The sequence below is a fragment of the Crinia signifera genome, chromosome 3 (assembly GCF_055691185.1).
Source record: "Crinia signifera chromosome 3, ASM5569118v1, whole genome shotgun sequence".
NCBI lineage: Eukaryota > Metazoa > Chordata > Amphibia > Anura > Myobatrachidae > Crinia > Crinia signifera.
The window spans coordinates 339,422,583-339,494,671 of NC_139219.1; the positions used below are offsets into that span (position 1 = coordinate 339,422,583).

The 72,089-nt window shown below is 51.5% G+C and overlaps 1 protein-coding gene and 1 long non-coding RNA gene across 4 annotated transcripts in view; one reads left to right on the forward strand and one right to left on the reverse strand.

Moving 5' to 3' along the window:
• LOC146062832 (uncharacterized) overlaps positions 1-4,739 on the reverse strand; it is an 8,393-nt gene extending 3,654 nt beyond the window's left edge. Inside the window, exons 1-2 of the long non-coding RNA XR_014471541.1 lie at positions 4,614-4,739; positions 3,185-3,264 (exon numbers count right to left, since the gene is read on the reverse strand). This is a non-coding gene — a long non-coding RNA (uncharacterized LOC146062832). The remainder of the gene's footprint in view (positions 1-3,184; positions 3,265-4,613) is intronic.
• Positions 4,740-9,671: 4,932 nt separating this feature from the next.
• Positions 9,672-60,010, forward strand: MPV17 (mitochondrial inner membrane protein MPV17). Of its 3 annotated transcripts, none has more exons than XM_083178968.1 (8): positions 9,672-9,753; positions 33,681-33,758; positions 34,534-34,649; positions 40,735-40,827; positions 42,649-42,744; positions 55,439-55,471; positions 56,750-56,802; positions 59,305-60,010. In XM_083178968.1, exons 2-8 carry the CDS (start codon positions 33,686-33,688, stop codon positions 59,372-59,374), a joined length of 534 nt encoding a protein of 177 aa, XP_083035094.1. In that variant the 5' UTR covers positions 9,672-9,753; positions 33,681-33,685; the 3' UTR covers positions 59,375-60,010. The 3 variants fall into 3 exon arrangements, with proteins under 3 accessions (XP_083035094.1, XP_083035095.1, XP_083035093.1); XM_083178967.1 differs by lacking the exon at positions 9,672-9,753 and adding an exon at positions 31,368-31,589; XM_083178969.1 differs by lacking the exons at positions 9,672-9,753; positions 40,735-40,827 and adding an exon at positions 31,361-31,589.
• The last annotated feature ends 12,079 nt before the right edge of the window (positions 60,011-72,089 follow it).

The following is a 72,089-nucleotide window of genomic DNA, read 5'->3' on the forward strand; positions in this document are numbered from 1 at the left end:
ACAGCACCCCTCATCACCCTCATCCCTGGTGTTACAGCACCCCTCATCTCCCTCATCCCTGGTGTTATATCACCCCTCATCTCCCTCATCCCTGGTGCTACATCACCCCTCATCTCCCTCATCCCTGGTGCTACATCACCCCTCATCTCCCTCATCCCTGGTGCTACATCACCCCTCATCTCCCTCATCCTTGGTGCTACATCACCCCTCATCTCCCTCATCCCTGGTGCTACATCACCCCTCATCTCCCTCATCCCTGGTGCTACATCACCCCTCATCTCCCTCATCCCTGGTGCTACATCACCCCTCATCTCCCTCATCCCTGGTGTTATATTACCCCTCATCTCCCTCATCCCTGGTGTTACATCACCCCTCATCTCCCTCATCCCTGGTGTTACATCACCCCTCATCTCCCTCATCCCTGGTGTTATAGCACCCCTCATCTCCCTCATCCCTGATGCTACATCACCCCTCATCTCCCTCATCCCTGGTGCTACATCACCCCTCATCTCCCTCATCCTTGGTGCTACATCACCCCTCATCTCCCTCATCCTTGGTGCTACATCACCCCTCATCTCCCTCATCCCTGGTGCTACATCACCCCTCATCTCCCTCATCCCTGGTGCTACATCACCCCTCATCTCCATCATCCCTGGTGCTACATCACCCCTCATCTCCCTCATCCCTGGTGTTACATCACCCCTCATCTCCCTCATCCCTGGTGTTACATCACCCCTCATCTCCCTCATCCCTGGTGTTATATCACCCCTCATCTCCCTCATCCCTGGTGTTATAGCACCCCTCATCTCCCTCATCCCTGGTGTTATAGCACCCCTCATCTCCCTCATCCCTGGTGCTACATCACCCCTCATCTCCCTCATCCCTGGTGCTACATCACCCCTCATCTCCCTCATCCCTGGTGCTACATCACCCCTCATCCCTAGTGTTACATCACCCCTCATCTCCCTCATCCCTGGTGTTACATCACCCCTCATCTCCCTCATCCCTGGTGTTATAGCACCCCTCATCTCCCTCATCCCTGGTGTTATAGCACCCCTCATCTCCCTCATCCCTGGTGTTATAGCACCCCTCATCTCCCTCATCCCTGGTGTTATATAACCCCTCCTCTCCCTCATCCCTGGTGTTATATCACCCCTCCTCTCCCTCATCCCTGGTGTTATATCACCCCTCATCTCCCTCATCCCTGGTGCTATATCACCCCTCATCTCCCTCATCCCTGGTGCTATAGCACCCCTCATCTCCCTCATCCCTGGTGTTATATCACCCCTCATCTCCCTCATCCCTGGTGTTATAGCACCCCTTATCTCCCTCATCCCTGGTGGTATAGCACCCCTCATCTCCCTCATCCCTGGTGTTATAGCACCCCTCATCTCCCTCATCCCTGGTGTTATAGCACCCCTCCTGTCCCTCATCCCTGGTGTTATAGCACCCCTCCTGTCCCTCATCCCTGGTGTTATAGCACCCCTCCTCTCCCTCATCCCTGGTGTTATAGCACCCCTCCTCTCCCTCATCCCTGGTGTTATAGCACCCCTCCTCTCCCTCATCCCTGGTGTTATAGCACCCCTCCTCTCCCTCATCCCTGGTGTTATATCACCCCTCATCCCTGGTGTTATATCACCTCTCATCTCACTCATCCCTGGTGTTATATCACCCCTCATCTCCCTCATCCCTGGTGTTATAGCACCCCTCATCCCTGGTGTTATATCATCTCTCATCTCCCTCATCCCTGGTGTTATATCACCCCTCATCTCCCTCATCCCTGGTGTTATATCACCCCTCATCTCCCTCATCCCTGGTGTTATAGCACCCCTCATCTCCCTCATCCCTGGTGTTATAGCACCCCTCCTCTCCCTCATCCCTGGTGTTATAGCACCTCTCCTCTCCCTCATCCCTGGTGTTATATCACCTCTCCTCTCCCTCATCCCTGGTGTTATATCACCCCTCATCCCTGGTGTTATATCACCCCTCATCCCTGGTGTTATATCACCCCTCATCCCTGGTGTTATATCACCCCTCATCCCTGGTGTTATATCACCTCTCATCCCTGGTGTTATATCACCTCTCATCTCCCTCATCCCTGGTGTTATATCACCCCTCATCTCCCTCATCCCTGGTGTTATAGCACCCCTCATCTCCCTCATCCCTGGTGTTATAGCACCCCTCATCACCCTCATCCCTGGTGTTATAGTACCACCTAAATTCTCTGTGCCCCCAATGCCCTCCTTCACACCACATAGCCCCAGACTGTCTCCCTATAATAATCCTCCCTCTCACCCCATTATCTCTCCTTGATCACACTAGCCCAGATATCCCTCCCTTGTCTCTGTCACCTCCTCCTAGTACCCGTCCCCCATTACCTCCACCCACTACCCATCCCCCATCACCTCCACCCAGTACCCGTCCCCCATCACCTCCACCAACTACCCCTCCTGGGTGCCGGACAGTTTCCCGTCAGTCGGGATCCCGACAGACATTACCCCGACACTTGGGGTCCCGACAGCCACCGGCTATACTCCCTTGTGTGGGTCCACGACCCCCCATAGAGGGAGAATAGAATAGGTGTGTGCTCGCCCCGCTGTCTGAGTCCGGGCAGTCTGGAACCCGACTGTTGGGACCATATACCACACCCCCCTCCCCATCTCTCCCTGATCACACTAGCCTAGAAATCCCTCTCCTATCCCTGTCACCTCCACCCAGTACCCCCCCCCCCCCATCACCTGCACCCGGTAACCCCCGATATCCGCACCAGACCCCCCGAGTGGTCGCCTCGCTGCTTGGACCTTATTCTGGTATGCATGCAAACTCTGCACACCACACACGCCAAGTTCTCCCGCACGTGTGCGAATGGATGTTTAGCATATACACCGCCGCCCATCAAATGACTTCTCAGCGCTCGCAGACCTAAACCACCATCTGCGTCATCAGATAATTACCATGGGAACGCCATTAAAACTAGGTGTTCCCATGGGTGCTGCCTCACGCTCCTGCCCGCACTGCTGCTTGCAAACGGGACGGTGAACAGGCAGTCATACGCAGATGCTAAATATCACTCCGGGGTAGCGAGCCAACCAGAATAAGGGCCTTTATACAAGTATATACAGTAGCCGCTGCTGTGTAGTGGAGATTAGATTCCCAGCGCTGTCCCCCGCTGGTATTACCTTACCATGCACACCATGCAGAGGATCATGTAGGACAGGATCAGTGACGTCATCACCAGAAGTGCCACGCCCCATCCAGGGACACCTGCAGGTAATAACAAGGTGTCATTCCATCTGTGGCACCCTGCAGTGGGAGGGGCAGCCTCTGTGTCACCCTGCAGTGGGAGGGGCAGCCTCCGTGTCTCCCTGCAGTGGGAGGGGCAGCCTCCGTGTCTCCCTGGAGTGGGAGGGGCAGTCTCCGTGTCTCCCTGGAGTGGGAGGGGCAGTCTCCGTGTCTCCCTGCAGTGGGAGGGGCAGTCTCCACATGTCTCCGTCATACAATGGGAGGGACAGTCTCCGTGCCACCGTACAGTGTGAGGGACAGTCTCCGTGTCACCATACAGTGTGAGGGGCAGTCTCTGTGTCACCCTCCAGTGGGAGTGGCAGTCTCCGTGTCTCCCTGCAGTGGGAGGGGCAGTCTCCATATGTCTCAGTCATACAATGGGAGGGACAGTCTCCGTGTCACCATACAGTGTGAGGGACAGTCTCCGTGTCACCCTCCAGTGGGAGTGGCAGTCTCCGTGTCACCCTGCAGTGGGAGTGGCAGTCTCCGTGTCACCCTGCAGTGGGAGTGGCAGTCTCCGTGTCACCCTGCAGTGGGAGTGGCAGTCTCCGTGTCACCCTGCAGTGGGAGTGGCAGTCTCCGTGTCACCCTGCAGTGGAAGGGGAAGTCTCCATGTCACCCTGCAGTGAGAGGGGAAGTCTCCGTGTCACCCTACAGTGGGAGTGGCAGTCTCCGTGTCACCCTGCAGTGGGAGTGGCAGTCTCCGTGTCACCCTGCAGTGGAAGGGGAAGTCTCTGTGTCACCCTGCAGTGGAAGGGGAAGTCTCCATGTCACCCTGCAGTGAGAGGGGAAGTCTCCGTGTCACCCTACAGTGGGAGTGGCAGTCTCCGTGTCACCCTACAGTGGGAGTGGCAGTCTCCGTGTCACCCTGCAGTGGGAGTGGCAGTCTCCGTGTCACCCTGCAGTGGGAGTGGCAGTCTCCGTGTCACCCTGCAGTGGAAGTGGCAGTCTCCGTGTCACCCTGCAGTGGGAGTGGCAGTCTCCGTGTCACCCTGCAGTGGGAGTTGCAGTCTCCGTGTCACCCTGCAGTGGGAGTTGCAGTCTCCGTGTCACCCTGCAGTGGGAGTTGCAGTCTCCGTGTCACCCTGCAGTGGGAGTGGCAGTCTCCGTGTCACCCTGCAGTGGGAGTTGCAGTCTCCACATGTCTCAGTCATACAATGGGAGGGACAGTCTCCGTGTCACCATACAGTGTGAGGGGCAGTCTCTGTGTCACCCTGCAGTGGGAGTTGCAGTCTCCGTGTCACCCTGCAGTGGGAGGGGACGTCTCCATGTCATCCTGTAGTGGGAGGGGACGTCTCCATGTCATCCTGCAGTAGGGTGTATGTACTCACCTCCAGTTGTGTTGGTCCATGCCTCTGTGGGAGGTAGCCAGGAATGAAGACGTCAGTGTGCAGGAGATGTCCAGATGTGTCATAGGAATAAACAGAGAAGAGGGAATAAATGACTGTATGTGTGCGACTGTCCCGTCATCATCTGTACAGAGGACAATGGTGGTTTATGCACAAGGCATATGAGAAGCGCTAAAAAATAATAAAGTGGCAAAAATAGAGGTAAAACAATGGTTCATTACTAGAATGACCACATGAATAAATGACATGTATATTACATATAAACCACATACAATAAAAGTAAATAATAAAAAATGAATGGAAGATAAAAGCAGTGATATTACACCACAGATGGACAGTTGGATGTGGACAGGGGCCGAGTGGGATGTATAGTCCCCAGGGTAAGTGCACTGTACCGGTTTGGATGTAATGGAAGAGGCTCTTTTGTATGATCCTGGAAATGTCCTCACTGGTGACGCGGAGCAGAAGCTGCCGCTGGAGGAGGTTCTTTTATAGGCTTCCGCTTGTTCCGCTTGTTTATTACCAAAGGATTTCTCACATGATGTTGTGATACCACTGGAGGGGTCCAAGATGCGGTGTCCGCCGGAACCAAACCCAGGAGAGCTGAAGCCGGATGTTGCTGGAGCCGAATATCCACAGATTGAAGGTCCAAGGTGTATGGGGGCACCTAACACCTGCAGGTGTTACTTGCCCCCTTACGCCTTGGACCTTCAATCTGTGGATAATATTCGGCCAGCAACATCCGGCTTCAACTCTCCTGTGTTTGGTTCCGGCGGACACCGCATCTTGGACCCCTCCAGTGGTATCACAACATCATGTGAGAAATCCTTTGCTCCCCCCTTCTGTACAGAGGACTCCTGCCCCAGTGTCCGGCTCCTGCCCCAGTGTCCGGCTCCTGCCCCAGTGTCAGGCTCCTGCCTCAATGTACAACTCTTGCGCCAATGTCAGGCTCCTGCCCCAGTGTCCGACTCCTGCCCCAGTGTCCGACTCCTGCCCCAGTGTCCGGCTCCTGCCCCAGTGTCCGGCTCCTGCCCCAGTGTCAGGCTCCTGCCCCAGTGTCAGGCTCCTGCCCCAGTGTCCGGCTCCTGCCCCAGTGTACGACTCCTGCCCCAGTGTACGACTCTTGCGCCAATGTCAGGCTCCTGCCCCAATGGTGTACCATGGGGGAGGGATTTTGGGGAAGAGTACCTGTGCACTAGCACCACTTTCTTGATACATGTCAACAATCAAGAAGAGACAATGTCATTTATCCACAGTTATTGGATGTGTAAGTGCCTTAGCACTGGTGAGTGAGGTGGAGGTGATATTAGTAGAGGAAATAGAAGCACTCTCTTTTTTTTTGGGGGGGGGGGGGGGCACACTTTATAAAACTTAACGTTTAATTATTCATTCTTAAAACCTATTTAATAATTAGATAATTGCAGAAACACATATGACATACACAGGACACATACAGATATATACATTGAATGATACTTATGAATACATTAAATCTTTGATCATTCAACAGATAATACATATTTTGAACTAATCAAATAATCTTAAATTGTCCAGAACTGTCACTCAGACAGGGATCACATATATGATAAATGTGTGGTGAACTGTGAATATTCTATATTGAAATCTTTTTATAAAGATTGTACATAGACTAATAGTGTGTACAGAATTCTGTGAGTATTTTGTATGCGTTTCTCGCCAAAAGAACAGTATATAACGTCAGCTTATACTGATGACTATGGTGCCATCTAGTGGAGAAACACTAGAGAAAAAAGAAAAATCTTCAGATCAGGTAAGGAAGAAGAATAGGAAAAAAGGGGAATCAGGATTGTGGTGGTATATCCCTGCAGTGTGCTTGGTACACGGTAACTGCTGCTGATTGTTATATCTGGGTTGGCTTAACCAGTCCTCACAACTGTGCAAGTCAACCCGTGTGACAGTAGCAGATATGGATATTCAAACAGTGGGTGACTACTTTCTACGTTAGGGTGGGGACCCCCCGATTGACAAATAAGGCCCTTGCAGGGTGTTGTCTCCACGATCGCAGATGAGTGTGCCCAGAAAGTGCTTATAGATGGTGCAAAGGAAATGTACTTAGGACTGCTGTACACGCTGCTTTCTCCCATATGCTTGTAGCATTGATGGGCGATGTGCGGTGTATTAAGTCTCCAGTGTATTCGAAAAGAAATGGGGGGGGGGGGGGGGGTTGGTGGTATGTAGTAAAAGATAAACATTTTTTTGCAAGAAGAAGAAGAGAGAAATGAAATAAAGAAGGAAAAAAGAGAAAAAAAAATTATTATTTTTATCTGCTCACAGAAAATAAGGTACTATGACACCAAGGCTGATATATATATATATATATATATATATATACATATATATACACACATATATTTTGGTAGCAGATATCTTACTGTGTGGGCAATCAAGCAATCTCTTAGTATCCAATTATTTTGCAAACAAAAGCAGGTAGAGAAGGTAGCAGTATAAAAGCCATCTGCTGCAGTGTGAAAAGGTATAAGTTGCCCTACAAGGGATATTTTATTGCTGCTACATCTGTGGTTTCCCAGGTGAGACAGAGATGGGGCTGTTAGTTGAATAAGCTGAAAAGGTCTTCTGGCAGAATTCTGTGAGGCCTAGGTAATCAGGCAGGGTCTGGGTACTACATGGTTACATGACATCACCTCCTCCGTGTCGCATGCAGGGGTGCCTCTGGTTGGTGGACCAGGATCAATTCAGTATTTATGGTCAATGCACCAGGCAAAACCAGAGCTGGTGGCTGCCAATTATAATATATGTAACAATCAGGAGCAAACCCTGTCCCTCACCAGATAATTGTGACATATAAACACAATGCACTTAATTTAATATACTTTTCCGAATTAAAAAAAATTTGGCCTAGGGGTGCCTTGAAAACATTTTGATGCTCTAGGGCAGTGGTTCCCAACCCTGGTCCTCAAGTACCCCCAACAGGGCACGTTTTCCAGGTCACCCGGCAGGTGCACTCATTATTCAGGCACATTTTAAAAGATCCACAGGTGGGGCTAATTATTTCACTGATTCTGTGTGGAGACCTGCAAAACGTGCACTGTTGGGGGTACTTGAGGACCAGGGTTGGGAACCACTGCTCTAGGGCGTCATGACTCAAAATAACGTCTCCAAGAGTCTCCAAGGGAATCACTGGCCTTGGAGACTCTTGTGGAGCCTCACAAAGAAAATATGATACTAACAATAATAATTATAATAACGGTGTTGCAAGAAATACTCTGTGCTACTGTTGGTAAATGTTCAACATTAGACAGTGAAAATCTCCTTTATATGACCCACTCCTTATACATGTGTACGAGACATGAAATTCCAAGACACGACCACACACACATATATATATATATATATACACATACATATACACTTAACATCGGCACTCACCTTTCCTAGTTTTGGGGTGCCCTATGGCTTGTGACCACATTGTTTAAACAGACATTGTAGGGGCTCTGCACTCACTAAATTAACTGATAATAAATAGTGGGGATTTGGTTCATGAATTGATCAATGCATTTAAGCCTGCAGCCCCCTTCACGGGACCCCACTGTTCTGCAGGTCCTACCACTATCGCTGAAAGTGGCTGCAATACACATAGCTATCACATCAATGTTTGATTCCAGGCATGCTATCTGGTCTGAAGCTCACAGCAGACTTTGCTTTTATAGGTGAGCAGCTACCAACACACCTGTCACTAATCATCTAGGGAAATGGTTAAACTAAGATTCCATAGCTTATGTTAACCATTTCCCTAGATGATTAGTGACAGGTGTGTTGGTAGCTGATCACCTATAAAAGCAAAGGGTACTTATGAGTTATCTGGGCGCCCGATTTTTTGATTGTATGCCTTAAGTTAAGGCATACAATCAGATGCGATGCGATATCGCATCGCATCGCATGCGACCATCGGATGCGATGACCCGATTTTTCCATAGGAATCAATGTTAAAATGGACAGAGTCCATTTTAACATGGAATTCAATGGGAAAAAGGGGTCCTTTTCATACCTCTACTATCCAAGTGGGCATGGAGTTGGATATAAACCTGTGGCGAGCGTAGCGAGCCACCGAGCCCGAAGCGTGGCGAGCGAAGCGAGCCCCGCGAGGGGACGGTATTCTATGTCCCCTCGCGGGGCTCGCTACGCTCGCCACGCTTCGGGCTCGGTGGCTCGCTACGCTCGCCACAGGTTTATATCCAACTCCATGCCCACTTGGATAGTAGGGGTATGAAGAGGACCCCTTTTTCCCATTGAATTCCATGTTAAAATGGACTCTGTCCATTTTAACATTGATTCCTATGGAAAAATCGGGGCATCGCATCCGATGGTCGCATGCGATGCGATGCGATGTGCCCGATCCGACCCGATTTAGAAATCGGGCGCCCGGATAACTCATAAGTACCAAGCAAAGTCTGCTGTGAGCCTCAGACCAGATAGCATGCCTGGAATCAAACATTGATGTGATAGCTATGTGTATTGTAGCCATTTTCAGCGATAGTGTTAGGACCTGCAGAACAGTGGGGTCCCGTGAAGGGGGCTGCAGGCTTAAATGCATTGATCAATTCATGAACCAAATCTCCACTATTTATTATCAGTTAATTTAGTGTGTGCAGAGCCCCTACAATGTCTATATATATATATATATATATATATATATATATATATATATATATATATATATATATATATATATAATCCAAGGGTTTCTCCGGGGAGAAAATAGGCACTCTCCTAAGTAAAGTCATAAACTTGTTGTAATCCAAGTATTTTGATTTATTAGTCATCCAATAAGTTGGTACAATATATTGTGCTCAAGGATACTCCGACGTTTCGGTCCAATATAGGCGGACCTTTATCAAGGAGCCTGTATTGTGTAAAAGACATGCAAACAGCAATGTGAGAGCATGCAACCAAAACAATTACAGTGATGCCGGTGGGCGGGGATCCAGGCATCACATGATTTCAAACACACAGGTATAAAGGTCGGGCCCGGGCAGGTTCATTCATGGTGTCCTCCTGCAGTAGGAGGTTTTCCAACATACTTCATGTTGCCCCATCGATGATTATGTGTACTTTGCTGACTCATGTAAGTTCCTTTTTTCCTTGTGCATCACTGTAATTGTTTTGATTGCATGCTCTCACATTGCTGTTTGCATGTCTTTTACACAATACAGGCTCCTTGATAAAGGTCCGCCTATATTGGACCGAAACGTCGGAGTATCATTGAGCACAATATATTGTACCAACTTATTGGATGACTAATAAATCAAAATACTTGGATTACAACAAGTTTATGACTTTACTTAGGAGAGTGCCTATTTTCTCCCCGGAGAAACCCTTGGATTGTACTAAGGTGTTCATACTTGAAATGAACTCCCTTTAGGCACCCCGCCCGCTGCTACTATTACACACCCCGTGCGAGTGCGGTCTTCCACAGAATCTATATATATATATATATATATATATATATATATATATATATATATATATAATAAGTTGAAGAGTCTGTGTGCGTGTGTGTGTGTGTGTGTGTGCGTGTCCGACGCATTGCGGACACACCGTGGCACTCAGAGACACCAAATTCAGCAACAAGATACCTCTGGACCCGGTGGTGTGCACCTCGAAGCCGTTTTTGGGAAATTTCACTTAGAAATTTAAAAAACACCAAGTTGTAATTTTCCTTCATTGATGTTCTGGGGAAAAGATCGATGATCTGGGAAACCGTTTGCGAAGGAACAACTCCACACCTGATTTCAATGCTGTCATTAAGTATGAATGACACATTCTAACATTATGGTGAAGGCTTTAAACAATTAGGAAATAATTGAGGATATACATAGACCACACAACACACACACACATACACATTGTACATGCACACACACAGTACACCACATACGCACACATAGCACACAACACACACATTTATACGTAGAGCACCTCACACAATTACACATTGTACAGATACACACACACACAACACACCACATGCAGTACAATACAAATCCATACACACTACAACACACACCCAAAAACAGTACAACAAACACACAGAACACACACACTTAAACATTGCCAGGATACGCAAAGCACTTTACACACACATTTATACGTAGCACACATCACAAACTTACACATTCGGCAGATACACACAACACAACACTCACAGTACAACACACACCCACATTCACTACAACACACACCCAAAAACAGTACAAAACACAAAACACACACTTAAACATTGCACAGATACACACAGCACACTACACACACACAGATTTATACATAGCACACCTTACGCACTTACACAAAGGGCAGATACACACATAACATACCTCTAACAGCACAACACACACCCACATTCACCACACACACCCAAAAAACAGTATGACACACACAAAACACACACTCAAACATTGCACAGATACACAAAGACACAACACACACATACTGTATATACGTAGCACACCTCACACACTTACGCATTGGACAGATACATACAACACACACAACCACATACACTACAACACACACACAAAAACAGTACAACACACACAAACACACAGAACACATAAAAAATAATTTGCCGTTTATTTAACCGTCTGTACCGGCAAATAAAAACTGTACCTAATGTACCGTTTATACTTTGTTCCCCATATCCGTCTCTCCAGTCCTCTAGCCTGTCACTGCGCTCCCCGGCCAGTTGCACTGAGAAATCTTTGTCCTGGGCAATGCACCCATTGATCAATACAAAGTGGGTACACTGCACTCACCCTGTTAGTCAGTTGGATATAAGGCACTGCTCTGCCTTAAGGGTTTCCCAGACTCTTTTGGTTCATAGATAATGTTTGGTCGATGGGCATGAGCACTGCATGCATTTGTTTGAATTTATGAGTATAAGAAATTGAAGAATAAGACTGAGATGAAGATTTGTCACGTTATAGTGTACAATTTACTCAATAAATCGTGAAAAAAATATGTGTACATAGAAGTACAGTACAATCAAGAAATGAAAGTAGGATTAAAAAATAAATTCTGATTCAAACTGATAATTGTTTGGATGGCGGTGGGTTGCGAAACAAATCTATAGGTGGAGGGTGTATGGATATTGTGGGCATAATTGGTGTTTGGTACACAAACAGGGGGTCCCCAGTTGATGAGAAATTCTCACTACAGTGTCACCGTAGGGGGATTTCCAATTGGGGTTCAGGTGGTCTCTTAGGGACCTCTTTACAATCCCGTTGGTCTCTTCTCCTGGAGCCTACGGTCTCCCTCAGTGATTGACTATCATTAAGGGAGACTGTAAGCTCAAGGAGAAGAGACCTACAGGATTGTAAAGGGTCCCTAAAAGACCACCTGGACCCCAATTGGGAATCCCCCTATGGTGACACTGTGACCGTGACACTGTAGTGAAAATCCCATCAATTGAGGGCCCCCTGTAGGTGTAACAAACACCGATTATGCCCACAATATCCATACCCCCACCTATAGAATTGTTTCACAACCCACCCCATCAAAACAATTATCAGTTTGAATCAGAACTTATTTTTTAATCCTACTTTCATTTCTTGATTGTACTTCTATGTACACTTAGATTTTTTTCACGATTTATTGAGTAAATTGTACACTTTGTAACATGGCAATTCTTTTTCTCAGTCTTATTCTTCAACTTCTTAAACTCCAATCCTTATCAATGCATCCATTGATGATTGTGATGGCTGGATCAGTGGATTGGCCCGGCGGGTGTAGGGAAGAATTTGGCCCATTGCACCCATTCCCAGTGGTGCATTACAGTGGTGCGGATAGTGTGCGTCGCGTCATGACATCATGTGGCCAGGCCTGCGGACCTGCTCCCACACTCAGAGGCTGCCCCACTGTTTGGTAAAGATGCTCGGTGCATGTGCTTTACAGATCCCCAGACCTCAGAGACTGCTGCAGGCAGGTTCGGTGAGGGGAGTGGCAGTGGCAGGGAGCAGTGAATTTTTAATTAATTATGGCGCGGTAAGTAACGCCCACCCCGGACCCCACGCACTCAGCGCCTGTAATTAAACACCCTAGAAACTGTACCATTGAAAGTATATAAATTGAGGTGTGGACATGTCCCTTTCTGATTTTGTACCGATTTCTGACCATCAGATGTTGGAGGATATGTCATACAGTAGGTGCTAAATCTCAGGAGTGGATGTGGAATTCATCAACATATACAAGTTTTCAACTCAGGAGCGTTGTGTTTCAAACAACACCACACCTGATTTCATTGCCATCATTAAGTATCAATGCAAACACATTCTAACATTATGGTGGAATCTATAACAAATTACAATCTTAGGTCTTTGTCACAGCATACTGTAAGATTACATTTTTCAGCAATTTTGGAAATAAAGAAACCCCAAGGTTTTCCCGGGCAACGCCGGGCGGGTCAGCTAGTATATATATATATATATATATATATATATATACAGTAATAATATATACACAGTATCCTCCCCAGGCCCCGTTACTCTCACCTGCCCCCTGCTGGTTCAGGAGCAGACACATCGCCAGGAGCCACAGTCCGGTCTCACATTTGCTGCGTTGGGTGTTCATGCTGGTCGGCAGGTCAGGGACAGCTGTGTATCCAGGTGTATATCAGGTGTGTGCACTGCGGTCAGACCTCTGGGTTTATATACCTCCCGTGTACAGTGACGTATCCCCAAACGATGGTGCTCATCAGCCTAATAGCACAGGAGAAGGAAGCACTGTGTACAGCTCATACGTGTAACACGGCAGTCAGTGTATGACAGGTACATGACAGGAGCAGAGTCACCTGCACATAAACCCTTGTAGTGTATGAGGCTGGTTACTGACTGCTCCAGCTACATCCATCACTGGGGGAGGGGGGCCTTGTACACCCTAATAACACACGTAGGCCGTCCGGTCCTCTGTACATCCAGCACTGGGGGAGGGGGGCCGTGTGCACCCTAATAACACACGTAGGCCGTCCGGTCCTCTGTACATCCAGCACTGGGGGAGGGGGGCCTTGTGCGCCCTAATAACACACGTAGGCCGTCCGCTCCTCTGTACATCCATCACTGGGGGAGGGGGGCCTTGTGCACCCTAATAACACACGTAGGCCGTCCGCTCCTCTGTACATCCATCACTGGGGGAGGGGGGCCTTGTTCACCCTAATAACACACGTAGGCCGTCCGGTCCTCTGTACATCCAGCACTGGGGGAGGGGGGCCTTGTGCACCCTAATAACACACGTAGGCCGTCCGCTCCTCTGTACATCCAGCACTGGGGGAGGGGGGCCTTGTACACCCTAATAACACACGTAGGCCGTCCGCTCCTCTGTACATGCAGCACTGGGGGAGGGGGGGCCTTGTGCGCCCTAATAACACGCGTAGGCCGTCCGCTCCTCTGTACATCCAGCACTGGGGGAGGGGGGCCTTGTGCGCCCTAATAACACGCGTAGGCCGTCCGCTCCTCTGTACATCCAGCACTGGGGGAGGGGGGCCTTGTGCACCCTAATAACACGCGTAGGCCGTCCGCTCCTCTGTACATCCAGCACTGGGGGAGGGGGGCCTTGTGCACCCTAATAACACACGTAGGCCGTCCGCTCCTCTGTACATGCAGCACTGGGGGAGGGGGGCCTTGTGCACCCTAATAACACACGTAGGCCGTCCGCTCCTCTGTACATCCATCACTGGGGGAGGGGGGCCTTGTGCACCCTAATAACACACGTAGGCCGTCCGGTCCTCTGTACATCCAGCACTGGGGGAGGGGGGCCTTGTGCACCCTAATAACACACGTAGGCCGTCCGCTCCTCTGTACATCCAGCACTGGGGGAGGGGGGCCTTGTGCACCCTAATAACACACGTAGGCCGTCTGGTCCTCTGTACATCCAGCACTGGGGGAGGGGGGCCTTGTGCACCCTAATAACACACGTAGGCCGTCCGCTCCTCTGTACATGCAGCACTGGGGGAGGGGGGCCTTGTGCACCCTAATAACACACGTAGGCCGTCCGCTCCTCTGTACATCCAGCACTGGGGGAGGGGGGCCTTGTGCACCCTAATAACACACGTAGGCCGTCCGGTCCTCTGTACATCCAGCACTGGGGGAGGGGGGCCTTGTGCACCCTAATAACACACGTAGGCCGTCCGCTCCTCTGTACATCCAGCACTGGGGAAGGGGGGCCTCGTGCACCCTAATAACACACGTAGGCCGTCCGCTCCTCTGTACATCCATCACTGGGGGAGGGGGGCCTCGTGCACCCTAATAACACACGTAGGCCGTCCGCTCCTCTGTACATCCAGCACTGGGGGAGGGGGGCCTTGTGCACCCTAATAACACACGTAGGCCGTCCGCTCCTCTGTACATGCAGCACTGGGGGAGGGGGGCCTTGTGCACCCTAATAACACACGTAGGCCGTCCGCTCCTCTGTACATCCAGCACTGGGGGAGGGGGGCCTTGTGCACCCTAATAACACACGTAGGCCGTCCGGTCCTCTGTACATCCAGCACTGGGGGAGGGGGGCCTTGTGCACCCTAATAACACACGTAGGCCGTCCGCTCCTCTGTACATCCAGCACTGGGGAAGGGGGGCCTCGTGCACCCTAATAACACACGTAGGCCGTCCGCTCCTCTGTACATCCATCACTGGGGGAGGGGGGCCTCGTGCACCCTAATAACACACGTAGGCCGTCCGCTCCTCTGTACATGCAGCACTGGGGGAGGGGGGCCTTGTGCACCCTAATAACACACGTAGGCCGTCCGCTCCTCTGTACATCCATCACTGGGGGAGGGGGGCCTTGTGCACCCTAATAACACACGTAGGCCGTCCGCTCCTCTGTACATCCAGCACTGGGGGAGGGGGGCCTTGTGCACCCTAATAACACACGTAGGCCGTCCGCTCCTCTGTACATCCAGCACTGGGGGAGGGGGGCCTTGTGCACCCTAATAACACACGTAGGCCGTCCGCTCCTCTGTACATCCAGCACTGGGGGAGGGGGGCCTTGTGCACCCTAATAACACACGTAGGCCGTCCGCTCCTCTGTACATCCAGCACTGGGGGAGGGGGGCCTCGTGCACCCTAATAACACACGTAGGCCGTCCGCTCCTCTGTACATCCAGCACTGGGGGAGGGGGGCCTCGTGTACCCTAATAACACGCGTAGGCCGTCCGCTCCTCTGTACATCCAGCACTGGGGGAGGGGGGCCTCGTGTACCCTAATAACACGCGTAGGCCGTCAGCTCCTCTGTACATCCAGCACTGGGGGAGGGGGGCCTCGTGCACCCTAATAACACGCGTAGGCCGTCCGCTCCTCTGTACATCCAGCACTGGGGGAGGGGGGCCTCGTGCACCCTAATAACACGCGTAGGCCGTCCGCTCCTCTGTACATCCATCACTGGGGGAGGGGGGCCTCGTTTACCCTAATAACACGCGTAGGCCGTCCGCTCCTCTGTACATCCATCACTGGGGGAGGGGGGCCTCGTTTACCCTAATAACACACGTAGGCCGTCCGCTCCTCTGTACATCCATCACTGGGGGAGGGGAGCCTTGTGCACCCTAATAACACACGTAGGCCGTCCGGTCCTCTGTACATCCATCACTGGGGGAGGGGGGCCTTGTGCACCCTAATAACACACGTAGGGGCTTATTCTAGGCCGTCCGGTCCTCTGTACATTCGCACGTCTGCGCATGTGCACCCACAGCAAACTTTCGGTTCATGACCCATGACGGCGTGCTGGGGGGGCGGAGAAGGCTGGGGGGTGCCAGGCTGCCCCATTACCATATGGCAACGCCCAGCGTTCCATGGGCGTTCTCATGTTAATGAGGCGGTGACGCATGTGCGGGGGGGGGGGGGGGGAAGCTGATATCACCGGTTGCCAGCTGCCCGCCCATATCCGCGCCAGCGTGCACACATATGGACGTGACTTAACGGTCACTTTTATATGTGTGCACGCACCACGTCTATCGATGGTCGGTGACCATCGAATGCTGTGGGCGGTTACTTGAGGCATGCGGAGGGATGTTACCTGAGGCATGCTGTGGGCGGTTACCTGAGGCATGCTGTGGGCGGTTACCTGAGGAATGCTGTGGGCGGTTACCTGAGGCATGCTGTGGGCGGTTACCTGAGGCATGCTGTGGGCGGTTACCTGAGGCATGCAGAGGGAAGTTTATGCTAAACATCCATTCATAGCCTGTTCGGGCGAACCCGCAGTTCGAAGGGGGGGGGGGGGGGTGTTCTTTCGACGGGAGGGGTTTGGTGGACTTGCAAGGCTGCGAATTCACAGGCTTGTGAATAAACCACAATAACCCCCATAATGAGAGGTGCTGTCATGCTGAGACTTGTAGTACCACACAGAAGAATGATGCTGATGAATACTCTGTAGTACCCAGCTCTAATCATAGAATAATTATACTGAACAAAATGCAGGTGCTTGGCCAAATAGCGTGACCCAGTGCCCAGGTGTATGTCACACAGAAGAACTCCCTATACATGTATGTCACACAGAAGTACTCCCTATACATGTATGTCACACAGTAGTACTCCCTATACATGTATGTCACACAGTAGTACTCCCTATACATGTATGTCACACAGAAGTACTCCCTATACATGTATGTCACACAGAAGTACTCCCTATACATGTATGTCACACAGAAGTACTCCCTATACATGTATGTCACACAGAAGTACTCCCTATACATGTATGTCACACAGAAGTACTCCCTATACATGTATGTCACACAGTAGTACTCCCTATACATGTATGTCACACAGTAGTACTCCCTATACATGTATGTCACACAGTAGTACTCCCTATACATGTATGTCACACAGTAGTACTCCCTATACATGTATGTCACACAGTAGTACTCCCTATACATGTATGTCACACAGAAGTACTCCCTATACATGTATGTCACACAGAAGTACTCCCTATACATGTATGTCACACAGAAGTACTCCCTATACATGTATGTCACACAGAAGTACTCCCTATACATGTATGTCACACAGAAGAACTCCCTATACATGTATGTCACACAGAAGAACTCCCTATACATGTATGTCACACAGAAGTACTCCCTATACATGTATGTCACACAGAAGTACTCCCTATACATGTATGTCACACAGAAGTACTCCCTATACATGTATGTCACACAGAAGTACTCCCTATACATGTATGTCACACAGAAGTACTCCCTATACATGTATGTCACACAGAAGAACTCCCTATACATGTATGTCACACAGAAGTACTCCCTATACATGTATGTCACACAGAAGTACTCCCTATACATGTATGTCACACAGAAGTACTCCCTATACATGTATGTCACACAGAAGTACTCCCTATACATGTATGTCACACAGAAGTACTCCCTATACATGTATGTCACACAGAAGAACTCCCTATACATGTATGTCACACAGAAGTACCCCCTATACATGTATGTCACACAGAAGTACCCCCTATACATGTATGTCACACAGAAGAACTCCCTATACATGTATGTCACACAGAAGTACTCCCTATACATGTATGTCACACAGAAGTACTCCCTATACATGTATGTCACACAGAAGAACTCCCTATACATGTATGTCACACAGAAGTACTCCCTATACATGTATGTCACACAGAAGTACTCCCTATACATGTATGTCACACAGAAGTACTCCCTATACATGTATGTCACACAGAAGTACTCCCTATACATGTATGTCACACAGAAGTACTCCCTATACATGTATGTCACACAGAAGTACTCCCTATACATGTATGTCACACAGAAGAACTCCCTATACATGTATGTCACACAGAAGAACTCCCTATACATGTATGTCACACAGAAGTACTCCCTATACATGTATGTCACACAGAAGTACTCCCTATACATGTATGTCACACAGAAGAACTCCCTATACATGTATGTCACACAGAAGAACTCCCTATACATGTATGTCACACAGAAGTACTCCCTATACATGTATGTCACACAGAAGTACTCCCTATACATGTATGTCACACAGAAGAACTCCCTATACATGTATGTCACACAGTAGTACTCCCTATACATGTATGTCACAGAGAAGTACTCCCTATACATGTATGTCACACAGAAGTACTCCCTATACATGTATGTCACACAGAAGTACTCCCTATACATGTATGTCACACAGAAGTACTCCCTATACATGTATGTCACACAGAAGTACTCCCTATACATGTATGTCACACAGAAGTACTCCCTATACATGTATGTCACACAGTAGTACTCCCTATACATGTATGTCACACAGTAGTACTCCCTATACATGTATGTCACACAGTAGTACTCCCTATACATGTATGTCACACAGTAGTACTCCCTATACATGTATGTCACACAGAAGTACTCCCTATACATGTATGTCACACAGAAGTACTCCCTATACATGTATGTCACACAGAAGTACTCCCTATACATGTATGTCACACAGAAGTACTCCCTATACATGTATGTCACACAGAAGTACTCCCTATACATGTATGTCACACAGAAGTACTCCCTATACATGTATGTCACACAGAAGTACTCCCTATACATGTATGTCACACAGAAGTACTCCCTATACATGTATGTCACACAGAAGTACTCCCTATACATGTATGTCACACAGAAGTACTCCCTATACATGTATGTCACACAGAAGTACTCCCTATACATGTATGTCACACAGAAGTACCCCCTATACATGTATGTCACACAGAAGTACTCCCTATACATGTATGTCACACAGAAGAACTCCCTATACATGTATGTCACACAGAAGAACTCCCTATACATGTATGTCACACAGAAGAACTCCCTATACATGTATGTCACACAGAAGTACCCCCTATACATGTATGTCACACAGAAGTACCCCCTATACATGTATGTCACACAGAAGTACTCCCTATACATGTATGTCACACAGAAGTACCCCCTATACATGTATGTCACACAGAAGTACTCCCTATACATGTATGTCACACAGAAGTACTCCCTATACATGTATGTCACACAGAAGTACTCCCTATACATGTATGTCACACAGAAGTACCCCCTATACATGTATGTCACACAGAAGTACTCCCTATACATGTATGTCACACAGAAGAACTCCCTATACATGTATGTCACACAGAAGAACTCCCTATACATGTATGTCACACAGTAGTACTCCCTATACATGTATGTCACACAGTAGTACTCCCTATACATGTATGTCACACAGTAGTACTCCCTATACATGTATGTCACACAGAAGTACCCCCTATACATGTATGTCACACAGAAGTACCCCCTATACATGTATGTCACACAGAAGTACCCCCTATACATGTATGTCACACAGAAGTACCCCCTATACATGTATGTCACACAGAAGTACCCCCTATACATGTATGTCACACAGAAGTACCCCCTATACATGTATGTCACACAGAAGAACTCCCTATACATGTATGTCACACAGAAGAACTCCCTATACATGTATGTCACACAGTAGTACTCCCTATACATGTATGTCACACAGAAGTACTCCCTATACATGTATGTCACACAGAAGTACTCCCTATACATGTATGTCACACAGAAGTACTCCCTATACATGTATGTCACACAGTAGTACTCCCTATACATGTATGTCACACAGAAGTACCCCCTATACATGTATGTCACACAGAAGTACCCCCTATACATGTATGTCACACAGAAGAACTCCCTATACATGTATGTCACACAGAAGTACTCCCTATACATGTATGTCACACAGTAGTACTCCCTATACATGTATGTCACACAGAAGTACTCCCTATACATGTATGTCACACAGAAGTACTCCCTATACATGTATGTCACACAGTAGTACTCCCTATACATGTATGTCACACAGTAGTACTCCCTATACATGTATGTCACACAGTAGTACTCCCTATACATGTATGTCACACAGAAGTACTCCCTATACATGTATGTCACACAGAAGTACTCCCTATACATGTATGTCACACAGAAGTACCCCCTATACATGTATGTCACACAGAAGTACTCCCTATACATGTATGTCACACAGAAGTACTCCCTATACATGTATGTCACTGGGGGGCGGTAGTTGGGAGCAGGGCAGGAGGGAGAGCTGGAGGTCTGGCTTAGCAGGCCGGAGTGAGGGCTCGCTGCGCTGTAGTTCAGTCCCGGTGCATGTTAATTGACATCTTTCTCCACCCGCACCACGTACAGCCGCTCAGCCGGGCAGCGTCTGAGGGTGAGCCAAGTGCTCAGCACTGCCCGGCTGAGCGGCTGTACACGGTGCGGGTGGAGGAAGATGTCAGTCACACTGCGCCGGGATCAGCGCGATATCGGAGAACACTCACCCTGACACATCGATCAGCACACATCGCTGGCACATCGATGTGTGTGTGTAGGGGACATAGCGATATCGGAGAACACTGGCCCTGACACACCGATCAGCACACATCGCTGGCACATCACTGTGTGTGTAGGGGTCATAGCGATATCGGAGAACACTGGCCCTGACACATCGATCAGCACACATTGCTGGCACATCGCTGTGTGTGTAGGGGTCATAGCGATATCGGAGAACACTGGCTAACACATTGATCAGCACACATCGCTGGCACATCGCTGTGTGTGTAGGGGACATAGCGATATCGGAGAACGCTGGCCCTGACACATCGATCAGCACACATCGTTGGCACATTGCTGTGTGTAGGGGACATAGCGAAATCGGAGAACACTGGCCCTGACACATCGATCAGCACACATCGCTGTGTGTGTGTAGGGGACATAGCGATATCGGAGAACACTGGCTAACACATCGATCAGCACACATCGCTGGCACATCACTGTGTGTGTAGGGGTCATAGCGATATCGGAGAACACTGGCTAACACATCTATCAGCACACATCGCTGGCACATCGCTGTGTGTAGGGGACATAGGGATATCGGAGAACACTGGCTGACACATCGATCAGCGCACATCGCTGTGTGTGTAGTTGACATAGTGATATCGGAGAACACTGGCCCTGACTCATCGATCAGCACACATCGCTGGCACATCACTGTGTGTGTAGGGGTCATAGCGATATCGGAGAACACTGGCCCTGACACATCGATCAGCACACATCGCTGGCACATCACTGTGTGTGTAGGGGTCATAGCGATATCGGAGAACACTGACCCTGACACATCGATCAGCACACATCACTGGCACATCGCTGTGTGTGTAGGGGACATAGCGATATCGGAGAACACTGGCCCTGACACATCGATCAGCACACATCGCTGGCACATCGCTGTGTGTAGGGGACATAGCGATGTCGGAGAACACTGGCCCTGGCACATCGCTGTGTGTGTAGGAGACATAGCGATATCGGAGAACACTCGCCTGACACATCGATCAGTACACATCGCTGGCACATCGCTGTGTGTGTAGGGGACAATGCGATATCGGAGAACACTGGCTGACACATCGATCAGCACACATCGCTGGTACATCGCTGTGTGTAGGGGTCATAGCGATATCGGAGAACACTGGCTAACACATTGATCAGCACACATCGCTGGCACATCGCTGTGTGTAGGGGACATAGCGATATCGGAGAACACTGGCCATGACACATCGATCAGCACACATCGCTGGCACATCGCTGTGTGTGTAGGGGACATAGTGATATCGGAGAACACTGGCTGACACATCGATCAGCACACATCGCTGGCACATCGCTGTGTGTGTAGGGGACATAGCGATATCGGAGAACACTGGCTGACACATCGATCAGCACACATCGCTGGCACATTGCTGTGTGTGTAGGGGAAATAGCGATATCGGAGAACACTGGCCCTGACACATAGATCAGCACACATCGCTGGCACATCGCTGTGTGTGTAGGGGACATAGCGATATCGGAGAACACTGGCTGACACATCGAGAAGCACACATCGCTGGCACATTGCTGTGTGTGTGTAGGGGAAATAGCGATATCAGAGAACACTGGCCCTGACACATAGATCAGCACACATCGCTGGCACATCGCTGTGTGTGTAGGGGACATAGCGATATCGGAGAACACTGGCCCTGACACATCGAGAAGCACACATCGTTGGCACATTGCTGTGTGTAGGGGACCTAGCGATATCGGAGAACACTGGCACTGACATATTGATCAGCACACATCGCTGGCACATCGCTGTGTGTGTAGGGGACATAGCGATATCGGAGAACACTGGCCATGACACATCGATCAGCACACATCGCTGGCACATCGCTGTGTGTGTAGGGGACATAGCGATATCGGAGAACGCTGTCCCTGACACATCGATCAGCACACATCGCTGGCACATCGCTGTGTGTGTAGGGGACATAGCGATATCGGAGAACACTGGCCATGACACATCGATCAGCACACATCGCTGGCACATTGCTGTGTGTGTAGGGGACATAGCGATATCGGAGAACACTGGCCCTGACACATCGATCAGCACACATCGCTGGCACATCGCTGTGTGTGTAGGGAACATAGCGATATCGGAGAACACTGGGTGACACATCGATCAACACACATCGCTGGCACATTGCTGTGTGTAGGGGGAAATAGCGATATCAGAGAACACTGGCCCTGACACATAGATCAGCACACATCGCTGGCACATCGCTGTGTTTGTAGGGGACATAGCGCTATCGGAGAACACTCGCCCTGACACATCGATCAGCTCACATCGCTGGCAAATCGCTGTGTGTGTAGGGGACATAGCGATATCGGAGAACACTGGCCCTGACACATCGATCAGCGCACATCGCTGTGTGTGTAGGGGACATAGCGATATCGGAGAACACTGGCCCTGACACATCGATCAGCGCACATCGCTGTGTGTGTAGGGGACATAGCGATATCGGAGAACACTGGCCCGGACACATCGATCAGCTCACATCGCTGGCACATAGCTGTGTGTGTAGGGGACATAGCGATATCGGAGAACACTGGCCCTGACACATCGATCAGCACACATCGCTGGCACATCGCTGTGTGTGTAGGGGACATAGCGATATCGGAGAACACTGGTCCTGACACATCGATCAGCACACATCGCTGGCACATCGCTGTGTGTATAGTGGACATAGTGATATCGGAGAACACTGGCCCTGACACATCGATCAGCACACATCGCTGGCACATCGCTGTGTGTGTAGTGGACATAGCGATATCGGAGAACACTGGCCCTGAAACATCGATCAGCACACATCGCTGGCACATCGCTGTGTGTGTAGGGGACATAGCGATATCGGAGAACACTGGCCCTGACACATCGATCAGCTCACATCGCTGGCACATCGCTGTGTGTAGGGGACATAGCGATAGCGGAGAACACTGGCCCTGACACATCGATCAGCACACATCGCTGGCACATCGCTGTGTGTGTAGGGGACATAGCAATATCGGAGAACACTGGCCCTGACACATCGATCAGCACACATCGCTGGCACATCGCTGTGTGTGTAGGGTACATAGCGATATTGGAGAACACTGGCCCTGTCATATCGATCAGCACACATCGCTGGCACATCGCTGTGTGTGTAGGGGACATAGCGATATCGGAGAACACTGGCCCTGACCCATCGATCAGCACACATCGCTGGCACATCGCTGTGTGTGTAGGGGACATAGCGTTATCGGAGAACACTGGCTGACACATCGATCAGCACACATCACTGGCACATCGCTGTGTGTGCAGGGGACATAGCGATATCTGAGAACACTGGCCTGACACATCGATCAGCACACATCGCTGGCACATTGCTGTGTGTGTAGGGGACATAGCAATATCGGAGAACACTGGCTGACACATCGATCAGCACACATCGCTGGCACATTGCTGTGTGTGTAGGGGACATAGCGATATCGGACAACACTCGCCCTGACACATCGATCAGCACACATCGCTGGCACATCACTGTGTGTATTGAACATAGTGATATCGGAGAACTCTGGCTCTGGCACATCGATCAGCACACATCGCTGGCACATCGCTGTGTGTAGGGGACCTAGCGATATCGGAGAACACTGGCCTTGACACACCGATTAGCACACATCGCTGGCACATCGCTGTGTGTAGAGGACCTAGCGATATCGGAGAACACTGGCCATGACACACTGATCAGCACACCTCGCTGGCACATCGCTGTGTGTGTGTGTGTGTAGGGGACATGGCGATATCGGAGAACACTGGCCCTGACATATCGATCAGTACACATCGCTGGCACATCACTGTGTGTGTAGGGGTCATAGCGATATCGGAGAACACTGGCCCTGACACATCGATCAGCACACATCGCTGGCACATCGCTGTGTGTAGGGGACATAGCGATATTGGAGAACACTGGCCCTGACACATCGATCAGCACACATCGCTGGCACATCGCTGTGTGTGTAGGGGACATAGCGATATTGGAGAACACTGGCCCTGACACATCGATCAGCACACATCGCTGGCACATCGCTGTGTGTGTAAGGGACATAGCGATATCGGAGAACACTGGCCCTGACACATCGATCAGCACACATCGCTGGCACATCGCTGTGTGTGTAGGGGACATAGCGATATCGGAGAACACTGGCACTGACATATTGATCAGCACACATCTCTGGCACATCGCTGTGTGTGTAGGGAACATAGCGATATCGGAGAACACTGGCTGACACATCGATCAGCACACATCGCTGGCACATCGCTGTGTGTGTAGGGGACATAGCGATATCGGAGAACACTGGTCCTGACACATCAATCAGCACACATCGCTGTGTTTGTAGGGGACATAGCGATATCGGAGAACACTCGCCCTGACACATCGATCAGCACACATCGCTGTGTGTGTAGGGGACATAGCGATATCGGAGAACACTGGCCCTGACACATCGATCAGCACACATCGCTGGCACATCGCTGTGTTTGTAGAGGACATAGCGATATCGGAGAACACTGGCTGACACATCGATCAGCACACATCGCTGGCACATCGCTGTGTGTGTAGGGGACATAGCGATATCGGAGAACACTTGCTGACACATCGATCAGCACACATCGCTGGCACATCGCTGTGTGTGTAGGGGACATAGCGATATCGGAGAACACTGGCCATAACACATCGATCAGCACACATCGCTGGCACATCGCTGTGTGTAGGGGACATAGCGATATCGGAGAACACTTGCCATGACACATCGATCAGCACACATCGCTGGCACATCGCTGTGTGTGTAGGGGACATAGCGATATCGGAGAACACTGGCCCTGACACATCGATCAGTTCACATCGCTGGCACATCGCTGTGTGTGTAGGGGACATAGCGATATTGGAGAACACTGGCCCTGACACATCGATCAGCACACATCGCTGGCACATCGCTGTGTGTGTAGGGGACATAGCGATATCGGAGAACACTAGCCCTGACACATCGCTGGCACATTGCTGGCACATCGCTGTGTGTAGGGGACATAGCGATATTGGAGAACACTGGCCCTGACACATCGATCAGCGCACATCGCTGGCACATCGCTGTGTGTAGGGGACATAGCGATATCGGAGAACACTGGCCCTGACACATCGATCAGCACACATCGCTGGCACATCGCTGTGTGTGTAGGGGACATAGCGATATCGGAGAACACTGGCACTGACACATCGATCAGCGCACATCGCTGGCACATCGCTGTGTGTAGGGGACATAGCGATATCGGAGAACACTGGCCCTGACACATCGATCAGCACACATCGCTGGCACATCGCTGTGTGTGTAGGGGACATAGCGATATCGGAGAACACTGGCCCTGACACATCGATCCGCTCACATCGCTGGCACATCGCTGTGTGTGTAGGGGACATAGCGATATCGGAGAACACTGGCCCTGACACATCGATCAGCACACATCGCTGGCACATCGCTGTGTGTGTAGGGAACATAGCGATATCGGAGAACACTGGCTGACACATCGATCAGCACACATCGCTGGCACATTGCTGTGTGTGTAGGGGACATAGCGATATCGGAGAACACTGGCCCTGACACATCGATCAGCACACATCGCTGGCACATCGCTGTGTGTGTAGGGGACATAGCGATATCGGAGAACACTGGCCCTGACACATCGATCAGCGCACATCGCTGTGTGTGTAGGGGACATAGTGATATCGGAGAACACTGGCCCTGACACATCGATCAGCTCACATCGCTGGCACATCGCTGTGTGTGTAGGGGACATAGCGATATCGGAGAACACTGGCCCTGACACATCGATCAGCACACATCGCTGGCACATCGCTGTGTGTGTAGGGGACATAGCGATATCGGAGAACACTGGCTCTGACACATCGATCAGCTCACATCGCTGGCACATCGCTGTGTGTGTAGGGGACATAGCGATATCGGAGAACACTGACCCTGACACATCGATCAGCTCACATCGCTGGCACATCGCTGTGTGTGTAGGGGACATAGCGATTTCGAAGAACACTGGCCCTGACACATCGATCAGCACACATCGCTGGCACATCGCTGTGTGTGTAGGGGACATAGCGATATCAGAGAACACTGGCCCTGACACATCGATCAGCTCACATCGCTGGCACATCGCTGTGTGTGTAGGGGACATAGCAATATCGGAGAACACTGGCTGACACATCGATCAGCACACATCGCTGGCACATCGCTGTGTGTGTAAGGGACATAGCGATATCGGAAAACACTGGCCCTGACACATCGATCAGCACACATCGCTGGCACATCGCTGTGTGTGTAGGGGACATAGCGATATCGGAGAACGCTGGCCCTGACACATCGCTGTGTGTGTAGGAGACATAGCGATATCGGAGAACACTGGCCCTGACACATCCATCAGCTCACATCGCTGGCAAATCGCTGTGTGTAGGGGACATAGCGATATCGGAGAACACTGGCCCTGACACATCGCTGGCACATCACTGTGTGTGTAGGGGACATAGCGATGTCGGAGAACACTGGCCCTGACACATCGATCAGCTCACATCGCTGGCACATCGCTGTGTGTGTAGGGGACATAGCGATATCGGAGAACACTGGCCCTGACACATTGATCAGCTCACATCGCTGGCACATCGCTGTGTGTGTAGGGGACATAGCGATATCGGAAAACACTGGCCCTGACACATCGATCAGCACACATCGCTGGCACATCGCTGTGTGTAGGGGACATAGCGATATCGGAGAACACTGGCCCTGACACATCGATCAGCTCACATCGCTGTGTGTAGGGGACATAGCGATATCGGAGAACACTGGCCCTGACACATCGCTGGCACATCGCTGTGTGTGTAGGGGACATAGCGATATCGGAGAACACTGGCCCTGACACATCGATCAGCACACATCGCTGGCACATCGCTGTGTGTGTAGGGGACATAGCGATATCGGAGAACACTGGCACTGACACATCGATCAGCACACATCGCTGGCACATCGCTGTGTGTAGGGTACATAGCGATATTGGAGAACACTTACCCTGACACATCGATCAGTACACATCGCTGGCACATCACTGTGTGTGTAGGGAACATAGCGATATCGGAGAACACTGGGTGACACATCGATCAGTGCACATCGCTGTGTGTGTAGGGGACATAGTGATATCGGAGAACACTGGCTGACACATCGATCAGCGCACATCGCTGGCACATCGCTGTGTGTAGGGGACATAGCGATATCGGAGAACGCTGGCCCTGGCACATTGCTGTGTGTGAGGGCCCCATTACACTACAGCTCTAGGCCCATGTCACGCTGTCACCAGGGGCCTCATGATGTATAATTACACGGCCCGTTAATGCGCTGATTAGCCGCCGTCATGTAACCACGTCCTGTGATCTCCGCCCGCCCACGTTACCCGAGCACATGAAAGCCTTTATTATCCAATAATTCCCGTGGCTTAGTGTAAACGCACACACTCACCGTACGTGTAACACTATAACCCGGTGTGTCACACAGTGCGCTGTGCATCATCGGCAGCACGGTGACACACTGGTTAGCATTGCTTCCTCACAGCACCCAACCGACAGGGTGTCCCAGCAAATCCCAAAATCAGACGCTTCTCCAATGTGCGGTGCAGTGCCCCCTAATTGCCTGCCCGATGCTCCGCGTACCGTTATGTTGTGCGGAGCGGGTGCTGCACCCTCACACGCGGTGCCCCCTAAGTGCCTGCCCGATGCTCCTCGTACCGCTATGTTGTGTGGAGCGGGTGCTGCACCCTCACACGCGGTGCCCCCCTAAGTGCCAGCCCGATGCTCCGCGTACAGCTATATTGTGTGGAGCGGGTGCTGCACCCTCACAGGCGGCGCCCCCTAAATGCCAGCCCGATGCTCCGCGTACCGCTATATTGTGTGGAGCGGGTGCTGCACCCTCACACGCGGCGCCCCCTAAATGCCAGCCCGATGCTTCGTGTACCGCTATATTGTGCGGAGCGGGTGCTGCACCCTCACACGCGGTGCCCCCTAAGTGCCAGCCCGATGCTCCGTGTACAGTAATATTGTGCGGAGCGGGTACTGCACCCTCACACACGGTGCCCCCTAAGTGCCAGCCCGATGCTCCGCGTACAGCTATATTGTGCGGAGCGGGTGCTGCACCCTCACGCGCGGTGCTCCCTAAGTGCCAGGCCGATGCTCCGCGTACCGCTATATTGTGTGGAGCGGGTGCTGCACCCTCACACGCGGTGCCCCCTAAGTGCCAGACCGAAGCTCCGCGTACAGCTATATTGTGCGGAGCGGGTGCTGCACCCTCACACGCGGTGCCCCCTAAGTGCCAGCGCGATGCTCCACGTACCGCTATATTGTGCGGAGCGGGTGCTGCACCCTCACACGCGGTGCCCCCTTAGTGCCAGCCCGATGCTCCGCGTACAGCTATATTGTGCGGAGCGGGTGCTGCACCCTCACACGTGGTGCCCCCTAAGTGCCAGCCCGATGCTCCGCGTACAGCTATATTGTGCGGAGCGGGTGCTGCACCCTCACACGTGGTGCCCCCAAAGTGCCAGCCCGATGCTCCGCGTACAGCTATATTGTGCGGAGCGGGTGCTGCACCCTCACACGTGGTGCCCCCTAAGTGCCAGCGCGATGCTCCTCGTACAGCTATATTGTGCAGAGCGGGTGCTGCACCCTCATACGCGGTGCCCCCTAAGTGCCAGCCTGATGCTCCGCGTACAGCTATATTGTGCGGAGCGGGTGCTGCACCCTCACACGTGGTGCCCCCTAAGTGCCAGCGCGATGCTCCACGTACAGCTATATTGTGCGGAGCGGGTGCTGCACCCTCACGCGCGGTGCTCCCTAAGTGCCAGGCCGATGCTCCGCGTACCGCTATATTGTGTGGAGCGGGTGCTGCACCCTCACACGCGGTGCCCCCTAAGTGCCAGCGCGATGCTCCACGTACCGCTATATTGTGCGGAGCGGGTGCTGCACCCTCACCCGCGGTGCCCCCTTAGTGCCAGCCCGATGCTCCGCATACAGCTATATTGTGCGGAGCGGGTGCTGCACCCTCACACGTGGTGCCCCCTAAGTGCCAGCCCGATGCTCCGCGTACAGCTATATTGTGCGGAGCGGGTGCTGCACCCTCACACGTGGTGCACCCTAAGTGCCAGCGCGATGCTCCACGTACAGCTATATTGTGCAGAGCGGGTGCTGCACCCTCACACGCGGTGCCCCCTAAGTGCCAGCCCGATGCTCCGCGTACAGTTATATTGTGCGGAGCGGGTTGATTTTAGATAGTGTGGCGAGCGAAGTGAGCCCCGCAAGGCGCCATGAAACTACACAAGTACCCCTGGTTACTATGTTACAGGTGGGCATTCCCCTAGACAAGAGAGAGATAAAGTCCTCAGCGCCTGGTTGCCATGTTACAGGTGGGCATTCCCCTAGACATGAGAGAGATAAAGTCATCAGCGCCTGGTTACTATGTTACAGGTGGGCTTTCCCCTAGACATCAGAGAGATAAAGTCCTCAGCGCCTGGTTACTATGTTACAGGTGGGCTTTCCCCTAGACATCAGAGAGATAAAGTCATCAGCGCCTGGTTACTATGTTACAGGTGGGCTTTTCCCTAGACATGAGAGAGATAAAGTCATCAGCGCCTGGTTACTATGTTACAGGTGGGGTTTCCCCTAGACAAGGGAGAAAGATAAAGTCCTCAGCGCCTGGTTGCTATGTTACAGGTGGGCTTTTCCCTAGACATAAGAGAGAGATAAAGTCATCAGCGCCTGGTTACTATGTTACAGGTGGGCTTTTCCCTAGACATGAGAGAGATAAAGTCATCAGCGCCTGGTTACTATGTTACAGGTGGGGTTTCCCCTAGACAAGGGAGAGAGATAAAGTCATCAGCGCCTGGTTGCCATGTTACAGGTGGTGGGGGATGCACTATGCTTGGGAGAGATAAATTAGCAGCCGTTCATATCTGTGCCACGCACGTCTCATACAGCAGTACTAGTGTAATAATAAGCTCCGCCCACCCACATCACATGACCAAATGTACGAAGGCGGAACTACAACTACCGGCATGCACTGCACTTGTGATGTCACTTCCGGCACATGCAACTCCTTTGGGGTAGAGACTAGTTCCCATGCAGTATAGGTTACAGGAAGTGACGTTCAGTGAGGGCGGAAGTTGTTAGATGCCCTCACAACGTTTTTAAATTTATGTGTAATTCATGTAGGTGTCGTTTATTTTGTTTTATTTTTGCAACATTGTACCCTCGCGGGCTCGCTGCGCTCGCACGCTTCGCTCGCCACAGATTTATATTCCCCCTCCAGGTATACGTGGACCCAGGGCATGATGGGAAAATTACCTAAACTGCATGGGATCTAGACACTACCCTCATTTGGTGAGTGAGACAGATAATGTTACTTTGTACCTGCGCTGTCCTGACCCCCCTATACCCTCTGCTGCCCTGACCCCCCCTATACCCTCTGCTGCCCTGACCCCCCCTATACCCCCTGCTGCCCTGACCCCCCCTATACCCTCTGCTGCCCTGACCCCCCCTATACCCTCTGCTGCCCTGACCCCCCCTATACCCCCTGCTGCCCTGACCCCCCCTATACCCTCTGCTGCCCTGACCCCCCCTATACCCCCTGCTGCCCTGACCCCCCCTATACCCTCTGCTGCCCTGACCCCCCCTATACCCTCTGCTGCCCTGACCCCCCTATACCCCCTGCTGCCCTGACCCCCCCCCCTATACCCTCTGCTGTCGTGACCCCCCCTATACCCTCTGCTGTCCTGACCCCCCCTATATCCTTTGCTGTCCTGACCCCCCCCTATACCCTCTGCTGCCCTGACCCCCCCTATACCCTCTGCTGCCCTGACCCCCCCTATACCCTCTGCTGCCCTGACCCCCCCTATATCCTTTGCTGTCCTGACCCCCCCCTATACCCTCTGCTGCCCTGACCCCCCCTATACCCTCTGCTGCCCTGACCCCCCCTATACCCTCTGCTGCCCTGACCCCCCCCCATACCCTCTGCTGCCCTGACCCCCCCCCCTTATACCCTCTGCTGCCCTGAAACCCCCCCATCCCCTCTGCTGTCCTGCCCCCCCCCTCTATACCCACTGCTGTCCTGACCCCCCCCCCCATATCCTCTGCTGTCCTGCCCCCCCCCCCCCCTTATACCCTCTGCTGCCCTGAAACACCCCCCCCCCATCCCCTCTGCTGTCCTGCCCCCCCCCTCTATACCCACTGCTGTCCTGACCCCCCCCCCCATATCCTCTGCTGTCCTGCCCCCCCCCTTATACCCTCTGCTGCCCTGAAAACCCCCCCCCCATCCCCTCTGCTGTCCTGCCCCCCCGCTCTATACCCACTGCTGTCCTGACCCCCCCCCCCCCCCCGCCTCTATGCCCTTTGCGGCCCTGACACCCCCCCTTGTACCATCTGCTGCCCTGACCCCCCCCCCCTTGTACCCTCTGCTGTCCTGTCCCCGCTGTACCCCATGCTGTCCTTACACCCTATAACCCATGCTGTCCTGACCCCCCCCCCCCCCATACCTCACCCATGTGCTGCCCTGACCCCCTCCATACGCCCTGCATGTAGTACACTGATCCTGTATGAAAATGTACACACAGCAGTGACTTCTGGGGATGGGTGGTGCATAATGTTGGGGGAGGGGGAAGGTGTTGTGCGCAGGTCATAGTATGTTGGGGGCAGTGTGTGGTGGAATGTGGTGCACGCATGAGTGTCTGTGGGGCGGATATGTAGTGTGTGGGTACCTGCTGGGGGGAATTAATGGAGTGTGGTGCTCGCATGAGTGTCTGCAGGGGGCACCGGTGTGTTATTTGCGGGTGAGCATCTGTGGGGGGGGGGGGGGGAGTTTGGTGCGTGGGTGAGTGTCTGCGGGTGAGTATCTGAAGGGGGGGGGTAGTGTGGTTTCTGGGTGAGTGTCTGCGCTGCGGGGGTGTGGTGTGGTGCGTAGGTGAGTGTCCGCGGGTGAGTATCTGCGGGGGGGGGGGAGGGGGGGAGTGTGGTGCATATGTTAGTATCTGAGGAGGAGGGGTAGTGTGGTTTCTGAGTGTCTGTGCTGCAGGGGGGAGTGTGGTGCACGGGTGAGTGTGGGGGGGGGGAGAGTGTGTGGTTTCTGGGTGAGTGTCTGTGCTGCAGGGGGAGGGGAGTGTGGTGCACAGATGAGTGGAGGAGGGGTTGTGTGGTACTTGGGTGAGTATCTGAGGAGGAGGGGTAGTGTGGTTTCTGGGTGAATGTCTGCACTGTGGTGCACAGGAAAGTGGCTGCGTGGGGATGTGTGGTGCTCGGGTGAGTGGTTGCAGGGGGTTATGTGGTGTGCTCATGCTACGCATCCCACCGCACACTACACATCCCCCTGCGGACGCCCACCCGCACACTACACATCCCCCCCACAGGCACCTGCACACCACATAGCCACATATGTCCCAAGTGATGACACAGACCGTAACGCCTGTCCCTGGCATGCAGGTAACATGGCCGGACTATGGAGGAGCTACCAGAGACTACTGGCCGCCCATCCCTGGAAGGTGCAGATCATCACTGCGGGTGAGCCTGTCCCATCTTATCTATAGACCCGAGAGCTAGGGCGCAGATGCCATCACTGGTGTCCTGTGCCAGTCACTGGCTGGTAGTACGTAGAGTAGAGTGTCACTAGCGGTGGACAGTCTCTGCCCCCCCCCCCCCCCCAGTGTCCCTCTCTTGGCCTCTCCGCCTCCCGGCTGTCTGAATCCTGACTGTCAGTCACTAATCCAGCACCCCCTCCAGCCTGGTATTTGCAGGGAAGTTAGCAGGGAACATCAGCTTTTCAAGTGTCTCCCTGGAGCTCCATGGGGCTCTTCCTCAGTGGGCAGGAGACCCTGGCAGGGGATCAGGGCTGCCCATCTCTGGAGCTCAAGTCTGGGCTAGATATGGTCAGCTGGTCTTCTGGCAGGCTCCTGGAAGTCATTTCGGTGGGAAATTCCCCCTACCCCCCCCCCAGCAAACAATCTGGACTGTGCCTAACACCTCTGGGGGGGCTGAGGCGTTATTTCTCAGTAAATAGATAAGCGATGTAATTCCATAGACATAAAACCTGTCACATCCCATTCAGGCTTCTTACATATGGTCTGAAATTTCTACCAATCATATTCCCAAAAGTAATGACATTCCCATCATTAAGGATGGCGGCTTAATGGACGTGTTCAGTGCGCAGTACAGATATGGTACGCCATCACAGCCTGTGGTATCTGTACGTTCAGCACTTGGTGGAGCTGCTAACTCAGAACTGTGAGCTCACTGGAATACACACATGGGGGACTAACGGCCGGCTCTCCTGTCACAGGGTCACTGGTTGGAGTCGGCGACGTGATCTCTCAGCAGCTGGTGGAGAGGAGAGGACTCCATGGCCACAGCGTGCAGAGGACGATAAAGATGATGGGAGTAGGATTCCTCCTAGTGGTGAGTGAGTGGGGCGTAGGAGGTGGGGGAGAGAGAGTGGGTTGTAGCGGAAAGAGTGGGTCTGGATGTGGGGGAGATTAGGGAGTGATGTGTAGATGGTATATTACATTTTTACTTCATTCCGTAGGGGACACAGGGCTTGACACTGGGTATAGCTGGACAGCAGGACTGGGCACCAAACAGTTAACTCAGACAGGCTCCTCATTTTGTGCAGACAAGGGCACCATTAGACAGGAGTGGCCTTATGTAGCCTTCACTTTTTCTTTTAGTTTTATTTTGGATATGTGACTGGCACTATCACCAGTCACCGTCCACCTCTGCTTCCACTCATCTGTGTATAGTATGCAGAGCTTAGCTCCAGAGGGTGGGCTCCCTCGTGGCCAATAGTGTCGGACCACCACCATGTTGTACAGTATGCCGAGCTTAGCTCCATAGGGTGGGCTCCCTCGTGGTCGATAGTCTTGGCCCACCACCATGTTGTACAGTATGCAGAGCTTAGCTCCATAGGGTGGGCTCCCTCGTGGCGGATAGTCTTGGCCCACCACCATGTTGTACAGTATGCCGAGCTTAGCTCCATAGGGTGGGCTCCCTCGTGGCGGATAGTCTCGGGCCACCACCATGTTGTACAGTATGCCGAGCTTAGCTCCATAGGGTGGGCTCCCTCGTGGCGGATAGTCTTGGCCCACCACCATGTTGTACAGTATGCCGAGCTTAGCTCCATAGGGTGGGCTCCCTCGTGGCGGATAGTCTCGGGCCACCACCATGTTGTACAGTATGTCGAGCTTAGCTCCATAGGGTGGGCTCCCTCGTGGCGGATAGTCTCGGGCCACCACCATGTTGTACAGTATGCCGAGCTTAGCTCCAGAGGGTGGGCTCCCTCGTGGCGGATAGTCTCGGGACACCACCATGTTGTACAGTATGCCCAACTTTGCTCCAGAGGGCGGGCTCCCTCGTGGCGGATAGTGTCGGGCCACCACCATGTTGTACAGTATGCAGAGCTTAGCTAAAGAGGGTGGGCTCCCTCGTGGCCAATAGTGTCGGACCACCACCATGTTGTACAGTATGCCGAGCTTGGCTCCATAGGGGTGGGCTCCCTCGTGGCCAATAGTGTCGGACCACCACCATGTTGTACAGTATGCCGAGCTTGGCTCCATAGGGGTGGGCTCCCTCGTGGTGGATAGTCTCGGGCCACCACCATGTTGTACAGTATGCCGAGCTTAGCTCCAGAGGGCGGGCTCCCTCGTGGCGGATAGTTTCGGGCCACCACCATGTTGTACAGTATGCAGAGCTTAGCTCCAGAGGGTGGGCTCCCTCGTGGCCAATAGTGTCGGACCACCACCATGTTGTACAGTATGCCGAGCTTAGCTCCATAGGGGTGGGCTCCCTCGTAGTCGATAGTCTTGGCCCACCACCATCATGTTCTACAGTATGCCGAGCTTGGCTCCATAGGGTGGGCTCCCTCATGGCCAATAGTCTCAGACCACCACCATGTTGTACAGTATGCAGAGCTTAGCTCCGAAGGGGTGGGCTCCCTCATGGCCAATAGTCTCGGACCACTCCCTCATGGTCAATAGTCTTGGACCACCACCATGTTGTACAGTATGCTGAGCTTAGCTCCATAGGGGTGGGATCCCTCATGGCCAATAGTCTCGGACCACCGTCATGTTGTACAGTATGCCGAGCTTAGCTCCAGAGGGTGGGCTCCCTCGTGTCGGATAGTCTCGGGCCACCACCATGTTGTACAGTATGCCGAGCTTAGCTCCATAGGGTGGGCTCCCTCGTAGTCGATAGTCTTGGCCCACCATCATGTTGTACAGTATGCCGAGCTTGGCTCCATAGGGGTGGGCTCCCTCATGGCCAATAGTCTCGGACCACTCCCTCATGGGCAATAGTCTTGGACCACCACCATGTTGTACAGTATGCCGAGCTTAGCTCCATAGGGGTGGGCTCCCTCGTGGTCGATAGTCTTGGCCCACCACCACCATGTTGTACAGTATGCCGAGCTTAGCTCCATAGGGGTGGGCTCCCTCATGGCCAATAGTCTCAGACCACCACCATGTTGTACAGTATGCCGAGCTTAGCTCCATAGGGGTGGGCTCCCTCGTGGTCGATAGTCTTGGCCCACCACCACCATGTTGTACAGTATGCCGAGCTTAGCTATATAGGGGTGGGCTCCCTCATGGTCGATAGTCTTGGCCCACCACCACCATGTTGTACAGTATGCCGAGCTTAGCTCCATAGGGGTGGGCTCCCTCGTGGTCGATAGTCTTGGCCCACCACCACCACCATGTTGTACAGTATGCCGAGCTTAGCTCCATAGGGGTGGTGTCCCACCACCATATTGCACAGTAATTTGGGTGGGTTCAATTTCTGCTTCTGTGCAGGGCAAACAGCTGATGTTGCATAAGAAGAGAAGCATTGGGGAGAGATGGTTCTAGTCTCAGTCCATCTGGACTTTGGAGTCCGATTCCTTCTTGGATCAGGAGAACTGGATCCATTTCTTCTGATGTGGAAGTTTCTTCAGCCCAGGACAACTGTCCATCCCGTCTGGATGCAGCAGCCCTTATCAGAGCTTTTAGAGGGATTTTGTCCATAGAGTAAGTGGAGCCTGCACCCAAATCTAAGGTGCCTATTTTCAAGCACAAGAAGAAGTCAGAAGTGCAGTTCTCAGGTCACCTAATCCCTGTTGTCATGTGTCTAAGTGTTTCTCTGCTTTGTATCTGCTCCCAGCAGAGGATCGTGCCACATGGGAAAATCCACCTCTGGTGTACACGCATGTGGCTCCCTGGTTAGAAGCGTAACCCTGCCTATCAACAACACTGCTTCTCAGGAGGAATCTACAGACAGGAAGTAGGAGAACTAGGTAGCGGTTACCACCTATGCTCTCTCATGTCCAATTTTCCACTTCGTATTTAGGGGAGGCTTGCCCGGACACTTTCAGCTTTGTCTATCTCGGCTAGGAGAGCCCTCTTGCTATGTTCCTGGCTGGTGGACAAAGACTCCAAAACGGGCTCTAGAGGCTTTACCATATACAGGAGTGGTACTTTTTGGCCCAGAGATAGGTAAGATTGTAGCGACTGTTGCAGTGTCTAAGACTTTCTCCTACTTACACTCCCAGGTTGAGAGCTTCCAATTTTCGGTCTACGTGGTAGTCAGGGGCCAGGTCTTCTCCAGTCTCAGGCTCAGTCCTTGAAGCACCCTGTCAAGCACTCCTGTTATACAAGACCCCCGGACCCTATGCCAGCTGTCAAGACCACTGCCTTATGGGACGGACCTCCACCTGGGGATCCCACTATCGGAGGTCGGCTTTTGTTGTTTTCAACCATTTCACAGGAGACCACGGTGGACCCCTGGGTCTGTGATGTGATTTCACAGGCTACACTATCACCTTCCAGTGCTGCCCTCCCAGTCAGTTTTTTTCCACTGGTTTGCTGAGGAGTCTTCAAAAAGCAAGAGCTCTACAAGACGCCATTCATTCTCTTTTTATTTCCGAAGTCATCCTTGCTGTCCCCAGGACTCGGAGGGGCAGGGGTTTCTATGCCATCTCTTTTTGGTCCAGAAACTCAGTGGGGTGTTTCAAACTCATATCCATGCACAGATATATCTAGATCACAGGAAGAAGGATAACTCTTGGTTTCAGGTGCTTCCTTTTAGGCTCTCTACAGCCCCTCATGTATCATGGCCCAATCCCTGGAGGGCCTTCGTCTGTTGTGGACCTTCTCCAAGCGCATGTCTTGATATCAGCTTAAGTTGTGGTCCCCACACAGGAGATGCTCTCAATGGCCTTTTTGGATTCCCTGAAACAGAGGGTCTTCCTACTGGAGGACTAGCTTTGGAACCTTCAGATCATAATCCAGTTATCACTGAACCAACTGAGTGTGTCCACTTACTCATGCATTAGTATTCTGGGGTCGTTGTTGTCCACCATCGACATTGGTGAAATATGCCCAGTTCCGCCGCTGCCGTCCGCTTCAGTGGAAGATAATTTCCAAGTGGAACAGATATCTCATGTGAATGTGCTCTCCTTGGAGGTCAGCTCTGTCTTCCCTGGTGGCTTCAGGCTTAGAACCTGCAAAGTGGTCCTGCCTTCTGGATTCTGGAGTGAGTGCTTCTTGCACGGGTGGAGAGCTATCAATTGCCAATAGTCCTTCCAGGGTCTTTGGAAACCACAGAAAGGCTTTTTCTCCATCGACCTCATGGAGCTCTGGGCGGTTTTTGGGGCAATTTGTCCCTGCTAGTAAGTAGTCTTACCATATATACTGGAGTATAAGCCTACTTTTTCAGAACACTTTTTATGCTGAAAAAGCCCCCCTCGGCTTATACTCGAGTGAGGGTCCCACTTGAGTCAATGGGCGGTATTCAATGTGAATACCGGCGACATGCAGCGAATCCTGTTTAGGATTCGCTGCACATTCGCCACTGGTCGCCGCGTTCCGGAGCCTCGCCGGCTCCGGTATTCAACGAGTCAGGGGCTCGCTGCCCCTGACTGGCGAATATAAGCTCCTGCGGCGAACGCCGCAGGGAGCCTGAGGACGGTGGCAGGCAGGGAGATGGAAGTCTCCCTGCCTGCCCCAGAACGTTTATGGGGGGGAGGTGGGCTCCCCGGGTGCCAGGCAGCACAGGCTGCCCCCTGGGGGTGCCAGCAGGGAACCGGGTATATTCACTACACCCGATCATGAATATGTAATGATCGGGTGAAGTGAATATATGAATATCTAATGAGCGGCTCGGCTCCGGCCCCCTGCTGGCTGGTCTGTGTAAAAAAAAAAATATATATATATATTTTTTAATTAAATATATATTCATGTGCTTACAGCACATGAATAAAAATAGCATGCCCCTCCTCAGAATAAAATTCCAGATTTTTTGACACTAATTGTGAAAAACAAAACACTTTATTTTAAAAGTTCACATTCCACTTCACCATAAAAAGATAGCGATTGCTACTCGGTGAATCATGGCGAAAAAAACCTTGAAATGTATTCGCCATCTGGTCATTGAATAGGGTGATTCAGAAATTCGCCTTACAGCACAAAATCGCCATAAAAACCTGGCGAATCAGCCTCATTGAATACCGCCCAATAAGTTTTTTCCCAGTTTTTTTGTTGTAAAATTAGGTGCCTCGGGTTATATTCAGGTCGACTTATACTCGAGTATATACGGTATTTTCCTTAGTGCCCGGCTTGGTGCTTCAACCACAGAGCATGCTAAGATCCATTGCTTTCTGCTGGCGGGGTTGGGTGCAGGCTTGTTCGGGTGTCAGCGCTCTCGATCCTCTTTCGGGTAGAGGTGACATTTTTCCCTGACGTTCGCACCCTCTCAGGGTGTGTTCTTCACATACAGCCTCCGTTTGTTCCTCCGGTGGCTCTGTGGGATTTGTCTTTGGTCCTTTAGGGTTCTTCAGTTTCCACCATTTGAGCCGTTATCTTTGGTAAACCTTCATTGTCTGGCCTAGAAAACGTTTATTCTTTTTGCTATTACGTTAACCGGGAGAGTTTCAGACTTGGGGCCGCTTCCGTGTTGTGCTCCATTCTTGATCTTTCATGTGGCTCTAGAAGTCCTTAACTTGCGGCCGGGCCACTTTATCAAGGTGACCTCTTGCTTTCACATCAAACAGGAGATTGTGGTTCCGGCCTTCCGGGATCTGCTCACCTGGTGAGGCCTCAGTGGACGTGCGCACCAGCGTCTACAGAGTTACGGCCTAAACGGCAGACAATGTCTTGGCGGAGCACTTATGGTAGACACTGACTAGGTTGACACTTCAAAATGGTCGATACCAGCTTATGGTCGACGTAGACATGGTTGACATGAGTTTTTTGGTGTCTATGTCGACATATGCAAACACTCATCCCCAGCGTCAGCCTTGTGTCACCTGTGCATGACGAAGGAGGATTTAACAGGTGAGAACCTAACTCTCATTATAGTGGGGGGGGGGGGGGGGGGGTGCATGGCTTGGTTAGTATTGGCACAGGCACAGGGATGCGGGACCAGTCCTGACGGCCCTGGGGGCTGGTGGGTACAACTCTCTTCTGGGACGCGGGACTGTTGGAGGGTCTGTATGACCGTGCCGTGTGTCTCCCCTCAGGGCCCTGTTGTGGGGGGCTGGTACAAGGTCCTGGATGCTCTGGTTCCTGGAAGCAGTAAGTCTGTGGCCGTGAGGAAGATGCTGGTGGACCAGGTAAGTGTCAGATACATGATGTAATGATGGAGGAATGTGTCTGCTGGGTGTAGGGAGCAGCTCTGCTTAGTACTGGGATAGGGATCAGTGCTGCAATGTAGGGATTAAATGATCATGTCAATTATTCCGGTATCTAAGCCTAAAGTAGGGGGGTCGGTATTATACTGTAGGACTGCACTACGGATCAGTAGTGTACTGTGTGGGGCTCCAGTAGGGATCAGTACCATACTGTGTAGGGATCAGTAGTGTACTGTGTGGGGCTCCAGTAGGGATCAGTACCGTACTGTGTAGGGAACAGTAGTGTACTCTGTGGGGCTGCAGTAGGGATCAGGGGAGCAGTAGTGTACTGTGTAGGGGCTGCAGTAGGGAACAGTAGTGTACTGTGTAGGGATCAGGGGAGCAGTAGTGTACTGTGTAGGGGCTGCAGTAGGGAACAGTAGTGTACTGTGTAGGGCTGCAGTAGGGATCAGGGGAGCAGTAGTGTACTGTGTAGGGGCTGCAGTACGGATCAGGGGATCAGTTGTGTACTGTGTAGGGGCTGCAGTAGGGATCAGTTGTGTACTGTGTAGGGGCTGCAGTAGGGATTATTAGTGTACTGTGTAGGGATTAGTAGTGTACTGTGTAGGTGCTGCAGTAGGGATCAGGGGAGCAGTAGTGTACTGTGTATGGGGCTGCAGTAGGGATTATTAGTGTACTGTGTAGGGGTGCAGTAGGGATCAGGGGAGCAGTAGTGTACGGTGTATGGGGCTGCAATAGGGATCAGGGGAGCGGTAGTGTACTGTGTGGGGCTGCAGTAGGGATTATTAGTGTACTGTGTAGGGGCTGCAGTAGGGATTATTAGTGTACTGTGTAGGGGCTGCAGTAGGGATTATTAGTGTACTGTGTAGGGGTGCAGTAGGGATCAGGGGAGCGGTAGTGTACTGTGTATGGGGCTGCAGTAGGGAGCAGTAGTGTACTGTGTAGGGGCTGCAATAGGGATCAGGGGAGCGGTAGTGTACTGTGTATGGGGCTGCAGTAGGGAGCAGTAGTGTACTGTGTAGGGGCTGCAGTAGGGATCAGGGGAGCGGTAGTGTACTGTGTATGGGGCTGCAGTAGGGAGCAGTAGTGTACTGTGTAGGGGCTGCAATAGGGATCAGGGGAGCGGTAGTGTACTGTGTGGGGCTGCAGTAGGGATCAGGGGAGCGGTAGTGTACTGTGTGGGGCTGCAGTAGGGAGCGGTAGTGTACTGTGTGGGGATGCAATAGGGATCAGGGGAGCGGTAGTGTACTGTGTGGGGCTGCAGTAGGGATCAGGGGAGCGGTAGTGTACTGTGTGGGGCTGCAGTAGGGATTATTAGTGTACTGTGTAGGGGTGCAGTAGGGATCAGGGGAGCGGTAGTGTACTGTGTATGGGGCTGCAGTAGGGAGCAGTAGTGTACTGTGTGGGGGCTGCAATAGGGATCAGGGGAGCGGTAGTGTACTGTGTGGGGCTGCAGTAGGGATCAGGGGAGCGGTAGTGTACTGTGTGGGGCTGCAGTAGGGAGCGGTAGTGTACTGTGTGGGGATGCAATAGGGATCAGGGGAGCGGTAGTGTACTGTGTGGGGCTGCAGTAGGGATCAGGGGAGCGGTAGTGTACTGTGTGGGGCTGCAGTAGGGATTATTAGTGTACTGTGTAGGGGTGCAGTAGGGATCAGGGGAGCGGTAGTGTACTGTGTATGGGGCTGCAGTAGGGAGCAGTAGTGTACTGTGTAGGGGCTGCAATAGGGATCAGGGGAGCGGTAGTGTACTGTGTGGGGCTGCAGTAGGGATCAGATTAATTCCACCCATCCTTATGTGTTGCAGGGAGTATTTGCCCCCTGCTTCCTCGGCTGTTTCCTGAGCGCTGTGGGGGCACTGAACGGGCTGTCTACGGAGGAGATCTGGGACAAGCTGAAGCGGGTGAGAGGTGGCTGATGTGTATAATGCTTGGTTCTGACACGTCCATGTGCTGGGAGCCATATACAGTGTATGGGGGACTATTGCATCATGTATGGGGGTGGGATTCATCATTGTGTGGTGCATGGTGTATATGTGGTGGGTGGAGGAGTTGGGTGTGGTATGGGGTTCCGACAGTCAGGATCCCGACAGTCATTAGCCCGACCTCGGGATCCCGACTGGCCGGACCCAGACAGCTTGGCGAGCGCAAAAAAGCCCCTTGCGGGCTATTCTCTTCTCCCTCTATGGGGGTCGTGGACCCCACGAGGGGAAATAGCGGGTGGCCGTTGGGCACCTTTCTGTCTGCGTTTCGACAGTCGGGATCCCGACGTCGGGTAAATGACTGTCGGGACCCTGTCCGGCACCCGGAGGAGTTGTAACGCAGTCTTTGGTGGGCAGGCGTGATGCTGCGCAGTGTATGGGGGCGGGCGGAGGCGATGCTGCGCAGTGTATGGGGGCGGGCAGAGGTGATGCTGCGCAGTGCATGGGGGCGGGCGGAGGCGATGCTGCGCTGTGTATGGGGCGGGTGGAGGCGATGCTGCGCAGTGTATAGGAGCGGGCGTAGGTGATGCTGCGCAGTGTATGGGGGCGGGCGGCGGCAATGCTGCGCAGTGTATGTGGCGGGCGGGTGGCGATGCTGCGCAGTGTATGGGGGCGGGCGGAGGCGATGCTGCGCCGTGTATAGGAGCGGGCGTAGGTGATGCTGCGCAGTGTATGGGGGCGGGTGTAGGCGATGCTGCGCAGAGGATGGGGGCGGGCGGTGGCCATGCTGCGCAGTGGATGGGGGCAGGCGGAGGTGATGCTGCGCAGGGGGTGGGCGGTGGCAATGCTGCGCAGTGGATAGGGGCGGGCGGTGGCGATGCTGCGCAGGGTATAGGGGCGGGTGGCTGCGATGCTGTGCAGTGTATGCGGGCGGTGATGCTGCGCAGTGTATGGGGGCGGGCGGAGGCAATGCGGCGCAGTGTTTGGTTTGCAGGCATGATGCAGCGCACTGTACGGGCGGGTGGAGAAGATGCTGTGCATTGTATGTGGGCGGGCGGAGGCGATGCTGCGCAGTGTATGGGGGTGTGCGGAGGCGATGCTGTGCAGTGTATGAGGGCGGGCGGAGGCGATGCTGCGCAGTGTATGTGGGCGGGCGGAGGCGATGCTGCGCAGTGTATGGGGACAGGCGGAGGCGATGCTGTGCAGTGTATGGGGGCGGGCGGAGGCGATGCTGCGCAGTGTATGTGGGCGGGCGGAGGCGATGCTGCGCAGTGTATGGGGGCGGGCGGAGGCGATGCTGCGCAGTGTATGGGGGCGGGCGGAGGCGATGCTGCGCAGTGTATGGGGGCGGGCGGAGGCGATGCTGCGCAGTGTATGGGGGCGGGCGGAGGCGATGCTGCGCAGTGTATGGGGGCGGGCGGAGGCGATGCTGCGCAGTGTATGGGGGCGGAGGCGATGCTGCGCAGTGTATGGGGGCGGTGATGCTGCGCAGTGTATGGGGGCGGGCGGAGGCAATGCTGCGCAGTGTTTGGTTTGCAGGCATGATGCAGCGCACTGTATGGGGCGGGTGGAGAAGATGCTGTGCATTGTATGTGGGAGGGCGGAGGCGATGCTGCGCAGTGTATGGGGGTGTGCGGAGGCGATGCTGCGCAGTGTATGTGGGCGGGCGGAGGCGATGCTGCGCAGTGTATGTGGGCGGGCGGAGGCGATGCTGTGCAGTGTATGGGGGCGGGCGGAGGCGATGCTGTGCAGTGTATGGGGGCGGGCGGAGGCGATGCTGTGCAGTGTATGGGGGCGGGCGGAGGCGATGCTGCGCAGGGTATGGGGTGGGCGGAGGCGATGCTGCGCAGTGTATGGGGGCGGTGATGCTGCGCAGTGTATGGGGGCGGGCGGAGGCAATGCTGCGCAGTGTTTGGTTTGCAGGCATGATGCAGCGCACTGTATGGGGCGGGTGGAGAAGATGCTGTGCATTGTATGTGGGCGGGCGGAGGCGATGCTGCGCAGTGTATGGGGGTGTGCGGAGGCGATGCTGCGCAGTGTATGTGGGCGGGCGGAGGCGATGCTGCGCAGTGTATGTGGGCGGGCGGAGGCGATGCTGTGCAGTGTATGGGGGCGGGCGGAGGCGATGCTGTGCAGTGTATGGGGGCGGGCGGAGGCGATGCTGTGCAGTGTATGGGGGCGGGCGGAGGCGATGCTGTGCAGTGTATGGGGGCGGGCGGAGGCGATGCTTCGCAGTGTATGGGGGCGGGCGGAGGCGATGCTGCGCAGTGTATGGGGGCGGGCGGAGGCGATGCTGCGCAGTGTATGGGGGCGGGCGGAGGCGATGCTGCGCAGTGTATGGGGGCGGGCGGAGGCGATGCTGCGCAGTGTATGGGGGCGGGCGGAGGCGATGCTGCGCAGTGTATGGGGGCGGGCGGAGGCGATGCTGTGCAGTGTATGGGGGCGGGTGTAGGCGATGCTGCGCAGTGTATGGGGGCGGGTGTAGGCGATGCTGCGCAGTGTATGGGGGCGGGCGTAGGCGATGCTGCGCAGTGTATGGGGGCGGGCGGAGGTGATGCTGCGCAGTGTATGGGGGCGGGCGGAGGCGATGCTGCGCAGTGTATGTGGGCGGTCGGAGGCGATGCTGCGCAGTGTATGGGGGCGGGTGTAGGCGATGCTGCGCAGTGTATGTGGGCGGAGGCGATGCTGCGCAGTGTATGGGGGCGGGCGGAGGTGATGCTGCGCAGTGTATGGGGGCGGGTGTAGGCGATGCTGCGCAGTGTATGTGGGCGGAGGCGATGCTGCGCAGTGTATGTGGGCGGGCGGAGGCGATGCTGCGCAGTGTATGGGGGCGGGTGTAGGCGATGCTGCGCAGTGTATGCGGGCGGAGGCGATGCTGCGCAGTGTATGCGGGCGGAGGCGATGCTGCGCAGAGGATGGGGGCAGGTGGAGGCGATGCTGCGCAGTGTATGGGGGCGGGCGGAGGTGATGCTGCGCAGTGTATGGGGCCGGGCGGAGGCGATGCTGCGCAGTGTATGGGGGCGGGTGTAGGCGATGCTGCGCAGTGTATGTGGGCGGAGGCGATGCTGCGCAGTGTATGGGGCCGGGCGGAGGCGATGCTGCGCAGTGTATGGGGCCGGGCGGAGGCGATGCTTCGCAGTGTATGCGGGTGGAGGCGATGCTGCGCAGAGGATGGGGGCGGGTGGAGGCGATGCTGCGCAGTGTATGGGGCCGGGCGGAGGCGATGCTGCGCAGTGTATGGGGCCGGGCGGAGGCGATGCTTCGCAGTGTATGCGGGCGGAGGCGATGCTGCGCAGTGTATGGGGCCGGGCGGAGGCGATGCTTCGCAGTGTATGCGGGCGGAGGCGATGCTGCGCAGAGGATGGGGGCGGGTGGAGGCGATGGTGCGCAGTGTATGGGGGCTGACAGGGGATATGTAGTTCATAGTCTGACAGACAGCAGAGCAGGTATTATGGTCTGGTTCCACACCCCCCACCCAGCCATCAGTTGGGGGTCTGTGTACATCTGTCTCTGTCCCATGTGTGTAATATGTGTACAGAGAAGCTGAGCGATGATCAGCGCCATCGCAGTGGTCTCTGGAGAATCAGGGCCAGCAAAAGCCATTACCCGAGCAAACAGCGGGTGCCCAGCAGTTGTTTATTAGTCTGTGCTATAAATATTGGGTAAACATTGGGCGTGTGTGTATAGGCCCCATTACCACCATCATCCTCCTCCTCCTCCTCCTCCTCCTCCTCATCAATCTCATCATGGCAGTACGGATGGTGTAATGGTCAGTATTACGGCCTCACAGCACTGAGGTCATGGGTTCCATTCCCACCATAACTCTAACAGTGTTAAGTTTGTATATTCACCCCGTGCTTGCGTGGGTTCCCTCCGGGTACTCCAGTTTCCTCCTACAATCCAAATATATACTGGTAGGTTAATCTGCTCCTAACAAAAAATAACCCTATAATGTCTGTGTGTGCGTGTACATGTGGTAAGGAATATAGATTGTAAGCTCCACTGGGACAGGGACTGATGTGATTGTTCTAATACTCTCTGTACAGCGCTGCGGAATATGTGTGCGCTATATAATAACTTGTAATAATATTCTCTGTACAGCGCTGCGGAATATATGTGCGCTATATAATAACTGGTAATAATAGTCTCTGTACAGCGCTGCGGAATATGTGTGCGCTATATAATAACTGGTAATAATAGTCTCTGTACAGCGCTGCGGAATATGTGTGCGCTATATAATAACTGGTAATAATATTCTCTGTACAGCACTGCGGAATATGTGTGCGCTATATAATAACTGGTAATAGTCTCTGTACAGCGCTGCGGAATATGTGTGCGCTATATAATAACTGGTAATAATAGTCTCTGTACAGCGCTGCGGAATATGTGTGCGCTATATAATAACTGGTAATAGTCTCTGTACAGCGCTGAGGAATATGTGTGCGCTATATAATATAACTGGCAATAATATTCTCAGTACAGCGCTGCGGAATATGTGTGCGCTATATAATAACTGGTGATAATAGTCTCTGTACAGTGCTGCGGAATATGTGTGCGCTATATAATATAACTGGCAATAATATTCTCAGTACAGCGCTGCGGAATATGTGTGCGCTATATAATAACTGGTGATAATAGTCTCTGTACAGCGCTGCGGAATATGTGTGCGCTATATAATAACTGGTAATAATATTCTCTGTACTGCGCTGTGGAATAGGTGTGCGCTATATAATAACTGGTAATAATATTCTCTGTACAGCGCTGTGGAATATGTGTGCGCTATATAATAACTGGTAATAATGATCTCTGTACATCGCTGCGGATTATGTATGCGCTATATAATAACTGGTAATAATATCCTCTGTACAGCGCTGCGGAATATGTGTGCGCTATATAATAACTGGTAATAATATTCTCTGTACAGCGCTGTGGAATATGTGTGCGCTATATAATAACTGGTAATAATAGTCTCTGTACAGCGCTGTGGAATATGTGTGCGCTATATAATAACTGATAATAATATTCTCTGTACAGCGCTGCGGAATATGTGTGCGCTATATAAATAACTGGTAATAATAGTCTCTGTATAGCGCTGCGGAATATGTGTGTGCTATATAATAACTGGTAATAATAATCTCTGTACAACGCTGCGGAATATGTGTGCGCTATATAATATCTGATAATAATAGTCTCTGTACAGCGCTGCGGAATATGTGTGCGCTATATAATAACTGGTAATAATAGTCTCTGTACAGCGCTGCGGAATATGTGTGCGCTATATAATAACAGTTAATAATAATCTCTGTACAGCGCTGCGGAATATGTATGCGCTATATAATAACTGGTAATAATAATCTCTGTACAGCGCTGCGGAATATGTGTGCACTATATAATAACTGGTAATAATAGTCTCTGTACAGCGCTGCGGAATATGTGTGCGCTATATAATAACTGGTAATAATAATCTCTGTACAGCGCTGCGGAATATGTGTGCGTTATATAATAACTGGTAATAATAATCTCTGTACAGCGCTGTGGAATATGTGTGCACTATATAATAACTGGTAATAATATTCTCTGTACTGCGCTGCGGAATATGTGTGCACTATATAATAACTGGTAATAATAGTCTCTGTACAGAGCTGTGGAATATGTGTGCGCTATGTAATAATAGTCTCTGTACAGCGCTGCGGAATATGTGTGCGCTATATAATAACTGATAATAATAATCTCTGTACAGCGCTGTGGAATATGTGTGCACTATATAATAACTGGTAATAATATTCTCTGTACTGCGCTGCGGAATATGTGTGCACTATATAATAACTGGTAATAATAGTCTCTGTACAGAGCTGCGGAATATGTGTGCACTATATAATATAACTGGTAATAATATTCTCTGTACAGCGCTGCGGTATATTTGCGCACTATATAATAACTGGTAATAATAGTCTCTGTACAGCGCTGCAGAATATGTGTGCGCTATATAATAACTGGTAATATCTCTGTACAGCGCTGCGGAATATGTGTGTGCTATATAATAACTGGTAATAATATTCTCTGTACAGCGCTGTGGAATATGTGTGCTATATAATAACTGGTAATAATAGTCTCTGTACAGCGCTGCGGAATATGTGTGCGCTATATAATAACTGGTAATAATAGTCTGTGTACAGTGCTGCGGAATATGTGTGCGCTATATAATAACTGGTAATAATAGTCTCTGTACAGTGCTGCGGAATATGTGTGCGCTATATAATAACTGGTAATAATAGTCTCTGTACAGCTCTGCGGAATATGTGTGCGCTATATAATAACTGGTAATATTCTCTGTACAGCGCTGCGGAATATGTGTGTGCTATATAAATAACTGGTAATAATAGTCTCTGTACAGCACTGCGGAATATGTGTGCGCTATATAAATAACAGGTAATAATATTCTCTGTACAGCGCTGCGGAATATGTGTGCGCTATATAATAACTGGTAATAATCTCTGTACAGCTCTGCGGAATATGTGTGCGCTATATAATAACTGGTAATAATAGTCTCTGTACAGTGCTGCGGAATATGTGTGCGCTATATAATAACTGGTAATAATAGTCTCTGTACAGCTCTGCGGAATATGTGTGCGCTATATAATAACTGGTAATATTCTCTGTACAGCGCTGCGGAATATGTGTGTGCTATATAAATAACTGGTAATAATAGTCTCTGTACAGCACTGCGGAATATGTGTGCGCTATATAAATAACAGGTAATAATGTTCTCTGTATAGCGCTGCGGAATATGTGTGCGCTATATAAATAACTGGTAATAATAGTCTCTGTACAGCACTGCGGAATATGTGTGCGCTATATAAATAACAGGTAATAATATTCTCTGTACAGCGCTGCGGAATATGTGTGCACTATATAATAACTGGTAATAATATTCTCTGTACTGCGCTGCGGAATATGTGTGCGCTATATAATAACTGGTAATAATAGTCTCTGTACAGCGCTGCGGAATATGTGTGCGCTATATAATAACTGGTAATAATAGTCTCTGTACAGCGCCGCGGAATATGTGTGCGCTATATAATAACTGGTAATAATATTCTCTGTACAGTGCTGTGGAATATGTGTGCGCTATATAATAACTGGTAATAATAGTCTCTGTACAGCGCTGCGGAATATGTGTGCGCTATATAATAACTGGTAATAATAGTCTCTGTACAGTGCTGCGGAATATGTGTGCGCTATATAATAAATGGTAATAATAGTCTCTGTACAGCGCTGCGGAATATGTGTGCGCTATATAATAACTGGTAATAATATTCTCTGTACAGCGCTGCGGAATATGTGTACGCTATATAATAACTGGTAATAGTCTCTGTACAGCGCTGTGGAATATGTGTGCGCTATATAATAACTGGTAATAATAGTCTCTGTACAGCGCTGCGGAATGTGTGTGCGCTATATAATAACTGGTAATATTCTCTGTACAGCGCTGCAGAATGTGTGTGCGCTATATAATAACTGGTAATAGTCTCTGTACAGCGCTGCGGAATATGTGTGCGCTATATAATAACTGGTAATAATAGTCTCTGTACAGCGCTGCGAAATATGTGTGCGCTATATAATATAACTGGTAATAATAGTCTCTGTACAGCGCTGCGGAATATGTGTGCGCTATATAATATAACTGGTAATAATAGTCTCTGTACAGCGCTGCGGAATATGTGTGCGCTATATAATAACTGGTAATCTCTGTACAGCACTGCGGAATATGTGTGCGATAAATAAATAACTGGTGATAATATTCTCCGTACAGCGCTGTGGAATATGTGTGCGCTATATAATAACTGGTAATAATAATCTCTGTACAGCGCTGCGGAATATGTGTGCGATAAATAAATAACTGGTACTCCTCATCATCCTGTGTATATACCGTGTCCTGTCCCGTCCTCTCTGGTGTATATACATATACTGATCCTGAGTATATACCGTGTCCTGTCCCGTCCTCTCTGGTGTATATACATATACTGATCCTGAGTATATACCGTGTCCTGTCCCGTCCTCTCTGGTGTGTATACATATACTGATCCTGAGTATATACCGTGTCCTGTCCCGTCCTCCCTGGTGTGTATACATATACTGATCCTGAGTATATACCGTGTCCTGTCCCGTCCTCTCTGGTGTGTATACATATACTGATCCTGAGTATATACCGTGTCCTGTCCCGTCCTCCCTGGTGTGTATACATATACTGATCCTGAGTATATACCGTGTCCTGTCCCGTCCTCTCTGGTGTGTATACATATACTGATCCTGAGTATATACCGTGTCCTGTCCCGTCCTCTCTGGTGTATATACATATACTGATCCTGAGTATATACCGTGTCCTGTCCCGTCCTCTCTGGTGTGTATACATATACTGATCCTGAGTATATACCGTGTCCTGTCCCGTCCTCTCTGGTGTGTATACATATACTGATCCTGTGTATATACCGTGTCCTGTCCCGTCCTCCCTGGTGTGTATACATATACTGATCCTGAGTATATACCGTGTCCTGTCCCGTCCTCTCTGGTGTGTATACATATACTGATCCTGAGTATATACCGTGTCCTGTCCCGTCCTCTCTGGTGTGTATACATATACTGATCCTGAGTATATACCGTGTCCTGTCCCGTCCTCCCTGGTGTGTATACATATACTGATCCTGAGTATATACCGTGTCCTGTCCCGTCCTCTCTGGTGTGTATACATATACTGATCCTGAGTATATACCGTGTCCTGTCCCGTCCTCTCTGGTGTATACATATGCTGATCCTGAGTGTATATACCGTGTCCTGTCCCGTCCTCTCTGGTGTGTATACATATACTGATCCTGAGTATATACCGTGTCCTGTCCCGTCCTCCCTGGTGTGTATACGTATACTGATCCTGAGTATATACCGTGTCCTGTCCCGTCCTCTCTGGTGTATTTACATATACTGATCCTGAGTATATACCGTGTCCTGTCCTCTCTGGTGTATATGCGTATACTGATCCTGAGTATATACCGTGTCCTGTCCCGTCCTCTCTGGTGTATATACATAAACTGATCCTGAGTATATACCGTGTCCTGTCCCGTCCTCTCTGGTGTGTGTGTATACATATACTGATCCTGAGTATATACCATGTCCTGTCCCGTCCTCTCTGGTGTATACATATACTGATCCTGAGTATATACCGTGTCCTGTCCTGTCCCGTCCTCTCTTGTGTATATACATATACTGATCCTGAGTATATACCGTGTCCTGTCCCGTCCTCTCTGGTGTGTGTATACATATACTGATCCTGAGTATATACCGTGTCCTGTCCCGTCCTCTCTGGTGTATATACATATACTGATCCTGAGTATATACCGTGTCCTGTCCTCTCTGGTGTATATGCGTATACTGATCCTGAGTATATACCGTGTCCTGTCCCGTCCTCCCTGGTGTGTATACATATACTGATCCTGAGTATATACCGTGTCCTGTCCCGTCCTCTCTGGTGTGTATACATATACTGATCCTGAGTATATACCGTGTCCTGTCCCGTCCTCTCTGGTGTATACATATACTGATCCTGAGTATATACCGTGTCCTGTCCCTTCCTCTCTGGTGTATATACATATGCTGATCCTGAGTATATACCGTGTCCTGTCCCGTCCTCTCTGGTGTATATACATATGCTGATCCTGAGTATATACCGTGTCCTGTCCCGTCCTCTCTGGTGTATATACATATACTGATCCTGAGTATATACCGTGTCCTGTCCTCTCTGGTGTATATGCGTATACTGATCCTGAGTATATACCGTGTCCTGTCCCGTCCTCCCTGGTGTGTATACATATACTGATCCTGAGTATATACCGTGTCCTGTCCCGTCTTCCCTGGTGTGTATACATATACTGATCCTGAGTATATACCGTGTCCTGTCCCGTCTTCCCTGGTGTGTATACATATACTGATCCTGAGTATATACCGTGTCCTGTCCCGTCCTCTCTGGTGTATATACATATACTGATCCTGAGTATATACCGTGTCCTGTCCTCTCTGGTGTATATGCGTATACTGATCCTGAGTATATACCGTGTCCTGTCCTCCCTGGTGTGTATACATATACTGATCCTGAGTATATACCGTGTCCTGTCCCGTCCTCTCTGGTGTGTGTATACATATACTGATCCTGAGTATATACCGTGTCCTGTCCCGTCCTCTCTGGTGTGTGTATACATATACTGATCCTGAGTATATACCGTGTCCTGTCCCGTCCTCTCTGGTGTGTGTATACATATACTGATCCTGAGTATATACCGTGTCCTGTCCCGTCCTCCCTGGTGTGTATATATATATATATACTGATCCTGAGTATATACCGTGTCCTGTCCCGTCCTCTCTGGTGTGTGTATACATATACTGATCCTGAGTATATACCGTGTCCTGTCCCGTCCTCTCTGGTGTATACATATACTGATCCTGAGTATATACCGTGTCCTGTCCCGTCCTCTCTGGTGTATATACATATACTGATCCTGAGTATATACCGTGTCCTGTCCTGTCCTCTCTGGTGTGTGTGTATACATATACTGATCCTGAGTATATACCGTGTCCTGTCCCGTCCTCTCTGTTGTATACATATACTGATCCTGAGTATATACCGTGTCCTGTCCCGTCCTCTCTGGTGTATACATATACTGATCCTGAGTATATACCGTGTCCTGTCCCGTCCTCTCTGGTGTATATACATATACTGATCCTGAGTATATACCGTGTCCTGTCCCGTCCTCTCTGGTGTGTGTGTATACATATACTGATCCTGAGTATATACCGTGTCCTGTCCCGTCCTCTCTGTTGTATACATATACTGATCCTGAGTATATACCGTGTCCTGTCCCGTCCTCTCTGGTGTATACATATACTGATCCTGAGTATATACCGTGTCCTGTCCCGTCCTCCCTGGTGTGTATACATATACTGATCCTGAGTATATACCGTGTCCTGTCCCTGTCCTCTCTGGTGTGTGTGTGTGTGTGTATACATATACTGATCCTGAGTATATACCGTGTCCTGTCCCGTCCTCTCTGGTGTGTATACATATACTGATCCTGAGTATATACCGTGTCCTGTCCTCTCTGGTGTATATACATATACTGATCCTGAGTATATACCGTGTCCTGTCCCGTCCACTCTGGTGTGTGTATACATATACTGATCCTGAGTATATACCGTGTCCTGTCCCGTCCTCTCTGGTGTATATACATATACTGATCCTGAGTATATACCGTGTCCTGTCCCGTCCTCTCTGGTGTATATACATATACTGATCCTGAGTATATACCGTGTCCTGTCCCGTCCTCTCTGGTGTATATACATATACTGATCCTGAGTATATACCGTGTCCTGTCCCGTCCTCTCTGGTGTATATACATATACTGATCCTGAGTATATACCGTGTCCTGTCCCGTCCTCTCTGGTGTGTATACATATACTGATCCTGAGTATATACCGTGTCCTGTCCCGTCCTCTCTGGTGTATACATATACTGATCCTGAGTATATACCGTGTCCTGTCCCGTCCTCTCTGGTGTGTATACATATACTGATCCTGAGTATATACCGTGTCCTGTCCCGTCCTCTCTGGTGTGTATACATATACTGATCCTGAGTATATACCGTGTCCTGTCCCGTCCTCTCTGGTGTATATACATATACTGATCCTGAGTATATACCGTGTCCTGTCCTCTCTGGTGTATATGCGTATACTGATCCTGAGTATATACCGTGTCCTGTCCCGTCCTCTCTGGTGTATATATGTATACTGATCCTGAGTATATACCGTGTCCTGTCCCCGTCCTCTCTGGTGTATATATGTATACTGATCCTTAGTATATACCGTGTCCTGTCCCGTCCTCTCTGGTGTATATACGTATACTGATCCTGAGTATATACCGTGTCCTGTCCCGTCCTCTCTGGTGTATATATGTATACTGATCCTGAGTATATACCGTGTCCTGTCCCGTCCTCTCTGGTGTGTATACATATACTGATCCTGAGTATATACCGTGTCCTGTCCTCCCTGGTGTGTATACATATACTGATCCTGAGTATATACCGTGTCCTGTCCTGTCCTCCCTGGTGTATATACATATACTGATCCTGAGTATATACCGTGTCCCGTCCTCTCTGGTGTATATGCGTATACTGATCCTGAGTATATACCGTGTCCTGTCCCGTCCTCTCTGGTGTATACATATACTGATCCTGAGTATATACCGTGTCCTGTCCTTTCCTCTCTGGTGTATATATGTATACTGATCCTGAGTATATACCGTGTCCTGTCCCGTCCTCTCTGGTGTATATATGTATACTGATCCTGAGTATAAACCGTGTCCTGTCCCGTCCTCTCTGGTGTATATGCGTATACTGATCCTGAGTATATACCGTATCCTGTCCCGTCCTCTCTGGTGTATATATGTATACTAATCCTGAGTATATACCGTGTCCTGTCCCGTCCTCTCTGGTGTATATATGTATACTAATCCTGGGTATATACCGTGTCCTGTCCTATCCTCTCTGGTGTATATATGTATACTAATCCTGAGTATATACCGTGTACTGGGTGTTTTATCTGGAAGCTTCTCATTCTATGTCCCTTCTCATTGCAGGATTACACAGATGCCTTAATCACAAATTACTATGTAAGTGTATAGCTGCATTACACCCCTGTGCCTCCTGTATCCTCCTACTGTATCTAGCCTGTGTCCTGCTACCTGTACCCCTGTGCCTCCTGTATCCTCCTCCTGTATCTAGCCTGTGCCCTGCTACCTGTACCCCTGTGCCTCCTGTATCTAGCCTGTGCCCTGCTACCTGTACCCCTGTGCCTCCTGTATCCTCCTCCTGTATCTAGCCTGTGCCCTGCTACCTGTGCCTCCTGTATCTAGCCTGTGTCCTGCTACCTGTACCCCTGTGCCTCCTGTATCCTCCTACTGTATCTAGCCTGTGCCCTGCTACCTGTACCCCTGTGCCTCCTGTATCTAGCCTGTGCCCTGCTACCTGTACCCCTGTGCCTCCTGTATCCTCCTCCTGTATCTAGCCTGTGCCCTGCTACCTGTACCCCTGTGCCTCCTGTATCCTCCTCCTGTATCTAGCCTGTGCCCTGCTACCTGTACCCCTGTGCCTTTTCTACTTATGGCTTTAACTCCTGTATCCTACTGTCCCTGGTCTGTGCCCCTGTGCCTCCTGTATCCTACTGTCCCTGGTCTGTGCCCCTGTGCCTCCTGTATCCTGCTGTCCCTGGTCTGCGCCCCTGTGCCTCCTGTATCCTGCTGTCCCTGGTCTGCGCCCCTGTGCCCAGGGCCGGCGCCACCACTAGGCAGCTCTAGGCATTTGCCTAGGGCGCTGGCACCTGGAGGGAGTTCGCCCCTCACCCCCAGCGAACTGTATAAAAAAATTGCTGCCCCAGCGTCCCTGCAGTGCTGGGGCGTTCAGGGGTGTCCGTGCCGTAGAGGTACCTGCGGCGCCGTCATGTGTATAAAGCTGGCTGCGGCCGGCGGGGTCCCTGTAGTGAATAGCAAATAACTAGCGCTATGCTCGCGGCGGCACCGGAAGCGCTAGTTATTTGCTATTCACTACAGGGACCCCGCCGGCTGCAGCCAGCTTTATACACATGACGGCGCCGCAGGTACCCCTACGGCACGGACACCCCTGACTGCCCCAGCACTGCAGGGACACCGTTGCAGCAATTTTTTATACAGGTACCACCCCCTCCCTCCCCCCGACTCGCCTGGGGCGCTCCAGTGCCTTGCACCGGCCCTGCCTGTGCCTCCTGTGTCCTGCCGTCCCTGGTCTGCGCCCCTGTGCCTCCTGTATCTCGCAGTCCTAGGCCTGCGCCCCTGTGCCTCCTGTAGGACACACCCAGTCCCCTATGTTCTTGCTGCTTTCCTGGTACTGATCATGTCAATGTTTTGTTCTTACAGATTTGGCCGGCGGTGCAGGTTGCAAACTTTTACTTCATCCCGTTATATCACAGGTGAGACCAGACACAGGAGACAGGGAGAGGTGTATAGGTGTCTGCGAGGTCCTAGTGTGCAGTGTGACAGGATGTGAGGGGAATGGTGTCAGCAGGAAGCCACAGACTGGGAGTTATATAGTGGAAGGAGCAGGGTCCCCAGCAGCACAGAGTATATCAGGAGATGGGGGATGTGTCAGTGAGGACAGGGTTGCATGTGACAGGGGCAGTGACATGATGTGAGGAGGGGAATGGAGGCAGCAGGAAGCCACAGACTGAGAGTTATATAGTGGGAGGAGCAGGGTCCCCAGCAGCACAGAGTATATCAGGAGATGGGGGATGTGTCAGTGAGGACAGTGCTGCATGTGACAGGAGCAGTGGCATGATGGAGGAGGGGAATGGAGGCAGCAGGAAGCCACAGACTGAAAGTTATATAGTGGGAGGAGCAGGGTCCCCAGCAGCACAGAGTATATCAGGAGATGGGTTAGGTGTCAGTGAGGACAGGGCTGCATGTGACAGGGGCAGTGATATGAGGTGAGGAGGGGAATGGAGGCAGCAGGAAGCCACAGACTGAGAGTTATATAGTGGGAGGAGCAGGGTCCCCCAGCAGCACAGAGTATATCAGGAGATGGGTTAGGTGTCAGTGAGGACAGGGCTGCATGTGACAGGGGCAGTGATATGAGGTGAGGAGGGGAATGGTGGCAGCAGGAAGCCACAGACTGAGAGTTATATAGTGGGAGGAGCAGGGTCCCCAGCAGCACAGAGTATATCAGGAGATGAGGGATGAGTCAGTGAGGACAGGGCTTCATGTGACAGGGGCAGTGACATGATGTGAGGAGGGGAATGGTGGCAGCAGGAAGCCACAGACTGAGAGTTATATAGTGGGAGGAGCAGGGTCCCCAGCAGCACAGAGTATATCAGGAGATGAGTGATGTGTCAGTGAGGACAGGGCTGCATGTGACAGAGGCAGTGACATGTTGTGAGGAGGGGAATGGAGGCAGCAGGAAGCCACAGACTGATAGGTATATAGTGGGAGGAGCAGGGTCCCCCCCAGCAGCACAGAGTATATCAGGAGATGAGTGATGTGTCAGTGAGGACAGGGCTGCATGTGACAGGGGCAGTGACATGATGTGAGGAGCGGAATGGGGGCAGCAGGAAGCCACAGACTGAGAGTTATATAGTGGGAGGAGCAGGGTCCCCAGCAGCACAGAGTATATCAGGAGATGAGTGATGTGTCAGTGAGGACAGGGCTGCATGTGACAGGGGCAGTGACATGATGTGAGGAGGGGAATAGAGGCAGCAGGAAGCCACATACTGAGAGTTATATAGTGGGAGGAGCAGGGTCACCAGCAGCACAGAGTATATCAGGAGATGAGGGATGTGTCAGTGAGGACAGGGCTGCATGTGACAGGGGCAGTGACATGATGTGAGGAGCGGAATGGGGGCAGCAGGAAGCCACAGACTGAGAGTTATATAGTGGGAGGAGCTGGGTCCCCAGCAGCACAGAGTATATCAGGAGATGAGTGATGTGTCAGTGAGGACAGGGCTGCATGTGACAGGGGCAGTGATATGAGGTGAGGAGCGGAATGGGGGCAGCAGGAAGCCACAGACTGAGAGTTATATAGTGGGAGGCGCAGGGTCCCCAGCAGCACAGAGTATATCAGGAGATGAGGGATGAGTCAGTGAGGACAGGGCTTCATGTGACAGGGGCAGTGACATGATGTGAGGAGCGGAATGGGGGCAGCAGGAAGCCACAGACTGAAAGTTATATAGTGGGAGGAGCAGGGTCCCCAGCAGCACAGAGTATATCAGGAGATGAGGGATGTGTCAGTGAGGACAGGGCTGCATGTGACAGGGGCAGTGATGTGATGTGAGGAGGGGAATGGGGGCAGCAGGAAGCCACAGACTGAAAGTTATATAGTGGGAGGAGCAGGGTCCCCAGCAGCACAGAGTATATCAGGAGATGAGTGATGTGTCAGTGAGGACAGGGCTTCATGTGACAGGGGCAGTGACATGATGTGAGGAGGGGAATGGAGGCAGCAGGAAGCCACAGACTGAGAGTTATATAGTGGGAGGAGCAGGGTCCCCAGCAGCACAGAGTATATCAGGAGATGAGGGATGTGTCAGTCAGGACAAGGGCTGCATGTGACAGTGACATGATGTGAGGAGGGGAATGGAGGCAGCAGGAAGCCACAGACTGAAAGTTATATAGTGGGAGGAGCAGGGTCCCCAGCAGCACAGAGTATATCAGGAGATGAGGGATGTGTCAGTGAGGACAGGGCTGTATGTGACAGTGACATGATGTGAGGAGGGGAATGGGGGCATCAGGAAGCCATAGACTGAGAGTTATATAGTGGGAGGAGCAGGGTCCCCAGCAGCACAGAGTATATCAGGAGATGAGTGACGTGTCAGTGAGGAGCAGGGTTCCCTACTAATGTACCTGGTTTGAACCAGTTGTTAAGGTTGTCGTTCACTTTCTGCATGATTAACTGGTGATATCTCTGTATTGTCTCTTGTGGGCAGGCTCGCAGTGGTGCAGTGTGTCGCGGTTATCTGGAACTCTTATCTCTCTTGGAAAGCCAACCAGGCCTGAGCCTAGGATCTCTCTCCTGGACTGAATTCCTGCCTTACCACCAGTGTTAAAGAATTGCCCCAGGTGGAATGAAGGATGTAGATCCGCTTTACGGGAATGTGATCTGGTATAATGTCTGTGTGTACAAATAGGGGCGAGGAGGGTGGCGTGGTGTTCGTGTCTGGTGTTCGTGTCACTGTCCAGCACGGTGGTGGGATTGGTGGTCACTGTCCAGCACGGTGGTGGGATTGGTGGTCACTGTCCAGCACGGTGTTGGGGATTGGTGGTCACTGTCCAGCACGGTGTGTGGGATTGGTGGTCACTGTCCAGCACGGTGGTGGGATTGGTGGTCACTGTCCAGCACGGTGGTGGGATTGTTGGTCACTGTCCGGGATTTGTCCTCATTATTCATCTGGTACTACGGCACCGCCTGACCTGGAACATGAGTTTGATCATTGCGAAGCCTTCACCATGATACCAACCTCCATCATGGCGCAGCTACCCAGCCTCACATTCTGTGCACCAGCCTCCGATGCCCGTCTCTCCAGCTTTATTGTCTGACCCTTATGATCCTGCGCTGTAGGGTCCATCTCAGGAACCATGTTCTCTGTACCCTGTGACGTTGTCCCTGCATTAAAGTGATTTGTACAGGACTGACTCAGCCTGGGTGCAAGATGGGCACTGCCCGATCCGTACCACCGGGTTTCCCAATGTGAGGATACTGCAGAGAGATGTGTGCCACCAGTCATAGGCCCTTATTCTAATCGGCTCGGTACGGCCCGCGTGCGGCCGTACCGCCGATGTTTTCTCTCTGCACATGCGCAGAGGTCACTCTGCGCATGTGCAGGGGAATTCTCCGTGTTAAAAATTTAGACGCCGCAAAGGGGGCGTATAGGGGCGTGAGGGGCTTCATCCCCTCATTTCCCTATGTGTACGCCCCGCGTTTCATGGGCGTTCCCATGCAAACGCGGGGCGTACGCATGGTAATGAGGGCATGACGCCACTCATGGGGGCGGAAAGCTGACGTCGCCGGATGTCAGCTTTCAGCCCCCATACAAGCTACCACACGGACGATTGTCCGTGTGGTCTCAGCTTGCGGGAGCTGCCGCGGCGTGCGGTCCTGCCTTCGATGGTCGTCGACCATCGAATGCAGGGGGCAGCTCCCAGCATGGTGGAGGCGTACGCCTCCACCATTTTCGTGCGGTTCGCCAGCCGTCCGTGTACGGACGGCCGTGGCGAACCGTATGGTGGGCGGGGATTCGTCTGGTGCGGTCGGAGCCGCATATGCGGCTCGACCGCACCAACCAGAATAAGGGCCATAGTATCAGTGCTGTGTCTGTAGCACATAGTGCACAGTGCCTCCTCTCTCGCTCTCTCATCAGGCACTGTCCCCTCTGCAAGAACGGGTACGGCTACAGTACCGTAGATAAAAATGTATGACAATTGGATGTACTTTACAATATTCATTATAAAAACAATAAAACACCTGGTGTCCAATAACAGATGATCATACACCCACCCTACCAATGAGGGAACAATGAGGTGATCGTCTGTTCCTAGTATTGCCCTATTTTGGAGAAAGTGTAGGACGGTATAATTACCGCCAGAGAATGATCTTCCCTTTTACTATCCACGTGGTCGACCCATGATTGGAAAAGTAACCAATGTCCACTGGATTTGAAGCTGAGGGAAATCTTAGATGATGTCTCCTCAAAGAACCATGGGGGGATTGCTGGAGGTAGTAATTCTGTCACATACCGTATTACGGGGCTGTGTGATTCTCGGTCACATATTACGGCGCTGTAATTCTCTGTCACATATTACGGGGCTGTGTGATTCTCTGTCACATATTACGGGGCTGTGTGATTCTCTGTCACATATTACGGGGCTGTGTGCTTCTCTGTCACATATTACGGGACTGTGTGATTCTCGGTCACATATTACGGGGCTGTGTGATTCTCTGTCACATATTACGGGGCTGTGTGATTCTCTGTCACATATTACGGGGCTGTGTGATTCTCTGTCACATATTACGGGGCTGTGTGCTTCTCTGTCACATATTACGGGACTGTGTGATTCTCGGTCACATATTACGGGGCTGTGTGATTCTCGGTCACATATTACGGGGCTGTGTGATTCTCTGTCACATATTACGGGGCTGTGTGATTCTCTGCCACATATTACGGGGCTGTGTGCTTCTCTGTCACATATTACGGGACTGTGTGATTCTCGGTCACATATTACGGCGCTGTGTGATTCTCGGTCACATATTACGGCGCTGTGTGATTCTCGGTCACATATTACGGGGCTGTGTGATTCTCGGTCACATATTACGGGGCTGTGTGATTCTCTGTCACATATTACGGGGCTGTGTGCTTCTCTGTCACATATTACGGGACTGTGTGATTCTCTGTCACATATTACGGGGCTGTGTGATTCTCGGTCACATATTACGGGGCTGTGTGATTCTCTGTCACATATTACGGGGCTGTGTGATTCTCTGTCACATATTACGGGGCTGTGTGCTTCTCTGTCACATATTACGGGACTGTGTGATTCTCGGTCACATATTACGGGGCTGTGTGATTCTCGGTCACATATTACGGGGCTGTGTGATTCTCGGTCACATATTACGGGGCTGTGTGATTCTCGGTCACATATTACGGGGCTGTGTGATTCTCGGTCACATATTACGGGACTGTGTGATTCTCGGTCACATATTACGGGGTTGTGTGATTCTCGGTCACATATTACGGGGCTGTGTGATTCTCGGTCACATACTGTATTACGGCGCTGTGATTCTCTGTCACATACTGTATTACGACACTGTATGATTCTCTGTCACATATTATGGCGCTGTCACATATTACGGCGCTGTGATTCTCTGTCACATACTGTATTATGGCGCTGTGTGTTTCTGTGTCACATATTACGGCACTGTCACAAATCACGGCGCTGTGTGATTCTGTGTCACATATAACGGCGCTGTCACATATCACGGCGCTGTGTGATTCTGATGTGATTCTCTGTCACATATTAGGGCGCTGTATGATTCTGTCACATGTATTACGGCACTTATTCTCTGTCACATATTAGGGTGCTGTGTGATTCTCTGTCACATATTAGGGCGCTGTGTGATTCTCTGTCACATATTAGGGCGCTGTGTGATTCTCTGTCACATATTAGGGCGCTGTGTGATTCTCTGTCACATATTAGGGCGCTGTGTGATTCTCTGTCACATATTAGGGCGCTGTGTGATTCTCTGTCACATGGATTACAGCACTGTTATTCTCTGTCACATATTACGGCGCTGTATGATTCTGTGTCACATATTAGGGAGCTGTGTGATTCTGAGTCACATATTACGGCGCTGTGTGATTCTCTGTCACATATTATGGCGCTGTATGTTTGTGTCACATATTAAGATGCTGTGTGATTCTGTGTCACATATTAGGGCGCTGTGTGATTCTGATGATGTGATTCTCTGTCACATGTATTACGGCGCTGTGTGATTCTGTGTCACATATTACGGCGCTGTATGATTCTCTGTCACGTATTACGGCGCTGTGTGATTCTCTGTCACATATTACGGCGCTGTGTGATTCTGTGTCGCATATATTACGGCACTGTGGTATTCTGTCACATACTATGGCGCTGTATGATTCTGTGTCATATTACGGTGCTGTGTGATTCTCTGTCACATGTATTATGGCACTGTGTTATTCTCTGTCACATATTACGGCGCTATATGATTCTGTGTCACATATTACGATGCTGTGTGATTCTGATGATGTGATTCTGTGTCACATATTACGGCGCTGTGTTATTCTGTGTCACATATTACGGCGCTGTGTGATTCTGTGTCACATATTAGGGCGCTGTGTGATTCTGATGATGTGATTCTCTGTCACATATTATGGCACTGTATGATTCTCTGTCACATATTACGGCGCTGTATGATTCTGTGTCACATATTATGGTGCTGTGTGATTCTCTGTCACATATTATGGCGCTGTATGATTTTGTGTCACATTACGGTGCTGTGTGATTCTCTGTCAAATGTATTATGGCACTGTGTTATTGTCTGTCACATATTACGGCGCTGTATGATTCTCTGTCACATATTATGGCGCTGTATGATTCTGTGTCACATATTACGACGCTGTGTGATTCTGATGTGATTCTGTGTCACATATTATGGCGCTGTGTGATTCTGTGTCACATATTACGGCACTGTATGTTTCTCTGTCACATATTACGGCGCTGTATGATTCTGATGATGTGATTCTCTGTCACATATTACGGCGCTTTATGATTTTGTGTCACATATTATGGCGCTGTGTGATTCTCTGTCACATATTATGGCGCTGTATGATTCTGTGTCACATTACGGCGCTGTATGATTCTGATGATGTGATTCTCTGTCACATATTATGGCGCTGTGTGATTCTGTGTCACATTACGGTGCTGTATGTTTCTCTGTCACATATTATGGCGCTGTGTGATTCTCTGTCACATATTATGGCGCTGTATGATTCTGTGTCACATATTACGACGCTGTGTGATTCTGATGTGATTCTGTGTCACATATTATGGCGCTGTGTGATTCTGTGTCACATATTACGGCACTGTATGTTTCTCTGTCACATATTACGGCGCTGTATGATTCTGATGATGTGATTCTCTGTCACATATTACGGCGCTTTATGATTTTGTGTCACATATTATGGCGCTGTGTGATTCTCTGTCACATATTATGGCGCTGTATGATTCTGTGTCACATTACGGCGCTGTATGATTCTGATGATGTGATTCTCTGTCACATATTATGGCGCTGTGTGATTCTGTGTCACATTACGGTGCTGTATGTTTCTCTGTCACATATTACGGCGCTGTGTGATTCTGATGATGTGATTCTCTGTCACATATTGCGGCGCTTTATGATTTTGTGTCACATATTATGGCGCTGTGTGATTCTCTGTCACATATTATGGCGCTGTATGATTCTGTGTCACATTACGGCGCTGTATGATTCTGATGATGTGATTCTCTGTCACATATTATGGCGCTGTGTGTTTCTCTGTCACATATTACGGCGCTTTATGATTTTGTGTCACATATTACGGCGCTGTGTGATTCTGATGATGTGATTCTGTCACATATTACGGCGCTTTATGATTCTGTGTCACATTACGGCGCTGTATGTTTCTCTGTCACATATTACGGCGCTGTGTGATTCTGATGATGTGATTCTCTGTCACATATTACGGCACTGTGTGATTCTGATGATGTGATTCTCTGTCACATATTACGGCACTGTGTGATTCTGATGATGTGATTCTCTGTCACATATTGCGGCACTGTTGGCTTCTTGTATTTGATCCTGATGTTCATCCGGGAGTCAGATGCCGGCTATGATCATGTCAGGCGGTGGATTCGGCCATTTCATTGTCTTCCTTATGGGAGAAACATTCTCTTCCCTGCAATAATCACATCCAGTATCTGACACAAACAAGAGGCTCCGGTGAGAGGGAAGCGTATATAAATGCCGAACTCTCTGGCGGCCGACGTGCTGCCAATGATGGTGCCAGGATATTAGCTGCCCAATGAGAGGCCCTTATAGAGGAGCCATAGTGAGATTTGTTCTCCAGTTTGCTTCCGGAGATCACTGACACAATGGGCCTTATTTTGGTTCATTCTTTCTGACAAAATCCTTCTTAGATGGGCAAAACCATGTGCACTGCGGGTGGGGCAGATATGACATGTGCAGAGAGAGTTAGATTTGGGTGGGGTTTTACTTCAAAGTGAGATATATATTGCAGTGTAAAAATAAAGCAGTCAGTATTTACCCTGCACAGAAACAAAATAACTCACCCAAATCTAATTCTCTCTGCACATGTTACATCTGCCCCCCCTGCAGTGCACATGGTTTTGCCCATCTAAGAAGGATTTTGTCAGAAAGAATGAACCAAAATAAGGCCCAATGAGAGAAAGAGCAGTCTGTGCATAGGCCAGATGTCACTTATAGAGAGATGGCTGTACTGATAATGATACACCAGCTCCTTGTACAAAGACGTGGACGCATTTCACCAGATACCTCCGTTATTCCTTCTCTGCTATGGCTGCTTCATCATGTGATAGCACTGTAGCAAATCAGCAGTGGGTGGCTCGGCCAGCTTGGATGGACGTTAGGCAAAGCCAAGCGTTGTGGTGGACGATGCAGGAGAGTGGTGGTGGTGCAGGGCATGCAGTGGTGGTGGAAGATGCAGAGCAAGCGGTGGTGGTAGAAGATGCAGGGCAAGCGGTGGTGGTGGAAGATGCAGGAGAGTGGTGTTGGTGGTGGAAGATGCAGGGCAAGCGGTGGTGGTGGAAGATGCAGGAGAGTGGTGGTGGTGGAAGATGCAGGAGAGTGGTGGTGGTGGAAGATGCAGGGGAGTGGTGGTGGTGGTGGAAGATGCAGGAGAGTGTTGGTGATGGTGCAGGGCGAGCGGTGGTGGTTGAAGGTGCAGGAGATTGGTGGCAGTGGAAGATGCAGGGCGAGTGGTGGTGGAAGATGCAGGACAGTGGTGTTGGTGGTGGAAGATGCAGGGCAAGCGGTGGTGGTGGAAGATGCAGGAGAGTGGTGGTGGTGGTTGAAGGTGCAGGAGATTGGTGGCAGTGGAAGATGCAGGGCGAGTGGTGGTGGAAGATGCAGGACAGTGGTGTTGGTGGTGGAAGATGCAGGGCAAGCGGTGGTTGTGGAAGATGCAGGAGAGGTGGGGGTGGAAGATGCAGGGCAAGCGGTGGTGGTGGAAGATGCAGGAGAGGTGGTGTTGGTGGTGGAAGATGCAGGGCAAGCGGTGGTGGTGGAAGATGCAGGAGAGTAGTGGTGGTGGAAGATGCAGGAGAGTGGTGGTGGTTGAAGGTGCAGGAGATTGGTGGCAGTGGAAGATGCAGGGCGAGTGGTGGTGGAAGATGCAGGACAGTGGTGTTGGTGGAGGAATATGAAGGGCAAGAGGTGGTGGTGGAAGATGCAGGGTTGAGCGGTGGTGGTTGAAGGTGCAGGAGATTGGTGGTGGTGGAAGATGCAGGACAGTGGTGTTGGTGGTGGAAGATGCAGGGTAAGCGGTGGTGGTGGAAGATGCAGGATAGGTGGTGGTGGAAGATGCAGGAGTGGTGGTGGAAGATGCAGGAGAGTGGTGGTTGAAGGTGCAGGAGATTGGTGGTGGCAGTGGAAGATGCAGGGCGAGCGGTAGTGGTGGAAGATCCCAGCCTGGATGACGGACACTGCCTGTGCCGGTTATCGGAGAACACGTGCCACGTGTGGGAGCCCAGCCTGGATGACGGACACTGCCTGTGCCGGTTATCAGAGAACACGTGCCACGTGTGGGAGCCCAGCCTGGATGACGGACACTGCCTGTGCCGGTTAACGGAGAACACGTGCCACGTGTGGGATCCCAGCCTGGATGACGGACACTGCCTGTGCCGGGTTTCGGAGAACACGTGCCACATGTGGGATCCCAGCCTGGATGACGGACACTGCCTGTGCCGGTTATCGGAGAACACGTGCCACGTGTAGGATCCCAGCCTGGATGACGGACACTGCCTGTGCCGGTTATCGGAGAACACGTGCCACGTGTGGGAGCCCAGCCTGGATGACGGACACTGCCTGTGCCGGTTATCGGAGAACACGTGCCACGTGTGGGAGCCCAGCCTGGATGACGGACACTGCCTGTGCCGGTTATCAGAGAACACGTGCCACGTGTGGGAGCCCAGCCTGGATGACGGACACTGCCTGTGCCGGTTAACGGAGAACACGTGCCACGTGTGGGATCCCAGCCTGGATGACTGACACTGCCTGTGCCGGGTTTCGGAGAACACGTGCCACGTGTGGGATCCCAGCCTGGATGACGGACACTGCCTGTGCCGGGTTTCGGAGAACACGTGCCACATGTGGGATCCCAGCCTGGATGACGGACACTGCCTGTGCCGGTTATCGGAGAACACGTGCCACGTGTAGGATCCCAGCCTGGATGACGGACACTGCATGTGCCGGTTATCGGAGAACACGTGCCACGTGTGGGATCCCAGCCTGGTTGACGGCATGTGATGAGACAGTGCTCAGGTGTTACACAAATGAGTCTCTAATTATAAATGGAAGCTAATTACACAGAGCTGATGGGAATCTGTCTCAGGCCGTTCCACCATCATTAAGCCAATGATTGTTACCATGTCTGCACCCACAGTTCTGTTCCCTCTGCTGGAAACACAAAGCCTGCCAGCTGGTCCTGTTAGTGCAGTCCTGGAAGACACCCCGAGCAGAGATGATCTTCATGTGCTCCAGCTGTCATTGGATGCTGGGACTTGTAGTTCTGCCCATAGATTATCCAGTCACCCTATATACTCTGGGACACATACATCATTGTATGCTCTGCACCATCACACTACGGGGGGTATTCAATTACCTAAATCATTGATCACGGGTAATTATACAATTATCCCCAATAATACCAAATAAATCATGGATTTATTATGTCTCCCACTCCCTGGTCACATCACCCATGCCTGGCTGGGACACCTGGGGTGGAGGAAGAGTTGTGGGCATGGGACACTGGCGGGGTGACTGCAGCTTGTCGCTGTAGGTGGGACAATGTTCAGAGCTGGCATTTCAGGGCCTCTGGCGGCAAAACCACATAGGTGTCAATTAACTGGTTTGTTTTTGGGCTAAATTTTTTTTACTTTTTGGAAGGCCAAATTGGATAGACCGGAAAATAATATCCAAGAGAAATCAGGAACAGTCTTTTGGGATGTTTCGGGATAGCTAATTGAACAGCGGCCCATGTACTATATAATAACTGCACTGTATACCGTAAGGGGAAAGGGGTCACTGCCAATAAGGTGCCCGAATTAGAATACGTAAACCAAAGAAATATGCACACGCCAATAAATGGAGGATGGAGTCCAAAAACAGATGTACGTTCAGAATTTTGTGTACAGAAGACCCCCTCCTTTCTCAGTAGGTGGGTACAGGAACAGGAAGCTTGCTGGTGTGTTACCTTAGAAACACAAAAAAATGTCTCCACAAATGCACTCACAACTGTCCTAAAATCACAAGGTGGTACAGAAGAACGTCCGATGTCCTGGCGGGTCACAAGCGGTCAACAACCTTACAAATGGAAGGCGGTCCCTAACCCTTCCAGACAGGTAGGTAGCCACTGCTGTCCAGTGTCTTAATGCGTTTCGAACCATTAGAGGTTCTACATCATAAGTAACACTGAGGGTGCGTCAGGACACTTACGCGGGGCCCTCTGTTGGTGGCCCAGGACCAATGGAAATTATTTATCATCAATTTAACCTGCAAAACCTGAGCTGTCAATGATAAAATGTGGACAAACAGTAACAAATCCTGGGGCAGATGTATTAAGCCTGGAGAAGAGATAAACTGGAGATAACGCACCAGCCAATCAGGATGTGGGCCCCATAGCAAAACCTTGAAAGAGTGATAGAGTAAGAGACAAAGGGGCACATTTATCAATGATCGCATTTACAATGCAATCTGGGTGGAATATTACCGCCCAGGATCGCATTGTAAAATGCGATCAGATCACTGGGATGTATCATCCCTAGCACTGCAGGGACAAGGCTCCGAAAGGAAGTTTTCTATGGGGGATGCGAAGCTGCCCGATGTATCAACATCGGGCAGCCCGGCATCACACCCCTGGGCTATCGCCATTCTGATATGGTGATAGCCCATTGTAGCCTATGGCTGCCGGATTGCACTGCCGAGTGGGGCAGTGCGGTCAGAGGGGTTGGCGGGGGTCAGCGCATGCACGGTTATGCGCTGACCCCCGCCAACCCCTCTGACCGCACTGCCCCACTCGGCAGTGCGAGCCGGCAGCCATAGGCTACAATGGGCTATCACCATATCAGAATGGCGATAGCCCAGGGGTGTGATGCCGGGCTGCCCGATGTTGATACATCGGGCAGCTTCGCATCCCCCATAGAAACCTATGGGGGATGCGGCCGGCGGCGCTGCAGGGAGGATTGCAGCAGGGATCGGAGATTCCTGCTGCGGTCCCCCTATGATACATTTAGGGGATACTTAGTATTTGCGGCTAAACCCCGAAAACGTGCGTTTTCGGGGATTTAGCTGCAAATATGGTTTGATAAATGGGCCCCTAAGGGTGTTGGGCGGGAGAGAGAATGGGGTGAGGACATTTTGGAAAAGGAGGGAGAGAGAATAAGAGAGAGCAAGTAGGAGTGAGTTTCAGCGAGAGAGAGTAGAGAGAGTGTCGGCTAGAGACGAGGAGAGAGAGAGAGAGTGTCGGCTAGAGACAAGGAGAGAGAGAGTGTGTCGGCTAGAGACGAGGAGAGAGAGAGTGTCGGCTAGAGACGAGGAGAGAGAGAGTGTCAGCTAGAGACGAGGAGAGAGAGAGTGTCGGCTAGAGACGAGGAGAGAGAGAGTGTCGGCTAGAGACGAGGAGAGAGAGAGTGTCGGCTAGAGACGAGGAGAGAGAGTCGGCTAGAGACGAGGAGAAAGAGTGTCGGCTAGAGACGAGGAGAGAGAGAGTGTCGGCTAGAGACGAGGAGAGAGAGAGAGTGTCGGCTAGAGACGAGGAGAGAGAGAGAGTGTCGGCTAGAGACGAGGAGAGAGAGCGTGTCGGCTAGAGACGAGGAGAGAGAGCGTGTCGGCTAGAGACGAGAAGAGAGAGAGTGTCGGCTAGAGACGAGAGAGAGAGAGTGTCGGCTAGAGACGAGGAGAGAGAGAGAGTGTCGGCTAGAGACGAGGAGAGAGAGAGTGTCGGCTAGAGACGAGGAGAGAGAGTGTCGGCTAGAGACGAGGAGAGAGAGAGTGTCGGCTAGAGACGAGGAGAGAGAGAGTGTCGGCTAGAGACGAGGAAAGAGAGAGTGTCGGCTAGAGACGAGGAGAGAGTGTCGGCTAGAGACGAGGAGAGAGAGTGTTGGCTAGAGACGAGGAGAGAGAGAGTGTTGGCTAGAGACGAGGAGAGAGAGAGTGTCGGCTAGAGACGAGGAGAGAGAGTGTGTCGGCTAGAGACGAGGAGAGAGAGAGTGTCGGCTAGAGACGAGGAGAGAGAGAGTGTTGGCTAGAGACGAGGAGAGAGAGAGTGTTGGCTAGAGACGAGGAGAGAGAGTGTGTCGGCTAGAGACGAGGAGAGAGAGAGTGTCGGCTAGAGACGAGAGAGAGAGTGTGTCGGCTAGAGACGAGGAGAGAGAGAGAGTGTCGGCTAGAGACGAGAAGAGAGAGAGTGTGGGCTAGAGACGAGGAGAGAGAGAGAGTGTGGGCTAGAGACGAGGAGAGAGAGAGAGTGTGGGCTAGAGACGAGGAGAGAGTGTGGGCTAGAGACGAGGAGAGAGAGAGAGAGTGTGGGCTAGAGACGAGGAGAGAGAGAGAGAGTGTGGGCTAGAGACGAGGAGAGAGAGAGTGTGGGCTAGAGACGAGGAGAGAGTGAGTGTCGGCTAGAGACGAGGAGAGAGTGAGTGTCGGCTAGAGACGAGGAGAGAGAGAGTGTCGGCTAGAGACGAGGAGAGAGAGAGAGTGTCGGCTAGAGACGAGGAGAGAGAGAGAGTGTCGGCTAGAGACGAGGATAGAGAGAGAGTGTCGGCTAGAGACAAAGAGAGAGAGAGTGTCGGCTAGAGACGAGGAGAGAGAGAGTGTCGGCTAGAGACGAGGAGAGAGAGAGTGTCGGCTAGAGACGAGGAGAGAGAGTGTGTCGGCTAGAGACGAGGAGAGAGTGTGTCGGCTAGAGACGAGGAGAGAGAGTGTCGGCTAGAGACGAGGAGAGAGAGTGTCGGCTAGAGACGAGGAGAGAGAGAGTGTCGGCTAGAGACGAGGAGAGAGAGAGTGTCGGCTAGAGACGAGGAGAGAGAGTGTGTCGGCTAGAGACGAGGAGAGAGAGAGTGTCGGCTAGAGACGAGAAGAGAGAGTGTGTCGGCTAGAGACGAGGAGAGAGAGAGTGTCGGCTAGAGACGAGAGAGAGAGAGTGTCGGCTAGAGACGAGGAGAGAGAGAGAGAGTGTCGGCTAGAGACGAGGAGAGAGAGAGAGAGTGTCGGCTAGAGACGAGGAGAGAGAGAGAGTGTGGGCTAGAGACGAGGAGAGAGAGAGAGAGTGTGGGCTAGAGACGAGGAGAGAGAGAGAGAGAGTGTCGGCTAGAGACGAGGAGAGAGAGAGAGTGAGTGTCGGCTAGAGACGAGGAGAGAGTGAGTGTCGGCTAGAGACGAGGAGAGAGAGAGAGTGTCGGCTAGAGACGAGGAGAGAGAGAGTGTCGGCTAGAGACGAGGAGAGAGAGAGAGTGTCGGCTAGAGACGAGGAGAGAGAGAGAGTGTCGGCTAGAGACGAGGAGAGAGAGAGAGTGTCGGCTAGAGACGAGGAGAGAGAGAGAGTGTCGGCTAGAGACGAGGAGAGAGAGAGTGTCGGCTAGAGACGAGGAGAGAGAGAGAGTGTCGGCTAGAGACGAGGAGAGAGAGAGTGTGTCGGCTAGAGACGAGGAGAGAGAGAGAGTGTCGGCTAGAGACGAGGAGAGAGAGAGAGTGTCGGCTAGAGACGAGGAGAGAGAGAGTGTGGGCGAGAGAGAGGAGAGAGAGTGTGGGCGAGAGAGAGGAGAGAGAGAGTGTGGGCGAGAGAGAGGAGAGAGAGAGTGTGGGCGAGAGAGAGGAGAGAGAGAGTGTGGGCGAGAGAGGAGAGAGAGAGTGTGGGCGAGAGAGGAGAGAGAGAGTGTGGGCGAGAGAGAGGAGAGA

Bases quoted from the DNA above. Each gene is read 5' to 3' on its own strand.
- MPV17 (XM_083178968.1), top strand. From the start codon at position 33,686: ATGGCCGGACTATGGAGGAGCTACCAGAGACTACTGGCCGCCCATCCC. The intron at 33,759-34,533 runs GTGAGCCTGTCC...CTCCTGTCACAG, and splicing joins GGTGCAGATCATCACTGCGG to GGTCACTGGTTGGAGTCGGC. The intron at 34,650-40,734 runs GTGAGTGAGTGG...GTCTCCCCTCAG, and splicing joins GAGTAGGATTCCTCCTAGTG to GGCCCTGTTGTGGGGGGCTG.